At 46.1% G+C, this 71409-nt stretch overlaps 2 protein-coding genes across 5 annotated transcripts in view; both read right to left on the bottom strand.

Annotated features, from left to right (window-relative positions):
• TET3 (tet methylcytosine dioxygenase 3) overlaps positions 1–15209 on the bottom strand; it is a 130081-nt gene extending 114872 nt beyond the window's left edge. The window contains exon 1 of the mRNA XM_032176527.2: positions 14458–15209. Coding sequence (XP_032032418.1) covers positions 14458–14760 — 303 coding nt within the window. The 5' untranslated portion in view covers positions 14761–15209. The remainder of the gene's footprint in view (positions 1–14457) is intronic.
• Positions 15210–35128: 19919 nt separating this feature from the next.
• DGUOK (deoxyguanosine kinase) lies at positions 35129–66362 on the bottom strand. Of its 4 annotated transcripts, XM_032178254.2 has the most exons (7): positions 66174–66362; positions 54259–54371; positions 46358–46542; positions 42527–42674; positions 36845–36960; positions 35846–35945; positions 35129–35381 (listed from the first exon to the last, which is right to left on the bottom strand). In XM_032178254.2, exons 1-7 carry the CDS (start codon positions 66313–66315, stop codon positions 35355–35357), a joined length of 831 nt encoding a protein of 276 aa, XP_032034145.1. In that variant the 5' UTR covers positions 66316–66362; the 3' UTR covers positions 35129–35354. The 4 variants fall into 4 exon arrangements, with proteins under 4 accessions (XP_032034145.1, XP_032034146.1, XP_058284685.1 ...); XM_032178255.2 differs by lacking the exon at positions 54259–54371 and having other exon boundaries at positions 66174–66227; XM_058428702.1 differs by lacking the exon at positions 66174–66362 and having other exon boundaries at positions 46358–46528; positions 54242–54372.
• Positions 66363–71409: the final 5047 nt, after the last annotated feature.

Genomic DNA, 71409 nt, shown 5'->3' with positions numbered 1-71409 from the left:
TGGCAAAGCATGGCAAGGAACAGTGTCCTAAGCACGGCTCAGGTGGAACAATGGGTTTCTGTGCCCCTCAACTTTGACAATGACCAGGCCAAGTGGAGTCCCTCCTTTATCCTGGTCCCTAAAACCCCTGCCCTCACACCTACCCCCCATACGGTCTGCTGCTGGATAGGAGAGACAAACAATGCTTGGACAGTAACAACTAGTACGGTTGCTGCAGCGGCTGCCACAGTTTATCAAGCCCCTGCTACATGCCAGGCCCTGTGCCAACCACGTCGTAGGATCATCTCATTTGGCTTACTCCACATACAACCTCATCTCTAACAGGGCAACGGAAGGACTTTGCGATGTTAACTTACTTACCTGTCAACACAGCCGGTGAGTGGTGGGCTGGCATTCAAATCTAGGTCCTTCTCTTTCCAATTCTCTAAGTTCTGTCTGTCTCTGCCAACCCCAGGGAGATACAAAGAAGACCGAGGTCACTTGAACCCAATCACGTCCCTTTAAGCTATGGATCTAGTAATGTTTTCATGCCTCAGAGACTTCCCGGTGCTGCTCCTTCTGCCTGGATCCCTCTCCACCTCCCCCGATCTGGCAAGCTAATGTGGTACAAGACTTAGTTTAAACATTGCCTCCCCCTGCCAGTTTCTCAGATCACCAAGCTCCCATGAGCAACATCTGCTCCTCCCGGGTCCTGACAGAGCAGTGTACTGCCTCTTCCAGGGCACCAGTCACAATGAAGTGCAGTTATTTATTTACACGGCAGTCCTCCCACGTGGGCGGGGGCCCTGTCTTCCTTACTTTCCTAGGCTCTGCACAGAGCTGGAATGTGCTGAGCCAAGTTTCTACACAAGGAGGGTGGAGAGGAAGGAGGGTGGAGAGGCAGGGGGCTGGGCACTGAGATGTAAAGGCCCCTCTTCTGGTCAGCCTTCTCCCTGAGGTCCTCAAGGATCTGAGAGACACCTGCTGTCCTGGGAGGGCAGGACCTGCCAGAACTGAACTGTGATCTACTCCCAGACTTGCTCAACCAGCACCTATCTTCCTCAGCAGCCTGAAGGAGCTACAGAGCCAAGTTCCCATCCCAACTCCTGGCTCCACTCATCTCCCGGTGGTAATTCAGCCCTACCCCAAACACAGGTCCCCACCCTGCCTTCCAGCAATCCTCGGCTATACCAGAGAAGTAGCCCAGAGGAGGAGCCCATAGTCCCCCAGGCAGTCCATCTGCTCCCATCCCCATCTCACCCCGGCCTCATTCCCTCTTCTGAGGCTCGTGGAATGCCAGGGCTCAAGGGAGTCACAGAGGTGCATGCCAGGGCCACTGTGCCTCCAGCCGGTATGCTCTTCACTCCCCTCTTGATCCTCCTCCCATCTCTATCTGCCCCCTTTTCTAAATTTTGCACTTCACAGTGACCACTCACAGGTACTTGGAACCCCTCTGCATGGGGGCCAAGGGTCCCTCCCCTCCCCACCTACCATCACAACCCCCAGACCCTACTGTGCTCCCAGCAGGAGGAATGGAGCCACAGCCCTCCCCACTGGAGAGGTGAATGGATTTACTCGCTTTCAGGACACACAAAATGCTCTAACACTGAGAACCTCAGGAACATGGATACCCACAGCTCAGATTCCACACAGATATTCAAAGACGAACAAACACAGACACAACCAGACCCATTCTTGGGGGAATTTACAAGAAATCAACCAAGCACCAACCCCATGTCAGGCCCCATAGAGCATGATATACTGTATCTTTTTTAACTCTCTAAACAAACCAATGAGACAGGAAATATTTGTGCCCATTTTACAGACGACGAATTGGGATACAGAGAGGCTAAGTATCTTGCCCAAGGTCACACAGCCAGAAAATGAATGCACAGGGTTCTTGCCACCCCCTCACTTGCAGCAGCACAGCCAAGGCTGCTCTGTGTTGCTCTATGATTTTCATATCCACCTACCTCTTCTAGAGCTGGTAGAGGGTAGAGGGAGACAGGCTTCTCATCCTCCCTCACCATGGCTGTGTCCTGAATGAGGTCACTCTTCACAGGGCTTTACTTCAAAGCTCTGTTTAAGCCCTGCTTCCTCCAGGAAGCCTTCTCTGATTATTCCAGTCTTCTGCCAACCAACAGCGCTTCTAACATTTCTCATCTGACCCCTGGTACTGTTATCTGTCTCTCTGTGTGTCCTGCATCTCCAACCAGAATGACTGGAGTTGTGCCTCTCCAAAGCCCCTGCAGGGCTATGCCTACGTTCCACACACTGAAGGCACTTGGAATTGACTATGAGGGAAGTCTGTGACCTCCTTTTCTCTCCATCACACAAAGGATCCTGCCAAAAAAAAAACCCAACACCCCCTCCACCTTCAGAGCCTATGTTTGAAGTCCCCGGTGTCCACGCATCAATTTCCACCCAAGTAATTGCCGCCCATCACACACACATCATCCCCTATATTTGAAACTCTTTGCGGTTGTCATGGGAACTGCCTTTGCCTTCATTCACTGATCAGGCCTCACAATTAGCTTTGGCAGCGGAAGTCTGTGTCAACGACAATCACAGGGAGGAGGAGGCTGAGGAGGAGGAGCAGCAGCAGCAGCAACAGAAGAAGAAAAGATGCTTCTCTCCTTGGAGATGCGGCAGAACCAGACTGAACCAAGGCACCCAGCAACACTCGAGGGAAACAAGTCGGAGACAGCCAACAACTCCATCTTCGTGCTTCCTACCAGCAAACAGCATGCATCCAGGGCCTCCCAGGCCGATAGGTAGCAGGTGACACTCTGCCTATACCCTACATGCCCTTCGAGATGCTTGTGAAAAGGTCTTATAGTCTGTGAACCTCGTCAGGGTCTCCTCGCCCCAGATTCAACAGCCTTGAACCACCAAATGTTCCAAGGACCTAAGCAAATAACAACGGACTGTATGATGCTGTTGAGAAGGTGGGGCACGAATGCTGAGCTAGAAACCCAGGGACACCCCAGCAGAAGACTTCCAAGAGGAATTAACACAAAGCATCTAACCTTCCACCTCTAGGATTCTCACGTGGTACCCAGCAATTTGTCCTCATCCTTCCACACCCCTGCCGCCAGCATCAAGTAGCATCTCTACACACTGCAAGATCAGGGAGGTGCTTCCCCCTCCTGGAAGTCCTTCTCCTCCTCATCCTTCACATGTCACTACACTCTCAAGACATGTTCCTTCCCTTCCTGGCTGGGCTCTATGGGCCCAAAGGTGACTAAGGCCAGTCTCTGCCCTCAAGGCATCCCTCCCTTTTAGCCCTATCAGAATGTACTGTAGTTATTTGTTTCTATGCTTGTCTCCCTCCCCAGACAGCAAGATTAAGGACACACGGAGTTAATGTGCCTCCCTTTACCCACCGCTCAGACTCAGTGCGGCACCCAGCAAACAGCTAGTCCTAGGTGAGGTTTGCTGAATGGGGCCAGGAGGGCTGCCTGCCTGTCTATAGGTCAAAGCAGATGATGTCCTGCCTCGGGAAGCTGAAGCAGCACCAGAGAGAGGGGCTGGCTGCCTCCAGCACAAGGGACCTTGTAGATCCTGGGACCCAGGTTACACCAGGAAGGTGTCTCTCTCTCCTTGTCCTCCTGGCAGCAGTTCTTCTCCCACTGGCCCTCACAACCCCCTCTCCCCTCACTGCACCCACCCCATCCTGCAGCATGAACGCAGTACAGGCGGGACCCAGCCCTCACAGTAAGAGTCTGCCGTCCCTCTCTCTTCTAGGGCTTCAGGATCATTCCCAGCATCATTAAGGGAACTGCGGCACACAGAGCTTACCTTAAATGGCAGATCAATCAATAAAAAATAAGACAGGGGAGAGCCACCCATGTCCTCCCCACAAGAAAAACTCAGTAGTGGAGCAGACTCTAGTCTAATATTTTGTTACTTCTTTTTGACCCAGCATCTCTGTACTCCTTTCCTGAGACTTCCTCCACCCAGCAGTAATTAGGAGGGGCAGGAGGCATGGGGGACCCACAGTCTGGCCAATACCACCAAATAATTCCATCCAATGCAACTCCCCATCCATTCTGAGAATCTGGAATTGCTGCTCTAGCAGCAGTAAGAGATGCCTTATTTTGTCCACTAACACCCTCGTTAGGTGTGGTAGAGGTAGGACACAACAGAGCTAAAATTCGTACGAGTCACAGCCAGCAGTGCAGGAACAGCCATCAACAGCACCCCAGCTGCATGCTGGTGCTACCTGAAGCAAGCAGGCAACAAACCCCCATACCTGTGGCCACCTGAAGGCCAGCCAGTTATCCCACAATGGGATGCCGGCCTTCTTTTCGATCCCTCCCTCAGTGGTTAATAAAAACTTAGGTTATCAAGCCGGTCATAGTGGCTCACGCCTGTAATCCCAGCACTTTGGGAGGCCAAGGCAAGCAGATCACCTGAGGTCCAGGAGGTCAAGACCAGCCTGGTCAACATGGTGAAACCCTGTCTCTACTAAAAATACACAAATTATTCAGGTGTGGTGGTGCATGCCTGTAATCCCAGCTACTCAGGAGGCTAAGGCACGAGAATCGCTCAAATCCAGGACTGGAGGTAGCAGTGAGCCAAGATCATGCCACTGCACTCCAGCCTGGGGGACAGAGCAAGACTCTGTCTCAAGGCCGGGCGTGGTGGCTCACGCTTGTAATCCCAGCACTTTGGGAGGCCGAGGCGGGCGGATCACGAGGTCAGGAGATCGAGACCACAGTGAAACCCCGTCTCTACTAAAAAATACAAAAAATTAGCCGGGCGTGGTGGCGGGCGCCTGTAGTCCCAGCTACTCGGAGAGGCTGAGGCAGGAGAATGGCGTGAACCCGGGAGGCGGAGCTTGCAGTGAGCCGAGATTGCGCCACTGCACTCCAGCCTGGGCGACACAGCAAGACTCCGTCTCAAAAAAAAAAAAAAGACTCTGTCTCAAAATAAATAAAAAAAAAATCTTAGGTTATCAGATTTCCTATGCAAATGACAGGAGACAAGGCCACCAAGGGATTTGTCCACCCTGGGTGTGGCAACTGTCTGTGCAGTGCCTATGCCCTGCACAGACATAGGCAGAGGCCCATAGCAACTCTAAAGGGCTCTCCCAGAAATAGCCAGCCAGGTTGCAGCAGGGCTCAAAAGGAAGATGAAGGAGTCTCTTTCCTTTCCAATACCTCCTCTCTTCCTGAGCATCATCCCCTCATTCCAAAAAGGAGCTGTAAAGAAGTGAAGGGGAATGGAGTGGGAAATTAGTGACAACTCCTGAGACCCTGGACCTGGTCTTTCAGCCTGCCCAGTCACCACACTGCCTTTTCCAGAACAAGAAAACCCACAACAGAGAGGACAACTCTGGCAGGACCCAGGAGATAAGTTTGGAGCTGGAAGTCAACATGAACACAGCTCAGTGGGGCTGCTGACCAAGACTGTAGGTGGGGAGGAGTCCTTTTCCCCACTAGGGATCCACAGAGAACCTCTGGGTGGCACACACCACCTCACTCCTGTCCCTGTGCTCTCCCATAGCAGACAAATAAAGCATGCTCGTGCCTTCAAGGAGAAGCAGTGGACTGTGCAGTGGGTTAGAACCCAGGAAAGTACTGGCCAGAGACCTCACCACTTACCTTGGGGGTGGGGGCTGGGATCTCAAACCCTGAGAGCTGCCAATTCAGACAGCTATTTCCCCAACCTAAAAAGAGCCCTTGGTGAGGGTTCAGAGACCACACAGCGTCACTCTAAGGCTGGCTCCCAGCACTGTCCTACAGAACCTCCTGTGATGGCAGAAATGCTATCTGCACTGTCCAATACATGAGCCACAAACCACTAGCCACATGTGGCTAATAAGCATTTGAAAGTCGACTAGTATGACTGAGTCACTGAATTTAATCTTAACTAATTTAAATTTAAAGAGCTACCTGTGGCCGATGGCAACTATATTAGACGGCTCAGGTAGGGCACGCTTCTTAAATCTGGGGAGGTCCTGAATACTCTTGACAATCTGCTAAAAACCACGGACCTCTCCCGTGAGAAAACACACGCCTGCACATTCACATAACATTTGGCTGAAATTTTCAAAACAGTTCACAGACCTTACCCCAACTGAGGTCTGAGATTAGGTCTAGGTCTAAGATTAAGTCTAAAAGGTGACCAAAATGCTGCAGTCTAAGATACATACCTCTCTTGCATGTAGTCATCTAAAAAACATGAAAATAGGCCGAGTGCAGTGGCTCATGCCTATAATCTCAGCCCTTTGGGAGGCCAAGGTGGGCGGATCGCCTAAGGTCAGGAGTTCAAGATCAGACTGGCCAACATGGCGAAACCCTGTCTCTACTAAAAATACAAAAATTAGCCAGACGTGGTGGTGCACGCCTGCAGTCCCAGCTACTTGGGAGGTTGAGGCAGGAGAATCACTTGAATCATGAGGCAGAGGTTGCAGTGAGCTGAGATCATGCCACTGTACTCCAGCCTGGGCAACAGAGCGAGACTCTGTCAAAACAGACGAAAAAAAAGAAACATGAAAATAGACCTGATAGGCCGGGTGCAGTGGCTCATGCCTGTAATCCCAGTGCTTTGGGAGGCCAAGGCGAGTGGATCACCTGAGGTCAGGAGTTCGAGACCAGCCTGGCCAACATGGTGAAACCCTGTCTCTACTAAAAATACAAAATAAGTCAGGCATGGTGACACGTGCCTGTAATCTCAGCTACCTGGGAGAGTGAGGCAGGAGAATTGCTTGAACCTGGGAGGCGGAGGTTGAGTGAACCGAGATCACACCACTGCACTCCAGCCTGGAGGACAGAGCGAGACTCCGTATCAAAAACAAAAAAAAAAAAAAAAAGAAAAAAAAATAGACCTGATAATATACTTCACATAATCTTAGCAAGAGACCACCAAATGTGAATCTCCCTCCCAACCTTCCCGCAACCCACAGGACATCCTCATAACTTCCCTGCTAGGCAGCACCCAGACTCATGCAGGCACTGGTCACACAGGACCTCTCAGAGCTAGTTTCTCAGTGCTGGAATAGTCATAAATGCTAGACAATTCTTTTTTCTAATGTGGGTTCAGTCTGTCTAATAACTTTCACCCACTAATAAAACTCCTGCATACTCCCTCCAGTGAGGGAACTGACCTCCTCTTCATACAAGCTTTGCCTGAGCCTGTGTTCCTCTACTCAGCAGCAGCTGAACAGCCCTGCTTCCTTCAACTGTCCTGCATGTGACCACTCTGACAGATTTCAAGGCAGACTGTCAACATTCTTTTTTAGAGTTTCAGTTATTTCTACCTGCTAGGAAGCCAGAGTTCATACATTTCTTTTTTAAAACAAGTACAGGCCTTTGCATTTGCCCTGATTAAATCCCATTGAGTCTTACTGGGACTCACTGTACCTGACTGCCCCAACCTCCTTAGCCCCTTGTTCTATCACTCAACGTAATAACTGCATCATCACTGCCACCCACCTACCCACCATACCCACAGATCTGACTCGCCTACTACCTCATCTTGTGAAAAGGGCACACATTGATTCTGCTTCATAAGCTTCCAGATCGTTCCATGAGACCTAAGATTCTATGGACACACCCCTTCCTCTGCACAACCACCACCATCTACTACTGGGTCATGGAGCTCCAACCTCCTGAATCAGGCTGCTGAGCAGCAAACATCTTCTGAGAGCCCTTTCCTGACTGTTGTCAGAACAAATACAGGAGTTCTCTGATAACTTTGTAGATCAGTTTTATTGATAGGTTTTACTGAGAACTCACTAAACTACAAGGAAACAGATGCCAGAAGAACAAGCAGAAACATGCAGTAAATCTCAAGAGGTCCTTGTCTCCCAGCTTAGAGGGTCAGGAAATGGGTTGGGTCATCCTCTTTACCCTTGCTGGCACTTGGAATTCTTTGCCTGTTCATCACAGCTTATTTGTCACCACCCCCACCCTCCACCCCACTCGCTCCGTGTCCCATGCCCTTCTGGTCATAGAAATGCTGTAGACAGCTCCTCAAACTTTCATAGACATACAAATCACCTGGGGATCTGGTTAAAGTGCAGATTTCAATTCAGCAGGTCTGGGGTAGGGCTGGACATTCTGCAGTTCTATCAAACTTGCAGGTGATGCCAATGCCGCTGGTCCACTGAGCAGCAAGGTGGAAGTGAGGCTGTGGAACATGCAAGTGTCTCAGGTGAGCAATTTGCCATAGAAGAGCCCAGGTAGGTGCCCATCACCTCACAGTCTCTCATCTGCATCAGAGGGTTTCCATGCTAACTACACATTAGGTACACCTGGGAGCCCCAGACCAGTTTGGTCCACCCTGCATCAATTAAATCAGAATCCCTTGGGAGTGGGGCCCAGGCACCATGTTTTACTACGTTTCCCAGGTGATCCCAATGTGGAACCCCTGATCTACATGGTTGACAGACTGAACAGGGCAGTCATATCAGTGCCCTCCCTCTAAGATGACTTTAAGTCAAAAACTGGATTTCTCATCTGTCCAAGCTGGCAGGAGATGCCATCATTTATTTACAGAAATCTAGATCTGTTCATTTGCCTCAGCTGCTTTGAAAAGAACCACAGGCATCCTCAAAGTTTATCACTTGCCTTTCTAAAGTTTCACAAAACACCTTTTAAACAATCTGTTCTAGAACTGTCAAAAACTGACATTAAGGTTATATATTTACGATTTTCAAAATCTCTTTGAGAAATTGGACTTTTAGCCCATCTCTGGTCTTTTGGCCCTCTTTCAATCATCATAATTCCATAAAAATTGTAATTCACCAGGAGTTCACCAGCCTGTGCAAAATAGCGAGACTCTGTCTCTATTTAAAAAAACAAGGGCCGGGCACGGTGGCTCACACCTGTAATCCCAGCACTTTGGGAGGCCAAGGTGGGCAGATCACCTGAGGTCAGGAGTTCAACACCAGCCTGGCCAACATGGTGAAACCCCATCTCTACTAAAAATACAAAAATTAGCCAGGCGTGATGGCACATGCCTGTAATCCCAGCTACTTGGGAGGCCGAGGCAGGAGAATCGCTTGAACCAGGGAGGTGGAGGTTGCAGTGAGCTAAGATCATGCCATTGCAGTCCAGCCTGGTCAACAGAGTGAGACTCCATCTCAAACAAAAAAAAAGAAAAAAAAGAAAAGAAAAGAAAAAAAGATTGTGATTTTGCCAGCACATCTGCAGGTGTTCAGTAGGAAGCGAACGACTCAGACTCGGGTAGGGTAGCTGGCTGGCTCTGTTTTCCCCAGGTTATATCTTCTGACACCACAGGGACCCAGTGTCTGTCCACTCTCTCCATCCCTAGAAAGTTGCAAGCCTACCTCTTCCTTCTCACTCTTGCTGGAACCATATACAAGACATTGTTATCAGCATTTTCCACCAGCCTTAGCACATTCTGGCCACTGGACTCCCTGATGCTCCTCTTAGGGGCTCAGACCACACTCCTGACTCTGCTTCAGTGCCATGTCCCCACTTTCCACATAATGTGCTTGGCCTTTTACCCCCTCACTCACTAGAGAACAGCCCATACAGCCACGCAGATGGCTCAGTCCTTCCCCAGTCCCACCAACACCTTTGTCTTAAAGCTATCATTCACGACTGTTCTATCAGCGTTTCCTTCTTTTTTTTTTTTTTTTTTTTTTGAGACAAAGTTTCACTCTTGTTGCCCAGGTTGGAGTGCAATGGCGCAATTTCAGCTCACTGCAACCTCTGCCTCCTGGGTTCAAGGGATTCTCCTGCCTCAGCCTACCGAGGAGCTGGGATTACAGGCACCCGCCACCATGCCTGGCTAATTTTGTATTTTTAGTAGAGACGGGGTTTCTCCATGTTGGTCAGGCTGGTCTTGAATTCCTGACCTCAGGTGATCTGCCTGCCTTGGTCTCCCAAAATGCTGGGATTACAGGTGTGAGCCACCATGCCCGGCCAGAGTTTGCTTTTTAACAAGCAATTCTATCCCTGCAGCTAATTTTCATTTAGAATCTGTGGCCGTGGAGTTAAAAACTGCTTGCATTTGAAAGATGATATTCTAAAGACTATCCATAAAAATTGTAATTCACCAGGAGTTCAAGACCAGCCTGGGCAAAATAGCGAGACCCTGTCTCAATAGGGCCGGGCGCGGTGACTCATACCTGTAATCCCAGCACTTTGGGAGGCCAAGGTGGGTGGATCACCTGAGGTCAGGAGTTCAACACCAGCCTGGCCAACATGGTGAAACCCCATCTCTACTAAAAATACAAACACTCCTCCCTGTCCAACCTTCTTTCAGGCTTGACAAATGCTCAGATGCGGTCCCTTTCTCTAAAGATTCTCATCACTTCCACTTCTCTAGTCAATTCTCCCTTTGATGCTGAGACCAGCCTGAACACATTCCTCTCCACAGCCTCCATCTTCAGGAAGATAGAACTACCAGCAGGATGGGCAAGGATTCATCAGGTGTTCTGATATTGTTGAAAGATTCCCAATTCCAAGGTATCCTGACTCAAATCTGGCAGAGATCTGTTTCAAGCTGTAAATCCACTTGGCTGAGGGCTAGAAAGTATTCTCATCACATATATCTTTCCATTTCTCTCATTTTCACCCATAATATTCTCAGTCATGCTTCCAAACTTATGCATACATTTTTCTATGCATTTTTTTTCAAGGGTCATTCTCCTACTCTAATAGTTATTTACTTCCCTCATTCATGGTCAACTTTTCAGTCAGGCCTAGGACCATAGTGACTTCTTGGTGTCTAGCCTCCTCCCCCCAGCACAGAGGCTGGCAAACTCCTCCCTCCCTCTGCCTGGCTCTACAGTTCTGCCCCACAGTTCTTCTATGAGCAAGTGAGGGGAATGACTTGAGATAAACGCTTAATTTGTATTGCATCTGGAGTCGTATGCAGGCTGGAGTGCAGTGGCTCAAATATTGCCCACTGTGGGCTCAGGCGATTCTCCCACCTCAGTCTTTCCAGGAGCTAGGACTACAGGCACACGCCACCAAGCCTGGCTAATTTTTGTTTTTTTTTAAGCAATGGGGTCTTGCTACACTGCTCAGCCTGGTCTCAAGTGATCATCCTGCCTCAGCCTCCCAAAGCTCTGGGATTACAGGAGTAAGCCACCATACCTAGCCCTTGTATTGCATCTTTACAGCTCGAAGACTAACGCACAGTTGTTTATGCATAAAGATTCATCATTTTCTAGATGTTTAGGAATGTTTTGTCATCATGCATTGATTACCTACTATGTGCCAGACATTATGCATATTTTATCTCATTCAATCCTCATGACAACCCTACAAAGAAGGGTTACTCCCATCTTACAATTGAGAAAATGGACACAGAAGGGATGGAGCACTGGTTGCCCAAGAGAGTAAGGGCACAGCACTTACTCTGGGTTCTCAGCCCTATCTACTGTGCTTCCATACTCACCAAACCTTACTTTTCTAATCAGTCATCTTCATTGTACTACCAACCCACCACTCAGTTAAAAAGAATATGAAATCAAACAGCCTCCTCTAAAGTCTTCCTGGAACTAGGAAGGAAGACCACAGCTACTACCAACCTGCCCCAACCTCACATTAGGACCCAGAGAAGTAGTCACCTCCCCCTAGGGCAGGAAGGCCCATCCCTGGGGGACCTGTCTCTAGTCCTAAAATGCTGAACTTCTTTTCTGAGGGATTCCCCTGCATCCTTCTCCCCACCCACAAAGCCCAGAGAAAAAGAATGAGGAGCAGGGAAAGAAGATGGAAAACCCAAGATAATCTCCTCCTTACAGGATGATATAAAGTAACTGCAGACAGACAATTCAAAGGAAGCCCCAAAGTCAGCCACGAGAGATGGAGACAGACGGGAAGTAAGGAAGAGTGCCCAGAGGAGCACAGCACTCCCACAGCTAGAGGAGGAAGTGCCACGCAGCAGGAATGCAGGTAGATGGTCTGATGTTCGAGAGGCTCCTAGGATACTGCGTCCCACCCCACCTGAACAGTCACAGCCAAAACGACCTCCCCAATCCCAGGACATGTTCCCTCTGCCACACGGCTGCTAAGATCTAATGGTTATGGTCCCAGCAGTCCCCAGCATCTGCTAAATGCTGGGCTGGTCTTGGGGTCTCATCCACTCTGGCAGTCTGTCAGGAACATCTCAGCTTTTCAATTAATTATGCCACAGATATGCCCGTTAAATGCGGTATACCCTAGACAGTGACTCTCCGGCATTCAGCCTTCACAGACCAAAAAAAAAAAACCCACACACACACCCCCTTTTTTTTTTCCAGAGGTTACCATTTTGTATTTTACCAAGCAAAGACTTAAAAAAAAAAAAAAAGGTCTAATTTCTATCATACCTTCACTTCATAAAGCACATTTTAAGAAAGCGTATTTTAAACATCGAGAAGTAGAAAGGACCTATCCTTAGAAAAAAAGTACTGCTCATTGAGTCACATAAAGTTAGCTTTATGAAAAAACTCATTCCACTGTCCCGTTTTGTTTCTCTAGAAACAGAGAACTCCACTGATCCACAGATCAGCATGCAGACCCTCTGTCCTCGGACACCCAAGGCCGTCCAGCCTCACCTTACCTGACCCTGGGGCTTAGAGAGGCAGTTGGCCATGGCAAGGTCAACAGGGATGCAGACATCTCTCAGCAGGGTTGTCTCTAAGCCTCAACTACCCCAGATCCACGATTTCTTAACCAAGACCACCCGGCAGGCTGGGCCGTCAGCTTACACACAGGATGACAAGGCCCTGGCCTCACTCCCAGCCCCTTTCACTCAGGTTATGTTCTGTTGTTGCCAAAAGCAGCACTTCAACTTAGTTCACAAGGGCCACTGCTTCCAAGAACATGTAGCCCAGGAAGCTCAGCATCCTCATCCCTCCCGTTAATAATGGGAGAAATCGAGTAAGATAATGGGGGCTGGGGAAGAAAAGGAATGCTAGAAGGAAAGGTGCAAAGGAATCAAGCTTTGCAAAGTAGACTCAGCAGCTTCTCCCTACACCAAAGCACCAGCTCTTACATCCAGAAGTAAAGCCTCCCCCGCTTCATAACACCCTGCTTTCAGTAGCGACCCATGGGGCACTGGGCCTGCAGGACGATAACTACCACCAACACCAGCAAAAGAGAAGTCTCCCAGGCTGGGGCTGGGGGCTGCATATGTGATCCAGATGTCTTCTTTAACCAGAAACAGGGGAAACAGGGCCCCGAGTCTGCAGTCCCTGGGTCAGGACATACAGCTTCCACAGAGCACGGACGAGACAAGGTGAGAAGGGGCAGAAATATCCAGCAACCCCACGTCCCTGTCCTCAACACTTGAATCTTTCTTCCTAGCCATGGGACCAGCCCCACCAGCTCGCAGCGGTCAGGGAAACCCTGAGCACGAGCTGCCAGCCCAACGCAGCCACAGGGACCCGAGTCCTCAGAAGCAAGCAGCTCCCAGCCCAGCTGGAAGAGGCTTTGAAAGCCATCAAGTACAACTCCTCCACTTCCCCCAAGGAAAAGGCAGGCCCAGAGAGGGGGCCCAAGTTGTCTGCGCCCGTGGACAAATGAGTGGCAGAGCCAGGGGGAGCTCGAAGACAGCGCAGGCCTCCGTCTCTGTCCAGCGCCAGTTCCACTGCCTGGAGCGACCTCAGCGGCTACACCGCTCCTCCTAAGCTGCTCAACGTCGCTCAGCCCTACTTCTGCCAACTCTCTGCTGTCGCGGCTGTCACCAACCTCAAGCCGGCAGTCCGCCACTATAATGGGAGGGAAAGACGGCCAATGCAAGGTCACAGTCTCTCCCTTTCCTTCCCACCCTGCCTGCTCTCATCCCAAATCTCCTTTCCTCCTCCACCCTACTACCCCAGATAAAGGGAGTATACCTCCCTGGGGTTGACAGTGTCTCAAAAGCACGTCATCCGTTCATGCAATTAGTATCTGAGTGCCCACTAGCTGCCAAGGAATTGTGCCAGGTCCCGAGAACACAGAAATAAAGTTTTTGACCGCAAGAAGAACTAAGATAGGGGAACCCAAAATATCAGTTTGTCACTAGATTCCCAAACGGTTTCAACTGGCTCTTTGGCCATCTGAGAAAAACGATGAAAGAAACATCCCACTCCATCAGGGCATCACAAACCACCCTGTCAATCCAAAACTTTGTCTCCAAATCCATCAGCCTCCATCCCTTATCTTACACCCTCACTGCCCAAGTCATCCAAGCATTAGCATGAGCTTGAAATACAACATCTGAGGCTTCAAGCAGCAGGACAAGTAACTTCTAGAGGTAAAGGTAGACATCACAGTCCCGCATCAAATGCAAACATCAGAGATGAGGGTGCTAGCTCAGATCCCCCTTCTACCCAGTTACTCTCATACAAATTGTCAGCCCTGCAAAGGAGTCCAAACATGTCAGTTACACTCCTACTTAAAGTTGGACCAAGAGGATCAGAAATGAGAGAATGGACTCAACCGGATGAGCCTTGCTTGAACAAGACCCCCGTGATCACCGTGCCATCTAGGAAGGAACAGGGTAGCCCAGCAAGGGCCGGCTTACCTCCTTGAGAAGCCCTGCTTTTTTCTTCAGCACCTCACATTTTCGCAGTTTGCAGATCTGGTGCGTGCGGCGGTTAGTACAGCTAGTGCAAGCGCCACAGTTTTCCAGCCGCCGGCAGGGCTCACAAGTACCACATCGTTTCCGTTTCTTTCGACCATCTCCACCCCCTCGGAGTTGGGACTCACTCCCAGCCATGGAGAGCCCAGGCCCCGGGAAGCCCCCTACCATCACCTGGCCCTGAGGGAAGTCATAAAGGCCTGGCAGGTCCGGCTGGACGGCCAGGGGCACCTGAAACTGGCTCATGATGCTGCCAGAGGTGGGGGCATAGGTGCTGGGGCAGAACCACAGTCCAGTTTCCGGCCACCAACAGGTCCTTCTCGCCCAGAACAGTCAAGAGTCTACAAGGGTGAAGGCAAGTGGCTTCAGTCTCGTGGATGGATGCCTCTTCTCAACCCCTCTTCACCTCCTCTGCAGCAGTCTGATCGGGCTCCGTAGGGGGCCACTCTCCCACCTGCTGGGGCCCAGGATCTGGGGGAGGACACCAGCAGCAGCCCTCAGAAAAGGGATCATCTTGGCCCGGTGGGTTCTTCACCCTCACCCACCCTGGACCCAGGCATGAGTTGAGCAGGTAGGGGTGTGGTGGGGGCAGAGCTGAGTGAGCAGTTTCTCCTGGTATTTTTCCTCCAGGGTCTGGACGCTGGAGAAGGCAGTGCTGCCTGAAAAAGAGAGAAAGGGGAAGCGCATCACTCGGGGCTCAGGGACAACTTTCACGTGTCACTTCTTCCTGCTTCTGGGAAGAGAAAATGGGGGAAGAGATGGGGCTTGCTCAAATGAGGTCCTGCCCAGAACCTCAGGCAGGACGCACCCAGCACCCGCTCCCTGTCTGAGGGAGGCGGCCTCGGGCCTGAGGGCTGCTGGGGGCCCTGGATTCAAGGGGGTGATCAAGGTGAGATTTCTAAGAAAGTTGCCCTCTTCCCCACCCCCACGGGCTGGCGAGAGTTTCACCAAAATTCCCCCACACGCCCTGGCTGGAGGCCGCCGGGCCCTCCCTCAGGGAGCTGAGCTTTCAAAATAAAGTTTGCTGAGAGCCTCGCTCGGCGGGACTGCCCCGGCGCCCCCGGCACGGAAGCAGCCTGGAGGTGGGGGCGCGCCCGGGGCAGCCCGCGCCCGCCGCGCGCGCCGCGCCAACCGCCCGAGCGCAGCCCGCCAGCCCGACTGGGGAAGGCGGCCCCCGCCGCCGAGGGGCGAGCCGGGGCGGGCCGCCGCCTCCTTTTTTGGGGCCCCGCCATCGGCCGGGACCCCGCCCGCCCCCCACCGCCCCGATCCCGCCGGCACGCCCACACCCCACGGTCGCCCCGCCACCGGACCCGGCCGTCCCCTCCCCCTCCCCCGGGCCGGGCCCCCCGCGCCTCCCGCCGCCCCTCCCCCACTCCGGAGCCGGAAAGGCACCGACTGCACCGACCTGCCCGCCGCCTCCGGGGCGGAGCGCACAAAGGGGCAAAGTTTCCCGGCCCGCGCCGCCGCCGCCACCACCGTCGCGGCCGCCGCCGCCGCTGCCTGGGGCGCCCGCCTCCCGGAGCGCCCGGCCCGACCGAGCTTGGCGCGCGGAGCCCCCCGCCCGGGCCGAGGAGGGGACGGCGCAGGAGGAAGGAAGAGGCAGCGGCGGCCGCGGCGGCAGCAGCAGCAGCAATGAAGGCGTCCGCGGGACTCCCCGCCCCCAGCGCACCGCGGCACGTGCTCGCCCGGGGACTCCCCCGCCCGGGAGGGCGCACACGTGCGGCCCCGCCAAGCCCCGCCGGCCCGGCCGGGCCCCGGGCCGGGCGAGAGGGGGGTGGTTCCCGCGGAGGGGAGGGGTCGGGAGGGCGGCCTGCGAGCGGCTTCGGGCAGGCTCCGGCCCGGCCGCCGTTCCTTGCACCTGCAGTGGCTCCCACCCACGCGGTCGGCCCTCCCGGGACGCGGCCGCCCCCTTCGGGCTAGCCACCCTCGCCCTCCGGCGGGGCTGCAGCCGGGGCCGGCGAGGCGGGGTGGAGCACGCGGACCTTCCAGCCTAGGCCCTCGGCCGAGCCGCGCTCGGTGTCCCCACTTCCTGCCACTCCCTGCGGGCCAGATCGGTCCGGGACTGCCCCGGCGCCCCCGGGAGGCCTGAGCGCCGGGCCCGACTGACCCCCCGTCCCAGCTGCGGCTGGCTCATTCTGAGGCAGGACAATGGGGGACATCGCGCGTTTGCGTACCGAGTCAGCGTGGCCAGCAAGAAGGGGTTGCTCGGGGGCAGAGGCTAAGGGCACCCTCGCAGGGGTCACGGCCGAATGCCCTGTCCAGGTGGACCCCACGGCCCTGCCATCGCCAGCCTCCCCCGCGCCGCGCTCGGCTCTTTCGCGTCGAAAACAAAGACTAATCCGATACCCCCGCCCTGCCTCCCAGTGGAGGGGGAACGGGCGCGTCGCGGAGGGTAACTGAGGAGGACAGCCTTCAGGAGGGGCTCGGAGAGCCTCGAGGGGGCCGTGGCGCGACTAAGCCCTAAAACCCGGCGCAGACACTTTGAAGAGTCACCCTGGGCTATGTTCCAGGCAGGGGGTAAGGGGCAGGGCTCAGGAATATTTCCAAGTTGCCAAACTGCCCGTTCTCTCTGCTGCTTTTTTCCCTCACCTGTTGTGCAGGCCAAGTTGAAATTCCAGGTTAGATTAATTCAGCCCCACCCATCTGGTCTGACTGCCAGGCTGGTGCCTGCAACTGCCTTCCACCTACCTGGGTTGCAGGGGAGCAGGGTGGGTCTCTGACACACACGCGCACACACACACTCGGGCGAGTCCTGGCAGAAACAGCCACAGGACGGACTGGCCTGACCAGTTTGGGCGGTGCTCACGGAGCCAGGTACCTGGCAGGCGTCGCCGCCCGGCTGCAGCTAACAACTCAGCCAGAACTGGAAAAAGAGCATTCGGCCGGCTATTTAGAAAGAAAGAAAAAAAAGTAACTGATCTGAAGTAGCGCTGTCCAGAAAGCCCTAGGCGGTAAAGCAGCCCGGGTTCTGTCTGGAACTTCCCTCTGATTTTGACAGCCTGCTCCAGGGTCCAGGTTGTCAGCGGGGGAGTGGGTGGGGGTGAACATGGCTGCAATATCCACTTCCTACCATGGCCTTTGGGAGGACTGAAGAGTTTCTGTTCAGGGTAGTAAGACTAGAACCGAGACGAAAAACCAAGAGAGTGTAATTTTCAAACAGGGGAACAGGTTGTAGACTCGTACTTGTTTTTAATGTTATATATTTTTAATAAGCAACTTTATTAATAAAAAATGTGTATAAAGAAAACGTGGAAACTACAGATACTAGAGGGGAAAAATCACCAAATTACAACCATATTTAACCATTTGCTATATTTCCTTGTAGCCTTTCCTATTTGTGGATTTACTCACACTGATTATACAATTTGCCATCCTCTTTTAACTTAACGTTGTACCATAGGCATTTCCCTGTTTGGTATACAGTTTTCAGAAAGTGTGACAGTGAGGTGAAGAAGATGGCTCAGGAGCCAGAGAACTCTGGCTTCCAAACCTGAATCTGCCACTTGGTAACAGTGTGACCTTGGACTAGGTACTCCATCTTCGAGGGAATCCAAGTAAAGGACTTAATATAGGGCTTAATGAATGACAACAACTAATATTGTTTAATCCATATGACAACCTTGTGAGGTAGGTACTATCATCAAACCCATTTTATGGATAAGAAAACAGATTAAATAACTTGCCCAAGATCGCTCGGCTAGTAAGTTGTGGACTTTCAGAGGAGCCCAGCAGCCATCCTCTTGTATTCTGTCTGGGTAAATGGCACCAGCAAGTCACTGTGTCATTTACTCTTCGCCAGCAATCTATGAGAGGGTCAATTCATAAAGCCCTCTCGTTTAGGTAACTGGGTGAATGAATGCTGGTGCCATTCACTGTGACAAAATGCAGAAGGAAGGATGCCTAGGGATGGAGACATTCGTGTGAAAGTGAGTGTGCAACTGAGGGGGTGAGGCCTGGGCTTGAGATTTGGGCCCCATCAGTGAGCAGACAGCAAGGCCTCAGGTGTGGAGGAGCTCATCGGGGTGGATATGGAGAGTGAGAGGAAAAGGCTGCCAGAAAAGAGCCGCAGGGAATACCAGCCCATGAGGGACAGGAGCTGAGAAGGGGCCACCAGAGAGGTTGGAGGGAACCCAGCCAGGCTAGAGAGCTGCCTGTCATATCTTCCCAGCCTCTGGAACCTTACACTTCGGCAGTTCTGTTGCTTATTCCTTCTGCCTGGGGAAAACCCTTCCCACCCCACCCCTTCTCAGCTACCCCTTGTACCTGCCAAATTCCCACTCATCCTGCAAGTCATAAGTGCCAGTTCCATGAAACCTTCTCCAGCTGCTCAGATGATTCCAGAACCTCACCCACTCTCCCTCCACAGAAGTTTGACTCTCCCTGCCTAGGAACAGTTATCTCATCGGCGCTGGGCACTGGACTGGTTTGCATGTTTCCTTCCCAGTTACTACAAACTCCTGGAAGGCTAGCACGCAGTCTTTCACCTCATAACCCTAGACCTAGCAACCAACCACTGTGTTGAATGAAGAGATGAGGTGAGTAGAACCTGATGAATGACAGACTCCAGTAACACTGAAGACCCATAGGCTTCTTTCTTGCTTGCTTTACGACTTGCACAAACTGGTCAGGGGCGGCCAAGATAAAACCGCCTAAACTCCTCAGGTCCTGCCTTCTGGTTCTCCAGCCTCCTGGGCTGCTGCGGCTATTCCCATTCACACTGCGCTCAGGGCAGGAGAGCAGCGGGGGTGGGCGTAGGATGGGGCGAGCCCCTCCTGGGGCTGCGTTAGCCTAGACGCAGTGGTTCCGCCAACAGAGCCCCAGCACCAGCAGCATCACCATCTCATGGGAACTGGCTAGAAATGCAAGCTCTTGGCCCTATCCTAACCCCACTGAATCAGAAACTCTGGGGGCGGGCCCAGCAATCTGTTTTAATTAGCCCGTCAGTTGATGTCAAGTTAGAGCAGCACTGGACTACAGCAAGCTGGGGAAAAGCAAGTTCAGCACCCAGGTGGAGACCGCGATTAGGCCCCCGAGGCGCTTAGAGTAGACAGAGGGAGAGAGGCTCCTTTTAGGAGCGGGTTTGGCGGGCGCCACCCCAAGCGGCCAAGGGCGGAGCCTCTTTTAGGCGACTGCTCCCGCGAGGTCAGAGCCGGGCTGCGCTGCTGCCCCCGGGAATAGAAAGGGAAATCTCCTTGCTAGAGGAGGAAGCCCTAAGGACTCAAGGGACGATAGGGATGTCAGGGGCATTTCCCTGGATGCCTGGAGCATGGAGGGTGCGAAATAAGGAGGCTTTCCTACCCCATTGATCAGCTGAAGTTGATTCCGCACGGGGAAGGAAAGGGACAAGAAGCATAATTGGATGTGCAAGACTGTGGTTCTTCAGGAAGTTAACACGTGGAACTAACACTGTTGGATGCTGCTGAACTCTCAGATGATTGATGTGACTAACCTCCTCTGAGGTACTTGACCTCTCTCCTCTTCAGCTAATAAGTAATTTGTCCTTATTTAAGAATGAGATTTGTGTATGGGGACCTTTTGCAGAAATGTAAATACATCCCGATATCCATACCTGGGCTTGGTTTTAAAGACTGAAGGTATTGGGAGGTTTATTTGATTTTGGGTGTGTTACTTCTTTGGTCATGTATTGGCTAAAAATATTATCAACTAATATTTGCATAGATCTTTCCCTTTACAAAGCACTTCCACACACATTATCCTTCTGTCTGCACAGAGTGGCAAATACAACAAATGTGCAAATGTTAACGACATAGTTTTTATTATCATCACCATTTTACAGATAAGAGAACTGGCGCTCAGTGAGGTAATTTGTCCAAGGTCATTCACCACTACATGGCAGAATCCAGGACCTACAATCCAGAACCTCTGAAATTAGCCCACGAATGCTAGAGCTGATACCGGGCAGAAGCTGGCATTTTGCTCTCAGGGAAAGGGAGGTTCATTAGTGGGTTGCTTGTGGACCTGCATTGGTGAGTGTGACACGTGTAGGATATCTATGCTATGCGTTTTTGGGTTTTTTTGTTTTCTTTTGTTTTTTGGGTTTTTTTTTCTTTGAGATGGAGTCTCACTCCTGTCACCCAGGCTGAAGTGCAGTGGCGTGATCTGTGCTCACTCTAACCTCTGCCACCCAGGTTCAAATGATTCTCCTGCCTCAGCCTCTCGAGTAGCTGGGATTACAGGCACCTGCCACCGCGCCCAGCTAATTTTTGTAGTTTTAGTAGAGATGGGCTTTCACCATCTTGGCCAGGCTGGTCTTGAACTCCTGACCTCATGATCCTCCCACCTCGACCTCCCAAACTGCTGGGATTACATGCGTGAGCCACCGCGCCCGGCTACTATGTTTTTAAATAGTCCTGTAAATGTCCTCATGTTTTATAACTAGTTTTGTGACTGCATTTTGAATTTAAGTTGAATCAAATAGGCTTCATTACTTGCAAGGAGAATGCAAGGGTACCCATCATAATGGAAGGAATACCCAACAGGGATAAAGGCCTTGGTGCCCCTGAGCCTTGGTTGACAGGGTGTATCAGTCAGGATCAGTTAGATTGTGCCGGACTAATAGACAATCCCCAAATCGCAGTGGCTTTACATAACAAAAGTGTATTTCTCAATCACAAAACGTGTCCATTATGAGTCATTAGGAGCTCTGTTTCCCGTAGTCACTCGGGCATCCAGGCTGCTGCAACTGGACATGCATCTCCTCAACCCTGAAGGCAGGAAACAAGAATGGGGCAAATCTAGCACTGGCTCTTAAAGCTTTTACCTGGAAGTGACACACATCACTCCTGCTGTCATCTCACTGGCCAAAGAAAGTTACAAGGGGGCAGGGAAGTGCGATAAGTACAATCCCGCTATGTGCAGGAAGGATAAGCGGAAGTATTTGGTTAACAGCACTAACACACAGGGAGTGTGTGTGAGTGTGTGTTGAATGTATATGTGTGTATTTGAGGTATGTGCAATTACACATACTGCCCATTTCCAGAGCATTCCTCCCTCCTGGCGACACATATTAGAGATTCCTACTGTAAAGGACTGTCATTCCTTGCACCAGAGCAGGTTCAGAGATTTAAACTAAAGTAAAAAAAAATAGGAGTTGAAGGAAACCTAGTAGAAGAGGTGAGTGGCTGTGGGACAAACTCAGTAGAAATTCGTTTGTAGAGAAAGAAATCCAGTAAAGGAAGGTACTCAGGGTGTATGACACAAGGAGCCTGCCTACTAAAGGAAACTTCTAAAACAGCAGAGCTTTAGCAGAGGCGTTTCCTGCCGCCTTGCCATTAACTCCCACTCATCCTTCCTGGTTAAACTCAGGTGACACTTCAGGAAGCCTTTGATGATCTCTCGAGATTGGGTAAGGCGCCCACCAATCAGATCACAGGCATGCCTGGGTCTGTCCCATCCCCTCAGCTGTGGACAAGGACCACATCTTACTGCCAGCTGCTATATAGAGAATGCATTAGAGGAGGGTGTCAGAATAGAGGCAGAGAGAGCAGCTAGAAGGCTGTTGCAGAAACCTAAGTGAGAAAACAAAAATGATGGTCTCCATTAGGGTAGTGGTGGTGGGGAGGGAGAGAGGTATCAAGAAAGATTTATGAAGTCAAACCCATAGGACGAGGGCATAGGAAGGGAGGTTTCTGGAAGAACAACAGGGTAGATGGTAGTGCCGGGGGGCCCAGAGAAGATGGAAGTTGATGAATGAGGTCAGCAAGAACACATCCCATTTGAGGTCCATTTTGACAGTGCCCACAGAGAGACCCAGGAGCAGCCCCTGTCACAGCCTGAGATTCCGGTGGGGAAAACCAGGTCCTATGAACTGCCTCTTGGTTAAACTCCAACATCAAATCGAGGTTAGTATTTTCTTGTTTAAAAAAATATCAAGCCGGGCCTGGTGGCTCACGCCTATAATCCCAGCACTTTGAGAGGCCAAGGCAGTCGAATCACTTGAGCTCAGGAGTTCAAAACCAGCTTGGGCAACATAGTGAGACCTCAACTTTCCAAAAAAATTAGCCGGGTGCAGTGGTGCACACTCTGAGGTGAGAGGATCACTTGAGCCCGGGAGGTTGAGGCTTCAGTGAGCCAAAATTGTGCCATTGCACTCCAGCCTGGGCAGTGGAGTGAGACCCTGTCTCAAAATAAATAAATAAATAAATAAATAAAAAGTATGTGTGTTGGGGGAGGAGGAAACACAGAAAATACATACAGTATAAAAATGGTGAAATTCCTGAACTACACATCATAGGAATCCATTCAGAACAGTGCTTTATAGAAAAAGCTGAGCATCCCTGAAAGATTGGTTCAACTTCAATTGGCTTGTTCCCTGATCTTGTTTTCATGTGTTGTTTCTGTCCCATCTCCTGCTAAGTAGGAGCCTGCTTGTCCCATTTGAGACTTGAAGATGATATCAACCCCTTTCATCTTCGAGGCTTCCCTTCCTCATAGCCTTTTGTGGGTGAGGATTGAGTCCCATTTGTAGGTACTTGACAGTGCTGGGGCACCCATCCTGAGAGACCTTGTTCTTCCCACTTGGATGTTGTACTCCCCTATCCCCCACGATATTTTCCCCCTTCCCCATGCACTGAGATGCTCCCACTGGTTCCTTGAGTTCCATTTGCAGCTCCTTCGTGTACCAGTTTTTGACTGCAGGCGAGGTAATTCCCCCCTCCTGGCCTCCTTCCAATCTCTAAAGATGGGACTTAGGATACCTCCTAAGCAGACTCCTTTGCAGAGGACCAGATGAAGCCAACCTATGGCAAAGTCCCGCCTCAGACCTTGGTGGATGGTAGGCACTCAAACTGTCCTTTACTTTCATTTCCATTGAGTCCCCTGATTCTTCCTCTCACTTATCAGAGAAATGGTCTTACCCTAGTCTAGCCATATGTAACCATGACACCTAGAATTAAACTATATACAATAATCAATGCAGACATTATGTATTACAGAGGGTCATCAGATATAATGGCATTCAGGTGCCCAGGATGAGGTTTGATATTAAGTAGGAGCGCCTATCCAGCCTCTCCAGATGGAGACAGTTTGCCAAGTGCCTCCCTTATTCTCTCTCTCCCTCCATATTCAATCAACACTAGGTCCCACCAGCTCCAGACTAAACTGTCCTGAACTGGTGCTCTTTCTCAGGCTTCCTGCTCTCCCCTTTTCAGCCTGCCTCCCTTCCCCTCACTCTGTAGTCTCCCCTCTCACAGACACAGATTTCATTGCCGTTGATTCAGACCTCCTGGGCGTGGGCAGGCAGGGTCCTGGAATTGAGATGACGAGGTGTCTGGGCCATCCTGTAGCCAGTCAGGAATATAAGTTTCAAACTGCTGCTACTCAAAGTGTGGTTGGTCTGTGGGTTTGCAGCAGCGGTACCACGGAGAGTTTCTAGAAGTGCACTATCTCAGCAGGCCTCAGAGCTACTGAATCAGAGTTTTTTTGTTTTGTTTTGTTTTCCCTCAAGAGACAGGGTCTTACTCTGTTGCCCGGGCTGGAGTGCAGTGGCCTGATCATAGTTCACTGCAGGCTTCAACTCCTGGGCTCAATTGATCCTCCTGCCTCAGCCTCCTCAGTAGCTGGGACTACAAGTGTGTGCTACCCACCCTGGACTAATTTTTAATTTTTTTGTAGAGACAGGGTCTCACTATGTTGCCCACACCAGTCTCAAACTCCTGGCCGCAAACCATCCTCCCACATCAGCCTCCCCAACTGTTGGGATTATAGGCATGAGCCACTGCACCTGGCCAAAATCTGCATTTTGACAAGACTTTCAGGTGATTCCTAGGCACCATAATAATTAAGAAGCTCTGCTTTAAAATCCCTCAGAAGGTAGGGTTAGTTAGGGTAGAGATAAAAAGGACACAGGCATCCCTTGTAGAGCTGGGAGAGGCCTTCTTGGAAATGCCTGCACTAATGGATCGAGTCATATGGTGTTACACCAGCATCATTCTGGGGAGATACACTGTATTCTCAACATTGTACTATTTATCTGCTAAACCAGGGAAGGATGTGATTAGCAGATGTCTCAGTCTTCTTGCCATTCTTTAGGACATCCACATGACACTCAGCCATCTCAAACCATGTTAAAATTGAATTTTAACATCCAGCCTCTAGGAAACAATCTATTTATAGTGAACCAAAAATCTGTAAGATAGGCCAGGTGCGGTGGCTCACGCTTGTAATCCCAGCACATTGGGAAGCCGAGGAGGGCAGATCACTTGAGGTCAGAAGGTCGAGACCATCCTGGCCAACATGGTGAAACTCCGTCTCTACTAAAAATGCCAAAAATTAGCTGGGCGTGGTGGTACGTGCCTGTAGTCCCAGCTACTCGGGAGACTGAGGCACGAGAATCGCTTGAACCCGGGAGGCAGAAGTTGCAATGAGCCCAGATCGCACCAGTGCACTCTAGCCTGGGCGACAGAACGAGACTGTCTCAAAGAAACCCAAACAAAACAACAATAACAACAACAAAAAAACCTGTAAGATAGAAAATGGGGTATTAAAAGCCGAAAGAGACCAAAGGGGAACTGACAGATTGGCCACTCGAACAGGAGCATGCCGTGGACCAAAGGCATGTGAGCGATGTGATGGTGGCCACTCAGATCCATAGACCCGTGAGCAGCTTCATGGTTGCTAGAAAAAAAGAGGAAGAAGGACAATGAAGTGCAGGAAGCCTGGAAGCAACCCATGAAGTCTGGGTGAAGAACTTAGGTTTATAAGCACATGGCTGATCTGTGTAGAAAAGGTAAATGAAGTGTGTTTTTGTTGTTGTTGTTTTGTTTTTGTTTTTCAATGTCTCGGGGGCACAAGGGAGAGGCTGCCCCTTGGCCATGAGAACCCTCTTTGAAGGTAAATACGTAAATTCCTTTATGCAGCATGATGCCAGGTCTGCTGCTTCCTGTGGGCACTCCTGGGGCAAGGGCACCAACATTAAGACTGAGAGAAAAACCACAGGATTAGGATTGTCTGATTTAGCAAATAGAAACACAGGACTTCCAGTTGAATTTGAGTGTCAGATAAACAACAAATAATTTTTTAGTATACATATGTCCCAAATATTACATGCCAGAGTAACCCTACTCAAGAGCAGAGCCTGTCCCCAAAGCATTTGACCAGGAGAAACTTGAGCTAAAGGAAAGTTTCTCCCTAGGGCTGATAGAGCCCAGTGGTACTATCCTAAGACCCACCCTATTTTTCAAAACAGGATGGAAATGGGCTTTGTTAGTTTTGGGGTGGGGCAGTCTTTTGTGAGAGGCTATGCCATATTGTTTGCTTTGTAAATGTTTTGCCCTGCAAAATGTTTTTTACGTTATCCTGTATTGGGCAAGGTAGTTCAAGGAACATATACCATAAAAGTAGTGTAGTTTTGATAATTCCAAGTCAGATTCCTGTAGGAGATGGACAGTTTCTTTTTCTTTTTTTTTTTTTCTTTTTTTTTTGAGATGGAGTCTCGCTCTGTTGCCCAGGCTAGAGGGCAGTGGCGCAATCTCGGCTCACTACAAGCTCCGCCTTCTGGGTTCACACCATTCTCCTGCCTCAGCCTCCCGAGTAGTTGGGACTACAGGCGCCTGCCACCATACCTGGCTAATTTTTTTGTATTTTTAGCAGAGACGGGGTTTCACCATGTTAGCCAGGATGGTCAGCCTTGATCTCCTGACCTCGTGATCCGCCCTCCTCGGCCTTCCAAAGTGCTGATTACAGGCGTGAGCCACTGCGCCCGGCCAGGAGATGGACAGTTTCTTAGTCCAGAACAATAAAATCCCATGTAGCCAGATAAACTGCTTCTATATAACCAGGCATTTATTTATTGAGACTTGTAGAAGAAAATGTTGGTAACAATTTACCTCATCAAGGAACATTTCTAAGCATAAAATCAATAAATCCTTTTGTATGTCAACAAACCAAATTAAATGATAAACTGAGGAAAAATATTTACAAAACAAATGAACAGGAAAGGTGTTATATACTTAGTAGGTAAGAAAAGATGGACACTCAAAAGGGAACAAAAAGGCAAAGGATGTGAACATTCACAAAAGAAGGAATGCAAATGGCCAATAAAGACATAAAATGTCCCTGGCATGGTGGCTCATGCCTGTAATCCCAGCACTTTGGGAGGCCTGTAATCCTAGCACTTTGGGAGGCCGACGTGGGCAGATCACCTGAGGTCAGGAATTTAAGACCAGCCTGGCCAACATGGTGAAACCCTGTCTCTACTAAAGAAAAATACAAAAATTAGCCAGGCATGGTGGTGCTCCCCTGTAATTCCAGCTACTCGGGAGGCTGAGGCTGGAGAACTGCCTGAGCCTGGGAGGTGGAGGTTGCAGTGAGCCAAGATTGCACCACTGCACTCCAGCCTGGGCCACAGAGCAAGATTCCATCTGAAAAATAAAATAAAATAAAATAAAAACTTTATTAATTAATAACTATAGCAAACTGGCAGATCACAAAATAAAAATACTCAGTTTTGCAAAGACTGTAAGGATCTAAGTACAAGGATCTTCTTGGAGGACTTATTTATGACAGCAAAAAAAAAATTAAATTAAATTAAAATAAACTTAAATGTTCAACATTAAAGAATGATTAAGGCCAGGTCCATGGCTGACACCTGTAATCGCCACAGTTTGGGAGGTCAAGGAGTGAGGATCACTTAAGCCCAGGAGTTTGAGACCAGTCTGGGCGACATAGGGAGACCCCATCTCTACAAAAAAAAAAAAAAGAAAAAAAATTAGCTGGACATGGTGAGTGTGCCTGTGGTCCCAGCTGCTCTGGAGGCTGAGACGAGAGGATTGCTTGAGCTCAGGAAATTGAGGCTACAGTGAGCCATGATTGTGCCATTGCCCTCAAGCCTGGGTGACAGAGCAAAATACTGTCTCAAAAAAATTACATAAAATATACACGAAGATTGGAAGCAAATATATCAAAATATAAACATTGGGTCTCTGAATTATTTTTGTTTTCTTCTTAATACCTTTTTTCCCTAAAATTTCTACAACAAAGAAGTAGTAGCATTCCTATCACTGAAAAATAGAAAATTATGTTTGAAAAAGAAGACAAGTGGACCATCAATGCCTCTAAGTAGGTCTTTGAGAGAGAAGGAAGCAAATTCTGATAATTCTCTAATAGAATGACCAAGACTTTTCACAGTGGAATCACCTGGAGAACTTGAGGAATACCAATGCCAAGGCCCCACTTCCAGAGATTCTGGTTGTATGGACCTGGTGCCCACCCCATGGGGTCTTTGGCAATGTCAGGTCATGCCCCGAGGTGTGGGGACTCCAATGTGAAGCCAGGCTGGGAACAACTGCTTGCAGGAGTGATCAGGAGTTTTGGAGTTTAGGTCCCTGTGGCCTTTTGGAGGAGCTACTGCAGGAGGAACGGCAAGACCTGGTTTCAAGCCCAGTAAGTGGTCCTTTAGGCACATAATTTAAGTGAATCTTTGTGTGTCTATCTGTAAAATGAGAATATTTAATGTCTACCACAAGAGTTGTGGCTTCGAGGAGAAGATAAATGAGGAAGTACTGTGTGAAATAGCATATACAAATGTACTCTTGTTAGAACCTGGAAATTCAGACTATAGCAATGACCTTTGATCAATGGAATATCCTTGACAACACTGGGACAGATGCAAATAGGCAGGTTTATTTCAAAACTGTCCATCTTATAATTTGATTTGATTTGCAGATCTTTTAGGCAGGTGCTGTCAAACGTGGATGCCTGGGGCAGTCCTAGCCAGAGGGCTCATGAGCAGGGGACAGCAGCCAATAGATCTGGGTTGGTTCAGATCATTTGGTCTTTCCTGCTTTGAAAAGTGGCTGGCCTCCACGACTCAAAACCTTGTTCTCCTGACAATGTGCCTGTGCACGTTTAACAAACACACCAGAATGTCTACTTCCAAATAAATGTTCTTACCTAAATTGTTTCCTTGTGAGGTTGTATTACCATAGCCTAAAATGTCTTGGGAATTCCTCGTTTGAGATTGCCTTTGTCTAAGCTACATCTCTTTTTTCTGAGTATTTTCAATCAGTGGATTTATTCTCCATCCTCTGAAGAAGAGCTTAATTTTAGGAAGCAGCCAAAAATATCTTTCAGAACCAAACCTGGTGATTAAGATGGTGGTCTAACCTAGGTAAGACATTTTATTTTTTAAGTAGAAAGGTCACTTGTAAGGTACGTGTGTATCTATCTTGCTACTCACTGTACTCAGTGCCTGACATACAGACACTCAGTGTGTTCTTGTTGAATGATGAACAGAGCCTGGCTCTAGTGGGACCCATAAACTGGCTCCAAAGGCAACTCCAAAGAGGTTTCTGAGCAACGCCAGCCTATTTGGCAATAATAATTTTTAGCCCGTATGTTGATTAGAAGTCAGTCTCTTTCCTTTATAAGTATTCTACATCTATACCTTATGCATTTGATCAAGGAGAAACTGTGGTAGTTCCTTCTACCTTACTGAGGCTAATGCTGGACTTAGTCTCCTAAAGCAACCACTAATCAGTGATGTTGGACAAATCTAGGCATTTTTGAAATTATTTTGCATGCCAACCCAAACCACAGAACATCTAAGCATGTGGTGGGTTAATAAGGACAATGCCTGAAACCCAACTCACTTTTTTACACAATGGTTTCAAGATGCTGACATTTGAGGTGTACAGAGTTAAGCAGCTCATAGGCAGGGCAGCAAGCACTGGCTTGAGTGTCAGGACACCCAGGCTATTCCAGCTCTGCTGCTAACTAGCTGTGTCTGCTTGGGAAAAACGTTGTCTCACACACTCCCTTCTGTACAAACACACCCTTAGTCTTTATTTACGTTCCTATACAATGATCTAGCACCATTAAAATCATCATTCTAAACTGAGAAAAGGCAGACAACAGTAGACACCCCACCGGCAAGGTCTGCCCAAGTACTGGGGAGATTTTTGGAGCTGCAAAAACCAGTTTGAGGCCGGGCTCCGTGGCTCACGCCTGTAATCCCAGCACTTTGGGAGGCTGAGGCGGGTGGATCGCTTAAGGTCAGGAGTGTGAGACCAGCCTGACCGACGTGGTGAAACCCCGTCTCTACTAAAACTACAAAATTAGCCAGGTGTTGTGGCGCACGCCTGTAATCCCAGCTACTCTGGAGGCTGAGGTGGGAGAATCACTTGAACCTGGGAGGAGGAGATTGCAGTGAGCTGAGATCGCACCACCACACTCCAGCCTGGGTGAGAAAGCGAGACTCCATCTCAAAAAAAAAAAAGAAAAAAAGCCAACAACCACCACCACCACCACAAAAAAAAAAAAAAAAAAACAACCCAATTTGAGCAGAGAGAAAGTCTCTGCTCTGAAGGAGAAAAAAAAGCCAAAGATGAAGCTCACTGCTCCTGGCACTGGAACTGAAGGGAACACGCAGGTCATCTGAGGTCAAGTTCAGGGCATGCAGCCAGCCACCAGGCGGGAAGGAAGCAGAGTGAATGTCTGCCTGCTCTCCCAGCTGTCCACCTTCTGAGCAAAAGTCCCACACCGGTCCCCTTTGCTGGGTCTCCCAAGGGACCTCAGAGACTCCTTCCAGACCCGGGCATTTGGGCTCTGGCCTCAAAGACACAGCCTACGGTAGAAATGCTGAAAGAAACAGGTAAGAGAACAGTGTGAGCAACGGAGGCTTTGCTGGCTTGGCTTGTCTTTGCCAAGCACTCTATTTAAAACATTTGAGCATTTCTTGCCTGCTATTGCCCTCTACTCTAGCCTTGCGGTCTCCCTGCCCAACCCCACCCCCTCACAGGCTCTTTTCTTAGCTCCATGCCTTTGCTTATGGTGTTTACTCCAAATCACCCTGAACCCAGTCTTGCTCTAAAAATCCTACTTCACTTAATGCCCAGCTCGAATGCCATGTAATCCAGGAATCTCCTTAGCTGGAAGCAGCACTCATTTTGGTCCACAGTGGTATCACGCTTAGGGGCATGAGGTCTGATCCCATCAGGACCTCGACACACCCCACCCTTCACCATCACATCCTGTGTGTCCCTTCCTTTGCCCATGCTGCTCCCCTGCTTGGACCATCCTTCCCGCCCTACCTGCCCAAATGGTCCTCACCTCACCCTTCAAGGCTCAGCTCAGCTGTACTCTGTGAAGCACTCTCCAGCTCTTTCTTTCTCTCCACTCACATGCACCTACCAGTTCCATTTACTGAGTGGCTACTCTGCCCAGACGTTTGTCTACAATATTTCTAATTCTTGGTACCACTTGAAAAATAATTGTAAAATTAGTTTCATTTTCAGATTTAAGGAAAACAGAAGCTCAGAGAGGCAAAGGAACTTGTCCAAGTTGCACTGCTGGTGAGTGGCCCAGCCAGGATTTGAACCCAGATTTGTGTGATGTCTAAACCCAAGTCCTCCATGTACTCCATGCTACTTATTCATTCGTAAGGTGGATATTTTAAGCAGAAGACTGTCAGGACCTTAAAGATTGTCTTCCTTGCTTTCAAAGCAAGGAATCTAAAATATAGAGATGTTCAGTGACTTGCCCAGGGTGATACAGTTTCTCCCAACCCCCTTCTCTGATTCCTCCCATGTGCCAGCACTGGTGGCCAGCGAACTACCTATCACTGCAGAGGCTGTCCAGTACCAGGTAACGTTTGTTACCAGGTAACGTTTGTCCGGGGTCCCCAGTCGTAAGCCGTGGGGCACATACCTGCACCACAAGCAGGGCCCCAAATTAGGCAAGAGAGAATGTTGCAACAAGCTCAGAGCCACAGGATGTATTAGCACAATTGTATACAATGATAAAATCCTCAACAGTGGCTTCAAAGTTTATCGCTTTCTGGCCAGGCGTGGTGGTGGCACATGCCTGTAATCCCAGCTACTCGGAAGGCTGAGGCAGTAGAATTGCTTGAACCCAGGAGGCGTAGGTTGCAGTGAGCCGAGATTGCACCACTGCACTCCAGCCTCGGTGACAGAGCAAGGTTCTGTCTCAAAAAAACAAAACAAAAAAGTAGTTTACAGCTTTCTCATGTAGAAGTCTGAGGAGGGAGTCCAGGGCTAAAGTTGCAGTTCTACAAAGTCAGGGCCTGAGGCTACTTCTGTCTTTTGCAATTCCCTCTTTATAAGGCACTTCATGATCCAAAGTGGCCCCCAGGATCATGGGGGAGGGGGTGGCTCTGAGGGCAGAATCAAAGGGCTTATCATCATCTTCTATTTCTACCATCCGTTCTAAGGATCTTACAGTCACATAATCTAGTCCAGAGTCAGAGAGGCTGCTCAGAGCCCACCTGCAGCTGGCCTGGGTCTTAGCAAGTATGTAACTAAGTATGTTAGCAAGTATGTTGCTAGCAGCATGGAGGCGTAACGGTGTGGGAGGTGTTTCATTGCTTAGTGCAAGGGGTCTTTCTCAGGCTCAGCCTGTGTCCCTTTTTCTTCTTTCTTCCTGCTTTCCATTTCTCCAGTATCTATTGAATTACTCACTCCCATGTGCCAGGCACTGGAGATACAAAGTGGGATAAGACATAAGCCATGCTCTAATAAAGAGACAAAGAGATGATTTTAGGCTGGGTGTGGTGGCTCACACCTGTGATCCTAGCACTTTGGGAGGCTGAGGCGAGTGGATCACCTGAGGTCAGGAGTTTGAGACCAGCCTGGCCAACATGGTGAAACCCCATCTCTACTAAAAATACAAAAATTAGCCGGGCATGGTGGCGGGCACCTGTAATCCCAGCTAGTCTGGAGGCTAAGGCAGGAGAATCACTTGAACCCAGGAGGTGGAGGTTGCAGTGAGCCGAGATCACACCACTTCACCACTCCAGCCTGGGCAACGAGTGAGATGCCATCTCAAAAAAAAAAAAAAAAAAGAGAGAGAGAGAGAGAGAGATGATTTTAATACTATGTGTAAGAGCAACAGTAAGATAAATGCAAAAGGCATTTGACAGGAGCTCGAAGGGAGGCACCTGACACAGCCAGGGTAGAGTCAGCAGAAGCTTCCTGAAGATGGCAATTGTGGATGCCGAGGGGCTTAGAGGTGAAGGGTACTCCAGGGAGAGCGCACAGCATGAGCAAAAGCAGTGAGAGTGCGGGGGTGTGGGGCAACCATGAGTTTAATGTAAACACAGAGGAGGGTTTGGAAGGATATGTGCTTGCTCAGGGCCCCTGGGGGGCCAAAGGCACATTCTGGAGGCACCTGGTGGCGTTCGAGGCCCTCTGGCTCCTCTGTGGAGTAGGGATTTGGGAAAGCCATAGCAAGAGGTGGAGAGCCTGGGTGGGAGGGCTGGGTTAGGAGTGGAGGTGGGAGAGCAGGCAGATCTGAGAAATGTTAGTGGGACATTGGTAGCACCAGACATTTGCCTGGCTGTTGGAGATGAGTGACAGGGAGGAGTCAGAGGATCCCAGTTTTCTAGTTGGGTGGCTGGAAGGATGATGGGGCCACTGCTGATATAGAGAATACAGGATCTACTGTCATACCACCCTGAATGCGCCTGATCTCATCTGATCTTGGAAGCTAAGCAGGGTTGGGCCTGGTTAGTATTGGATAGGAGAATAATATAGGGTCTTCTCCCAGAAACCTTTCTTGCTTCAGAATACTCCCAGCTTCACAGTAGGATATAACCTTTCCTATGTTGCCTTTTGCATAGCTGATCTTAAAGACATGCACATGGGCTCTTTTCTTTCCTTCCTTCCTTCCTTCCTTCTTCTTTTTTTTTTTTTTTTTTTTTTTTGACAGAGTTTTGCTCTTGTTGCCTAGCCTGGAGTGCAGTAGCACGATCTCAGCTCAAACTCCTGACCTCAGTTGATCCACCTGCCTCAGCCTCCCAAAATGCTGGGATTACAGGCGTGAGCTACCACGCCTGGCCTGTACACTTTATTTTTAAGAGATAGAGTCTCACTCTGTCACCTACAAGTGCAGTGGCAGGATCATAGCTCACTGCAGCCTCCAACTCCTGGGTTCAAGCGATCCTCCCACCTCAGTCTCCCAAGTAGCTAGGGCTACAGGCTCACTCCACCACACCTGGCTTATTTTAATTTTTACTTTTTTGGAGAGCTGGCCTCTCGTTACATTACCCAGGCTGGTCTCAAACTCCTGGCTTCAAGCAATTCTCTTACTTTGGCCTCTCAAATCTCTGGGATTACAGGTGTGAGCCAGTGTGTGTGGCCTGAATCGTACAGTTTAAATGAGTGAATTGTATGGTATGTGAAGTATATATCAATAAAGCTATTAAAATGTTTTAAATAAGTAGGATAAGGAAATTGCCATACTTTTATATTAAAACATTACTTTTTTGAGACAGAGTTTTGTTCTTGTCGACCAGGCTGGAGTGCAGTGGTGTGATCTCGGCCCACTGCAACCTCCACCTCCTGGGTTCAAGTGATTCTCCTGCCTCAGCCTCTCAAGTAGCTAGGATTACAGGCATACACCACCACGCCCGGATAAATTTTGTATTTTTGGTAGAGATGGGGTTTCGCCACGTTGGCCAGGCTGGTCTTGAACTCCTGACCTCAGGTGATCCACCTGCCTTGGTCTCCCAAAGTGCTGGGATTACAGGTGTCAGCCACCTTGCCTGGACTATGGATTTGTTAGAAACCAATCTCACATTCATTTCCCCAAAGCATAAAGGACAGAAACACAGATTTCTGTTTTCTGGGACACTCTTACATCCCCAGATCATTCATCTTCCTGTGTACCTGCAGAACTGTCAAGGGCTCAGTGCAGATCTGCTCCTGTGAATCATGGACCTGCAGGCTTCAGGCAATGGAGCACTTCAATCCTATAGAACCATGTATTTTTCTTCCCTTAACAATAAATTCTATTTGAAGGTTAGAGCACGACAAAAAATTCTTTTTTTTTTTTTTTTTTTCCTGCAGAGAGAGATCCACTCCATTAACGTTATCTGAAAGTCATTGGGTAGGGTATTTAGACAAAGCTAGAGTGCCGGGCTGGCCGATCTTAAATGTCAGATGCTTAACTTTTGGGTTCTTGCTGTTTTCTCCCTTTATTTTGGCCAGGTTCTTTAGCTCTAGGACAAGGGATTAAGTTCCCCACACCTGCCCCCTATATCAAGAGTGGCAGATGGGGAGATAAAGAAGCTTCCTGGAGTTCACGCTCCATTTCCTGCTCTGGGGGCTCACATTTAAGATCCCACCCACTCTTGAGCCACTTTATTTCCCTTCTTCATGCATGGCAGGTAGAGCTTGGGTTAGAGTTCTGGGAGCAATTTGAAAATTGCTAGTTGATATGGTTAAGCTTTGTGTCCCCAACCAAATCTCATCTTGAATTGTAATCCCCAGGTGTCAAGGGAGAGACCTGCTGGGAGGTGACTGTATCACCGGGACAGTTTCCCCCATGCTGTTCTCATGGCAGTGAGCTCTCACGAGATCTAATGGTTTTATATGGCAGTTTTCCCTGCTCTTTCTTGCACTCGCTCATTCACCTGCCACCATGTAAGATGTGCCTGTTTCCCCTCTGCCATGATTGTAAGTTTCCTGAGGCCTCCCCCACCATGCAAAAACTGTGAATCAATTAAACCTCTTTCCTTTAGAAATTACCCAGCCTCAGGTAGTATCTTTATACAGTGTGAGAACGGACTAATACACGTCTAGAGGTGAATTTAGAGCAAGCACCAAGAGATACATGCTGAAATAAATGAGCAACTGAATTAGAAAAACAAGCAAAACTTAAGTAAACTTTTATTTTCAAAATGCATCAGATACAACAGAAAAAAATGGCAAAGTCTAACAATAATTAACAAACCAGCCCCTGAGCGGAAGAGTGCTCCAGGGATGAGAGGGGCTGGGTATGGAAAGTTGGTTGGCAGACACAACATTTTTCTAGCTTCAGAAAGTCAGGGAGCCCAGATCACAGCCTGAACATCATGGCATTGGTTACAGATTCTTTACAAAGGTGTTTACCTGTGGGAAGGAGAAAATCATAAGTTTAATTTCACATTTTTAACAGAATTTTCAATAGTCCACCCCCAAAGCATATGCAGCCAAGCCCATGAGGTTTTTGTGAGGAAAGGAAAATAGGCATGGAGAAGAAATGTGGGCAGGCCAGGGTTATATAGCATCAAGTGGTGGAGCTGGGAATACAATCCAGTAGTCTAATTTCCCTAGTTTTAGAACGCCTTAGAGAAGAAAGTCAGCTGGCAAGCACATGTTACAAGTCAATTATTTAACAATTATTAGTCCAGCATACTTTAGAGAATAGGGATTACATTTGTAATTTGCACAAGATTCCATAGGCCTTGGAGTGTGAAATGCAACGTGAGATGCAAAGCACAAGACCCATGATATTGAACTTTGAAGCAAAGGCCAGAAAGATAAAAGTACAACAAAGGAAACCACTGGAAAGCAGGAGTTAAAGTCCTTCCCACCTCTCTCATGAGGTCTTCTTGTTTGGTTACTTCCTCAGAAAAATCATCATTGACATCCAACACCAGCACTGGAATGTTCATCAGAGCCTCAAAGTGGAGCCTATAAGAAGCGTGAATGTTTGGGGGACAGAAAAAAAGAAAAGTAACTTGAGTCAAGTTTCACATACTCGCCAAGTCTTTCTTACTCAGAAAACAGATCTAAATTCAACATGAGTTTTCAAAGAAACTGCATGTAAACTGCATTTAAAAAAATAAATTCAATAAAGTTGGCTGGAAACAGAAAGGTTGAGGTTTCTCTTCATTCTTGAGAGTGATACTAACGGTCAGAGCACCAAACATTTTAAGTGGACAACAAAGCAAGCCTAAAGGGAGGACAGGCAGAAACTAGGAATGCCAACTTAGTAATATTGACAATTTCTCTAACATTTTCAGCCCTTCATGCTGAGCCAACTATCACCATTGATCACAATGTTCAGTCTAGGGAAATGTTAAGAAACAAAGAAAAAGCTGGAGAAATAGAATCTACTGAAAAGGCCCTTGGAATGTAAAGATTATATTCAAATTAAACTTCTTCTGGGCATCTCACTCTTTCGCCCAGGCTGGAGTACAAGTGGTGCGATCTCGGCTCACTGCAACCTTTGCCTCCCAGGTTCAAGTGATTCTCCTGCCTCAGCCTCCCGAGTAGCTGGGATTACAGGCACCTGACACCACACCTGGCTAATTTTTGTATTTTTAGTAGAGACAGGGTTTCACCATGTTGGCCAGGCTGGTCTTGAACTCCTGACCTCAGGTGACTGCCTCAGCCTCCCAAAGTGCTGGGATTACAGGCGTGAGCCACTGCATCCAGCAATATTAAACTTCTGAGTTGGAAAATGCTTGACATTTCCAACCATTTCCAGTATATTCTGAACCTTGCTACAGGGGGCTGCATGCTGAACTTGGTTTTAACTGGCTGTTGGGAGCCAGGTCTCTGTCTGATATATTCTTTTCTCCACTTACCTCGTTGTCTTGTGAATAAGCCAGGCTTCGTGTTGGCCATGCAGCTGCTCTAGATAGGCCAGCTCAATTCCTTTCTCCTCCTCCCTGGCCCTCTGGTACAGTCTCTTCAAACAAACCTAAAAGACAGTCCCCAAGCCCTGATGAGCTCTTTGCTGTTTCGGCTGCTACAATGCAGTCTTCGGGGGCTCTGAGGCTCACCCATAATGTCTATCTTGGGCATTACAAGCCATGCCTTTGCTTCTGCTGTCTTGTTTTCTTATGCAATCAGAGGATCTACACCATTCTTTTCCCATCTCCACCTTAAACCTGCTCTTCCTCTGAAGTATCCTAAGTTAGTTAATGGTGAACATCATCCATCCAGTCATCCAAGCCATGGACCTGGAATTTTCCTTCTCTCTACTATATCTGGGAAGTCACTCAATTCTCTTTCATCTCTCTAGATGGTTCTCTCCTTGCCTCTCCTCTCACCTCTGCCCTTGTCGGGTCCTCTTTACCTCTTACCTGGATTATGGCAAGAGCCTTCTGATTCTGCCTCCTGGAGGCAGGGAAGTATATGGACAGAGTACAGGCCTTAACGTCAGAAAGTCCAGGAGTAAATTCCTGCCTTCATCAGGTACTAGCAGTGCAATCCTTGTGGGCTTCTATTTCCTCATTGTCTACCCATCCACAGCTCACTGAGTTAAGTCGTATTGAGCTCCTGGCAAAAGCTGTTCCCTCCTTCCAGTTTGTCCCCTTCACTCCACCCTTCCGTAGTACGGCAATATAATGACATGACTTTCCTTGCTGAAAATACTTCACAGGCTCTTTACCGCCTACAGCCATAGCCCCAGGGTTCAAAGCAGTATGTATGAATAGCATTGCATTTATAAAATGTTAGGTAATTTGAAATATCTCTTTCATGTCATACCAAACATTCACTCAGGAATAGAATGTAAAATTTGCACAGGTCAAAGATAAAACAAAGAAGTGGAAAAACAAGTGAGGCTTGAGACTAACTCTCCTCTCCCACTGCTTTGCAGAGTGTACATAATTCTATTCTGCATTCATCTGGTAGTGAAGTTTGACGCGCACACTGGCTCAGAAAATGACATCTTCTTTACCTGTCACACAAAGCTACCCCTCCTACTTCTCAACTGCCTTAGCTCTTCCCCTGGACTCACTGCTTTAGCCAGATTTGACCTCTTTCCTGGGGAACAGGCCAGGCTCTTTCACACCTCAAAATTTTTGCTCCAAATGTTTGTTTTGACTGATTTATCCTCAGTCCTCTCTCTGCTTGACAAGTATTTCATTATTCAATATCATCTGTCGTGGAAGAATAGATGGATTAACCCACTGATTTAGGACTTCCCTTTTTTTTTGAGACAGAGTCTCGCTCTGTTGCCAGGCTGGAGTGCAGTGGCGCGATCTCAGCTCACTGCAACCTCTGCCTCCCAGGTTCAAGCCATTCTCTTGCCTCAGCCTCTCAAGTAGCTGGGACTACAGGCAGGAGACACCACGCCCAACTAATTTTTTGTATTTTTAGTAGAGATGGGGTTTCACCATGTCGGCCAGGATGGTCTCGATCTCTTGACATCGTGATCTGCCCACCTGGGCCTCTCGAAGTACTGGGATTACAGGTGTGAGCCACCGCGCCTGGCCAGGACTTCCCTCTTTCAGTAACTTAAGAAATGAAAACTTAATTTCCAAATGTAGTACACAATAATCCCAAAGACTTGGGAGTCTTTGCTGTTTCCCTCTTACCTTACCTTTTCTCTAAGGAAATAAAATTATAGAAACAAATTTCATTAATGGTCAAAAGGTATATGCACTTGCAATTATATACTGCCAGACTGCCTCCTTAGAGGTTAACCAATTTATATTCCCACCGGAAAGGTAGCTTTAGGGTTTCTAAGCATAGCAAAGCTATCTAATTTTTCTTTCCTAGAAAAAAAATGTCTGATTCGTGAAAATAAATTTTTTTTAAATGTGGCTTTATGTTTCCAAGTACACACACAAAGGCAGAACAATTCTTTTTAGGAAAGTTATTTCTAATTATTCATTCACTGCTTGCAGACAAACACTGACACTAACATTGATCTATTAAAATAAGCTAACATATTTCTATTTACTATTAATTTCTTTAACAGAGCAAATGGATTTCCCTGAGAAGTCTAACTCTTAACTGGTGGCAGTATTGAGGGGGGAAAAAAAAAGAAGTCAAAGTAAACTCCTACTATGAACATTTGGCATAACTCTTGCTTTACTGATATGGTTATAACAAATTCTATTTAAAAAAATCCCGTGCAAACAGTGCTTTAGTCTGGCCCCTCTTCATCTCAGTCCTCATGAGGAAGACACACCTGAATGTGAACAGGAAAGATAGTGTAGCTACAAGTGGCAGGGGAGAGACCCTTTACTGGTCTTCTTAACCTGTCCCACCCAGGAAGAAGAACTGCTGCTCTGATTGCTTGGAGTCAGAGACAGAAATGGTCCAGTCTGGTCCGGCTTGCTTGCTTTTAGGAAGTTAGGGGGCCAGGCGCGGTGGCTCACGCCTGTAATCCCAGCACTTTGGGAGGCTGAGGCGGGCGGATTACGTCAGGAGATCGAGACCATCCTGGCTAACATGGTGAAACCCCATCTCTACTAAAAATACAAAAAAAAATTAGCTGGGCGTGGTGGCAGGCACCTGTAGTCCCAGCTACTCGGGAGGCTGAGGCAGGAGAATGGCGTGAACCTGGGAGGCGGAGCTTGCAGTGAGCAGAGATTGCGCCACTCCAGCCTGGGCAACAGAGCAAAACTCCGTCTCAAAAAAAAAAAAGAAAAAAGAAAAAAGAAAAAAAAAGAAGTTAGGGAAGAATAGGTAGAAAGGAGCAGAAGGACCTACGAAGTCCATTTGACATGCTTGAAACTCAGTATTTATGAGGGCTCTGAACTGGAAGATTGGGCACTTGCACAGCTTTTTACATAGTGACATGTCAACTTCTACTCTGCTCTTCCCTTGGGCACAGTTACCTCTGAATTTTTCTTTTCTGCCATTAAGTTGCAATAATCCTTCAACTCTTCTCATTCTACTCCAGCTGAAATATTTCAATTAGCCTCTCCAAAAGGGCGGATCTGCCCCCAAGTGATGACGGTGATGATGATGATGATGATGATCATCATCATCATTATCATCACCATTTGCTATGGTTTGAGTGTATCCCCCAGAATTCATGTGTTGGAAATTTGGTCCTTAGTGTGGTACTGCTGAGAGGTGGGGCCTTTAAGAGGTGATTAGGTTGTTAAGACAGATTAATGCCACTCTCTTGGGACTGGGTTAATTCTGAGTTCTCACTCTCGTGGGATTGGACCAGTTGCCATGACAGCAGGATGTTATAAAGCAAGGCTGCTCCTCCTGTCTTGCCTCTTTTGCACATGCCTGCTCCCTTCCACCTCATCATATGATGAGGCAGCAGGAGGTCCTCAATGGAAGTTAAGGCTGCCCAATTTGGACTTCCCAGTCTCCATAGCTGTGAGCCAAAATAAGCCTCTTTATAAATTAACCAGTTTCAGGCATTCTGTTACAAGGTCATTCAGAGTGCACAAAGAAGAAAAGCAATTAAGACTTTCTTGTTCTCCTTGCTGGGTCCAACTTCTACTCCCCAGAAACAAGAGCCTCTTCAGCTGGCCCAAGTAGCCCCATTTTACTCCCAGGAATGAGTCAGCCCACTTCCTGTCTCACTCCTCCCCAATGCTGGCTTCATGGCACTGAGCTGAATGTGCTGAAGTTCCGTTCTCTTGGAAAAGGTTAAGTCAGCATTCTCACTTCTCCTAATGCTTAGCTCCTCCTGAGAACCTCCTGCTTCTTTCAGTCCAGCCATCCCAAGACTCCCATAGGAAACCTGTCACCTCTTCAAATTCTAACCAGGATCTTTACTCAATCCAACCTCACAGCACTCTCACTCCTCTCTGGCCCAGGCCACAAGCCTTCCTGGGGCTCAGGACTTCTCTCCCAACTTGAACCCTACACTTTGACACTTCAAACTGTCCTCTTTGAGAGGGGACTCCTCTCTCCACAATCGCTGACACTAATCTCTACCCCTAAAGTATAATCCCCTTCTTCTATTCCGGCTCTCAGGCAATGAAGACTATTGAAAGAAGTCACATAAACATGACCCACCTGGTCAACTTGCAATCAATGCATCTAACTTTAGTGTGGTTCTTTCCATGGAAGATTATTAGCCCTCTGGCCTCACTGAATCTTTAGTTCAGTTTTATTTTATTTTAGAAACAAGTTCTTACTCTGTCACCTGGGCTGGAGTATAGTGGCACGATCACAGCTCACTGTAGCCTCGAGCTCCTGGACTTAGGTGACCCTCCTGTCTCACCTCCCCAATAGCTAAAACCACAGGCACACATAACCACACTCGGCTAATTTTTAAACTTTTTTGTAGAGATGGAGTCACACTATATTGCCCAGGCTGGTCTTGAACTCCTGGCCTCAAGTGATCCTCCCATGCCAGCCTCCCAAGTGCTGGGATTGTAGGCATAAGCCACCGCACTGGCCCAGTTTCATTTTAAACTTTAAACCTTATTTATTTCTGTAGAATCTCTTATTCCCTCCTACGATCTAGCTTTTGCCTCAAAATGTCCAGAAACTCTCAACACAAAGATCCCCAATATCTGGTCCCAGTCACATTCAAGGGCCTTTTTTCCTGGTTGCCACCTTCTTAAGGCAAGACCCTTCTTTCCAGTCCTCTCCTCGTTGGCTGGTGTGAGGCTCTGTGATGGGAGCTCTCCCACTCATCCTCTGGTTCTGCTCAGTCTGTTCTCAGCTCCTTTCTGCCCACAAGTCTCAGTTCCATCTCTAAAAAGCATAGCCTCTAGCTTGGAGACAGCTTTCCTTCCTTCTAACAGTATGTGGTATATCTGGCATTTGACTATATATTGGATGTATGTCTCAAAAGCTGAGAGCGGTACATCTCTAAAAAAAAAAACTCACCTTGACTCAGAATCCCACTCCAGAAGAGCCCTTAGAGATCATCTAGATTGAGCCAGTCGATTTTACAGGCAAGGATCTCTCCAGTGGAAAGGTCTCCAGGGGCTGCCCAAGGTCACTACCAGTCAGCAGAAGCCACAGCTCACTTCTGTCTCCAGAGACTCTGGTGCTCCTGCCATGACATCATCCTACTGCATGTAGGATGGCACCAGCCAGAGAGTCACAGAATGGAACTACTATAGTCCATCCTGCCTTCCCAATGGCATCACGGTTCAAAAAAGGGCTATAAATTAGGGCAGTATTATGATGAGGTGAGAAAATTCTCCTTCTCTTCCTCCTCACATCTTATTAAGGAAACCATTGAGACTACACACTCTGATGACCCAGTCAGAGTGAAGGAGGAGCTGAAGCAAGTGGCTACAGGTCAGAGCGTCCCACCTGCAAACCCTAAGCGTCATCATAAAGATGACATTCGATTTGCTCTGCTGTTGCTACATCAACAGCGATCCTTTTATGCATAGTCAATGGCTTTAGCACTCTGCTACACGAAGCCAGTGGGGAACAGGGTGCTCAACGCTGGGACAGAAGGGTGTCCCCCACTGCTCTCTGTGCTGCAGGTAATGTCTATGCTCTAATCTCTCCAACCAGAAAATCAGGGGCTTGGAGAATGTCACTTCTTAGGTTTCATATGGCCCTAAAGTCTAAGGCTTTAGGTTCAGTGTTACCTGGGGAGAAGCCTGGAGGTAGATGAAGCCATGTAATGTGATCCGGCTGGCAAACTCCCACAGGAGAAAAGAATGCCAGTCCTGATAGATATGCCACTCGATGTCACTGAGGGAACCATTTTCAAAAAGATTCTTTGCAAAGATATACCTGGTTGGAAGTGGGATGGGAATGGGGAGGGCAGGGGAATGGGAAATGGAATGAAAGGTACGAGAGAGAGAGAGAAGCAGAAAAATCAATAACCAACTTGTTCCATGTCTGTTCAAACCACTTAACCTTTCTAGCTCCTCATCAATCCTTAAGAAATCTGAATTCTTAACCCATATATCCCTCCCTGCTCAATACTAAGATGGGAAATAGGATCTAGACTTTGGAGGGTGAAATCACAGCTTTCCAGATGGATTGATTCACTGGAAGAAAAGAGACAGAAGATAGTATCATTGGTCCCTAACAATTTTCTCTGCTAGAAACCAGTCAGAACATACAGCAAATATATGTAAACTTGAACTTTTGAGATTTCCTTATTATTATTATAGCAAGGCCCAAAACAAATAAACAAGTGAATCCAGTATAAATCCACTCACTAAATTTCATACAAGGACTGAGAGCTTCTAAGTCTCTAGGCTACTGAGCCATCCTTTTGTTTAGTTGAGACATGCAGAAGAAATAGTATTTATGTGGTGTCCTCTGTGGAGCACAAAATGCATTTCCTACTAATTTCAGTATTACTAAGAAAGCAGACTCTCCTGCAAAATGCATTATGAGCTCCTGCTTGCTTGCTTCCTCTGCTGCTGAGTTTCTAGTTCAGATAAAAGAAAGCTAAAGCTAAAAATCAAACCAGCTTTGCCCCCCGCTTATTTCTACAACCAAAAGAGCATCTGGTAAACAGGAAATCAGAGCTAAACATAAACCATGGCTTCAGACAAACCAGGGGTCAATTCTGCTTTCAAACCTCAGGCATTTTAATACAAAACACAATTTGCATCCTAAACAAGGGACTCCAGTTTTCAAGGCAATGCTCAGCAACTGGCCACTTCGGAGAAAATAAAATTAAGAACCCTTGTGTACGATGGCTCAGGAAAGTACAGACTGCAAGGCTGTGAGTGTCACCATTAAGAGAATACCTTCCAGAATAACATTCCAGAGTCTGATACTGGCTGAAACATTCACTAGCTATGTAACCTCAGGCAAGTCACCTAAATCCTCTCAGCCCGTTATGATGATGTCTTGTAATAATCCTCACAAAGTGCTTAGAAGAGTGACTGGCACATAGTATTCTAGATATCTTAGTTATTATTATAACTGCTTTTTGTTAGGCTATGAAGAAGCTAACTTAGAAACTCCAAAAGTAAACTTTCCCAGTCTGGAATGGTATAGCCAGTCTAGTTGATGAGAACAAATAAAAGGGTAACATTTTAAACTCAAAATGTTTTTGAGTGCTTCACAGATAACTAGAAGATGAAATTAAGATCCTATAAAGTGGCCACGCACTGTGACTAACACCTGTAATCCCAGCACTTTTGGAGGCTGAGGCGGGCGGATCACCTGAGGCCGGGAATTTGAGACCAGCCTGGCCAACATGGTGAAACCCTGTCTCTACTAAAAACACAAAAATTAGCCAGGCATGATGGCGTGTCCCTGTAATCCCAGCTACTCAGGAGACTGAGGCACAAGAATTGCTTGAACCCAGGAGGCAGAGGTTGCACTGAGCCGAGATTATACCACTGCACTCCAGCCTGGGCGACAGAGCGAGACTGTCTTAAAACAAAAAGGATCTTATAAAGAGAAATTAAAGATTTGCTAATAAGCTCTATGAAAGGGGTTCTTGGCTTTCTTGAGAAAGAGCACTTCCTTTATTTCTTCAAAGCTTGTGGTGGTGATGGGGTGAGGGGTAGAAGGGTGTGGTGCTGAGTGGGAGGAAAGTACTGCAGACTGAATGCAGGGGCTGCAGGACAGAACAGGGCATAAGGATCTAGGAGTCAGGGCCTCTGCTCTAAAACCATATGCTAATGTTTCCTTTAACTCAAACAGAAAAGACTAAGATTTCTTCCTCCCTATAATCAACTCTCCCAGATAACCTGTGTTCCTCCTTTGGAACAAATATCACACATGTGAGCGTGTGTTCAGTCCCTGTTAGGCAGGGACTGGGTCTGCCTTATTCACTGCTACAGCCCCAGGGCCAGCCTTGGTGCTTCAACATAGGAGGCATCCAATAAATCCGTGCGAGTGAACAAAGTCTAAATTACCCTCGGGATTAGAACTTGTGATTAGTTTTCCTTTCTGTCTCAAAAATGCCCTCACTGAAGATAGCACCTGGAATGTTGTATGCCCATAGTATAATCAATTCTTACCTCTTCCTTTACAAGCAAAGGTTAAGATCCATGCAGCTTCTTAATGCATTTCTAATTAACAAAGTGTTTCTACTTCTCTATTTTCCTCTGAGGGTCTCACACACCTACTTCATAAAGGGGCTAGAAATAAAGACTGTCTATGTTCCCAAGCAACCCATGTGGTTAATGTAATTCAACTTCTGAGTCCGAGAGGCATGGCTTGGGAGAGAACAGAGGAAAACAGGCAGGTGGCATACCCAACAGCTGAAAAAGAAGTAAAACCTATAGCCCAGCCATTTGTAATTCACATATTTAGCTTTTATAAAAAGTAGGCTCTCTCGGGGTACATAAACAAGGAACGGATAGCCTATAGGGTTTGTTTTACATATCTTCCATGATTTTAGGGTAAAGTCAGAAAAATCACTTGTCATTCACAAATGTATCCTTATTTTTTTTTCTTCTAGGAGGCTTTCTGGAAGTACTAAGAAATAGAACTAGTTTGTCTAATTTGGAATTAAAAGAGTAACCAACTGAGTGTCTTCAGCAGTGACGATGAAAATGTACCGCTTCCCATTTTGATAATTCAAAGAGCCTTAAGGAAGATCGTTTTGCTTGAAAGCACCATTTCATACTGACACTGGTCATTCATAGGCTTCAGATAAGAAAAACTCCAGCAGGGTCCAGATCAAGCCATCCTGACTTTGTCTCTAGGCGGCTTAACCTTAAGTCACAGCCTGGTCTCTGCAGCAGAGCCAGGCATTCCGGAGCCTGCATGGCCTAGCTCTTCTGGAGCAGATGGGCTCACTTCCCAGGGTGCTGCTAGCTTGCATTCAAAGTGACTTCACATCTCACTCCCTCAGGTGGTCAGGTGGTCAGGATGATGCCCATCCCTGATCTGACACAGGCACTGATGTCCACTAGACTCTGGCCAGCAAGAAGCCCTCTCACAGAAGAAGGGGTCAAAAAGGGCTAAATCTGAGACAGAAGCCAGTTTCTCAGATGTGCTATTTCTGCCTAAGTATCCTTTCTTGAAGAATAAAAAAAAAAAAGGCTGAAAATATCTCTTACATCATTTTTAGGAACACAAATTTTAATTTCATCTGCTTTTTTCTTAAAGGGGATAACCAACCACTGAATCATTTGATTTCTTAGAATATACACTGCTACTTAAGTGTCTATTCTGTGCCTTTTAGCATGTGATGGTTACATTAGGTGGCTACCAGCTTGCTCCATGCCAGAGAATAAGGAAACATAAGGTAATCAGTAGCAATGTAAGAAATTCAAAGCATTCAGTTGATGAAAAACCCAATTTGCTTTTTTGACATAGATGACAATCTGGTAGAAGTACAACTCTGGACAAATGTGTATAGTGTTGTCTTTAAAAAAGAAGACAATTTTTCGAAGTATAATTATCAGTGACCATAGCAGTGCAGGATCTGTGCAAGATCAAACAGGCAGCACTGGGCATGGGGCTTGTGACTGGTGGAGGGCTTGGCATTTTACCTGTCACTGTACACAGACCTCTCAAAGATCTGTACTGGCTTCCTGGCCTGTAAGAGTTTCTCAGGGAAGGGCTCCAGCTGTACTTTCAGGCGGCTCAAAAAGGAAAATGTCTGGAATGTGTAGGACCATCGTGCTGGCTCCCGGTACATCATATCCAGCAAGTTTCCAAGACTTTGGGCGCAGGCCTAGAGGGAGATGAAAAAAAGAAGAAAATTTCCTAGAAAGCATATTTAATCCATGGGGTACACCCCTTCACACACACCCCTATCTCCCCAAACAGGTTTAATAATAATGAAAGAAGGAATTACAAAAGTTTCCTTCCACCAAAAAGGTAGAATCAGATCCCCAGCTTAGTCAAAATTTCATAATCAGGGATGAGATTTTCCTACCTGTTAAACAAGACTCTCTAAAGGGAGATGACATGCCACTTCAATATAACAAAAGCAGAGGAAGAACCATATATAGAATTAACACGATCACTGATTGAGGGATTTGTGAAGTCTGTCTGGGGAGCAGTTAACGTCAACAACCATCTAAAATTTAACTCTGAATCAAATCTTTCCACTATAACACTATGTTGCCTCTCTTTTGAGCTTCCATCTGTAGTTATTTGTCTATAAAATGTCAAGGCAAACCAGAAAGCAACTGCTTATTTGAAAATCCAACCAATCAACCATGAAATAGAATTTTATCTTTCATATAATGAGTACAATTTGTTTGTTAAAACAAAACCCTACTTAATTCTAGAGACTTTATGAAACATAATTAAAACGTTTCACTTACTCGGCATGTGCAAGTGGGCACAAGTGTGGGATGTTCAGCAGCCCCGGATTCTTTTTTTTTTTTTTTTTGTGAGACAGAGTCTCACTCTGCCACGCAGGCTGGAGTGCAGTGGCGCGATCTCAGCTCATTGCAACCTCCCGGCTCACTGCAACCTCCGCCCTCTTCCCCACCCCAGCCGAGTTCAAGTGATTCTCCTGCCTCAGCCTCCTGAGTGGCTGGGATCACAGGCGCCCGCCACCACGACAAGCTAATTTTTGTATTTTTAGTAGAGACGGGGTTTCACCATGTTGGCCAGGCTGGTCTCGAACTCCTGCCCTCCCAAAGTGCTGGAATTACAGGTGTGAGCCACCATGCCCAGCCCCAGATTCTTTTCTGGATCTGCCATTGACTCAACAATGCAAAAGTGAGTTTTGTGTACAGAAGCACTTTGGATCTGTATTTTTCATTCAATCGCCATTAACTGAAGGCCTGTGTGGATGAGGTGCTACATGGACAGGGTACCGTAAGGGTATAGAAAAAGGAATTAACATTTATTTCAACCTTTACTGTGGTATGTTACCTCATTTAATCTTCAAAACGGCTTCATGAGGTAGGTACTGTTGTAATGCCCATTTTCCAGAGGGGAAAATCCACTCAGAGGTTAAGTAACTTATTTGTGCAAGGTTTCATGGCGAGTAAATGTTGAAGGGACTCAAACCTGGCTTCTTCTAACCTCATCATTCCAACACCCTCCATCTAAAGGTGAACAAGACAGTTCCTGAACTCAAAGAGCTCACAATGCAAAAAGGAAGAGGGTGACAAGGATATACAAAGCTGGAATGTAAGGCAGAACATGTGATGAAGGGACAATTACTGATGGTGGAAGGAATCTCAGGGAGTTTCTGAAAGAAAGTGGCATTAAGCTGGGAAGTAACTGATGAGTAGAATTCTCACAGATGGAAATGGAGATTAAGAAGACTGTACTTCAGGTAGAGACAACAGTACAGAAGGAGAAAAAAGATTAAACAACAGTAAGAAGTCCAATTTGGCTAAATAGCACTATTAGATTCCAAAGAAGGGTCTTAGCCCTTTGAAAGGCTTCAGCAGGAACAACACATATAGAGCAGAGTGGACCAAAAAAACATTTAACTCGGAGGTGTTTTCGGGATTTCCCTCCTTCTGACCCCCCAAGCCCACACATACCAGCATCACACATGGCCCCTGACTAAGAGCTGGAGGTAGAAGTAGGAGGACAAATTTGAGTCTCCTATAGTCTCTGTGGTGTCACTAGAGATGGTAGGGAGCAGCCCTGGGCCTGTAGCACAATTCACACACTGTATGTGGAGTGGAGTGCTATGCTGGCAGATGCAGTAGGTTGACTGGTGGGTTCTATTGCACCAGTGGGCTTTGGGCTATCAAAGAGAGACTCTTCTGGAGCAAAAAATGTAAAAGAAGCCAACACAATTTCTGAAAGAACCCATCTCAGCTACAGAACAAATGCAAACATCCTTCCAAAAATATAAGCAAACAGAAGAACAATAACTGGACACAAACATACTTAGCAATTCAAAAGGAGAGGACTAGTGTCTGTGCTCAGACAGGCTGTTGTCAGAAACAGGAGAAAACAAAAGATACTGCCTTGCTGATAAAACAAGAATAGGCTATCATAAAAAGGAGCAATAAGAAAATAACTTTCTTAGAGGTGAAAAATGCAATTGCCAAAGTAAAACACCCAATGAAGATAATGAAGACGGTAACTAGCAGGTTGTATAATGCAGTAAACCTAATAGTGAATTAGAAGATCCTTACAGAGTATCAGTTTAAGGGCTAGGTATGGGGGCTCGCACCTATAACCCAAGCACTTTGGGAGGCCACGGCAGGAGGACTGCTTGAGGCCAAGAGTTCAAGACCAACTTGGGCAACACAGCGACATTCTGTCTCTACAAAAAAATTTAAAAGTTACCTGGGCATAGTGGTGCATGCCTGTAGTCCCAGCTACTCTGGAGGCTGAGATGGGAAGATCTGCTTGAACCTAGGAGTTCAGTGCTACAGTGAGCTATACACTTGATCTTAGCCAAAAAGGCTGAGAAGCAATGCTGCAGTGAGCTATAATAGGGCCACTGCATTCCAGCCTGGGTGACAGAGTGAGACTCTCTAAAAAAAAAGAAAAGAGTATCAGCTTAAGAAATTCTCCCTAGGGGCTGGACATGGTGGCTCATGCCTGTAATCCCAGCACTTTGGGAGGCCAAGGCGGGTGAATCGCCTGAGGTCAAGAGTTCGAGACCAGTCTGGCCAACATGGTGAAAGCCTGTCTATAAAAATACAAAATTAGCCGGGCATGGTGGCATGCCTGTAATCCCAGTTACCTGGGAGGCTGAGGCAGGAGAATCGCTTGAACCTGGGAGGCGGAGGTTACAGTGAGCTGAGATCATACCATTGCACTCCAGCCTGGGCAACAGAAGCGAAACTCCATCTTTAAAAAAAAAAAAAACCTGAATAACTGAGGCAGAAAACAGTTGTCCAATAATGATTCCCCTCAAACAGCACTGAATCCATATAATCTTAAAGATGATTTCTATCATACCTTCAAGGAATAGATCATTTCTATGCTAGAAAAGATGCAAAATTTCTCATTTTCATAACATTGACGGTAAAACGTGTCACAAACTACACATGGGCCAGGCATCACAGCTCACACCTGTGATCCCAACACCTTGGGAGTCTGAGGTGGAAGGGTCGCTTGAGCCCAGAAGTTCGAGACCAGCCTGGGCAGCAAAGTGAGACCCTACCTCTACAAAAAAAAAAAATTTTTTTTTAAATAGATGGGGACAGTGGTATGCACCTATAGTCCCAACTCACCAAGAGACTGAGGTGGGAAGATACCTGAGTCCAGGACTTCAAGGCTGCAGTGAGCTATGATCATGCCACTGCACTCCAGCCTGGGTGACAGAGGAAGACCCTGCCTAAAAAGAACCCAAAAGTCAAAACAAACAAAAATCACCATACACATAAATAATAATACCAACCAACTGTATAAATAAATATACATGCAAAATTCCAAACAACACATTACCAAATTAATGGAATAGTACATCATGGCCAAAAAAAAGTTCATTCTAGAAATGTGAGGATGGTACCATTATTAAATCTATGACTAATACTAAGAGATTAAAAAAGAAAAACCCCTTGTTTATCTCACTAGATGCTAAAGTGGTTTTTGATGGAAATTCAACATTTGATCGTGATAAAAACAGTTACTATTCTAGTAACAAAAGGGTACATCTACCACATGGTCTATTGAAATGAATAACAAACACTAAACTTAACTGATATATTAGAGGCAGTTTCATTAATGACAGAACAAGATAAGGAAACTACCCTCACTGCTATTAGTTTATATGGCTTTGGAAGTTCTACCCAATGAAAGAAAACAAGAAAATAGAAATGTGGTACAGATATTAGAAAACTCTTCCAAATGATTACTATTTAGAGACAACTATTATTTTCCAAAACTCCAAGCAAATAAAAAAAAAATGAGAAATTAAGTCATATAAGATAAATATAACAATCAACTGTTTTCCATTAAAACAGCAATAACTAGTTTCAGAAGATGATGTGGAAAAAAGATCCCAGTCACAATAAAAACAAAATATATATTCTGCTCAGAAATAAACAAGAATACTACTGGATAAGTAGATAACCATTTGTGAAAAAATTAAAGTCCTATAACTTGTAAAGCCACTTAAAACATAAAACCACAAAAGCAACACAAAGAAATAGATTATTTTTATACTCTTGGGCTACAATTTTAACATCAAAGGTGCTAACTATGAGGAAAAAGGAGGACAGGTTAGACTACATAAAAACTGAAATGTATTATATTGTAAAAATATATTATATACCAAGATACAAGAAAAATGACATGGCCGGGCGCAGTGGCTCACACCTGTTATCTCAGCACTTTGGGAGGCCAATTCAGGCGGATTACCTGAGGTCAAGAGCTCCAGACCAGCCTGGCCAACATGGTGAAACCCCATCTCTACTAAATATACAATAATTAGCTGGGTGTGGTGGCAGGCACCTGTAATCCCAGCTACTGAGGAGGCTGAGGGAGGGAGAACTGCTTGAACTCGGGAGGCAGAGGTTGTGCTGAGCCAAGATCACACCACTGGACTACAGCCTGGGCGACAGGGCGAGACTCTGTCTCAAAAAAAAAAAAAAAGAAAAGAAAAGAAAAGAAAAATGACAAACAAATATATGACAGAGTTAATATACTTAACATACAATGAGTTTTTATGAAGCCATTACACAAAGATGAAGATCTCAATAGAAAAAAACAAGGCAAGGGGTTTGGACAGGCAATTCACTAAAGAATAAAAAGATACACAAAGCATGGCTTTATATTAAAAAACAAACAGTATAGCTACAATGATATTCATCATTGCAACACTGCTTATAATAGGAAGAAATTAGAAAACTAAATATTCAAAATAGAGGACTGGATAACTAAATGATAATATTCATATTATGCAGTACACTACAACCATTAAAATGACATTACTGTGAAAGGGAGATCTTGTCTATTAAGTGACATACAGGTGGCAATCAAAATTTTTGTTTCAAAAAGCAAATGTATATATATTTTATACATTTATGTAAGTATATGTAAATCTATACATTTTTTCTGTAGAAAAATGTCCATTTTACTTCTGAATAATGGGATTACAGGATGATTAGTTATCTATTGCTGCCTAACAAATTATGCCAAAATTCAGTGGCTTAAACAAAAACATTCATTATCTCAGTTTCTATAGGGCAGGAATTTGGGAAGGAGCTTAGCTGGGTGGCTGGGCTTCAGGGTTTCTCATGAAGTTTCAGTCAAGATGTTGGCTGAGGCTACAGTTGTATGAAGGCTTGACTGTGGCTCAAAGATCCAATTTCAAAAAGACATGTACCTGTTCACAAGAGGCCTCAGTTCCTTCCGTGTGGCCCCCTTGAAAAGGCTGCTTCCTGACATGGCAGCTGGCTTCCCCCAGAACAAGATGGAAGCTACAGTGTCTCTTATGACCTACCCTAGAAAGGTATTTCTTATTTTTGCTACTTTCTATTTACTAGAAACAAATCACAAAGTCCAGCTGCATTCAAGGCAAGAATTACGCTCTACTTCTAGAAGGGAGGAATATCAAACAATTGTGAACATGCAATCATGTACCACTTAACAACAGGAATATGTTCTGAGAAATGTGTCGTTAGACAATTTTGTCACTGTGTGACCATCAGAGAATGTACTCACACACACCTAGATAGGATAGCCTGCTACACACCTAGGCTATATGATACACCCTATTGCTCCTAGGCTACAAAGCTGTATCACATGCTACTGTATTGAATACTGTAGGCAATTGTAACACAATGGTAAGTATTTGTGTATCTAAACATAGAAAAGGTACAGTAAAAATATGTTGTTATAATCTTATGGGGCCACCACTGTATACAAGGTCTATCATTGACAGAAACATCATTATGCAGCCCATGACTGTATTTTGAAATACACACAGGTGACCTGTGGCATACTCAGAAAAAGATATATAATTTATTCCTGCATAGGAAAGTTAATTTCACAAATACACACACAGGCACACATACAGACATATAAACAGACAACTTAAGAAGCAAAAATCCTCAATAGGCATGATATGCCAGCCACAAAAGGTAACACAATTCTGGGTTGGAATAAAAAAAAAATGGCACCTAGAACAAGTTCCATGATACTCTGTCCCACTTAGGCTACATCCAGAATGTCCTGTTCACCTCCAAGTAGCACTCTTAGTAAATCCAAAGTGGAAAGTGAACAAACTAGGACTCATCACTTAGGTAAAGTTACTTCAGAGTAAAGAATAGCCTGGAGGAAAACTGCAGGTATTTGGCTTGAAAGAGAGAAGACTTGACCAGGCGTGGTGGCTCATGCCTATAATCCCAGCACTTTGGAGGCCAAGGTGGGTGGATCGATTGAGCCCAGGAGTTTGAGACCAGCCTGGCCAACATGGTGAAACCCTGTCTCTACTAAAGATACAAAAAGTATCCCAGCATGGTGGCATGCACCCATAGTCCCAGCTACTCAGGAGGCTGAGGCATGAGAACTGCTTGAACCCAGGAGGTGGAGGTTACAGTGGGCCGAGATCACACCATTGCACCCCAGCCTGGGTGACAGAATGAGATTGTCAAAAAAAAAAAAAAGAAAAGAAAAGAAAAAAGGAGAGAGACTTGAGGGGGAGAAAGAACAGGAAAATCATTACCTTCAACTATATATAGGGCTGTTACGGGGAAAAGTTAAAAGACTTAGGAGGTAGAACTTGAACCAATGAGTCAGAGTCACAGGGGTGCAACATGGCTCACTAAAAGGCAGAATTGTTTAGTAATTAGAGTTAAGAACCAGAATGTGCCACTCAGTGAATATTCCAGGTGGCGGCAGGAGCAGTTCATGGTGCCTGAGGAGGCATGGTGCTTCTGCTCCCTCTGAGGGTCATGTCCAAACAGGTCCTTCCTTACTCAGACTGATGTGGCTGGAAACCAACCCTATGGCCTCTGCCAAAGCCATAGTCTTGACACCAGGGCCTAAGCCATGAGGTATAAGTGAAATGTACTGTGCTTGGCATAGTACAGTGCCTGGCACATAGTACATGCTCATAAATGTTAGCTGTTACCTTTCCCATTGACTCAAAATGTGACTGGAACCTCTCTAATATCCCTTCCAATTTCTAAGACTTTATTTAAAAAGTTAAAATCACTATAATTAGCTATTAATCCTAGTGGTTAGCTTAAGTAATAATATAAATACTTAAGTGTAAGAATGACAAAATTCATCTTCAAAGCCATCCATGATGGTTGGACACGATTTGGGAAACCACAAACAACAGAGGCAGTCACTTAGATAGACATATAAAAACCACAAAAATCAAAACTACACATATTCAAACAAGTTATATCCTCTCTGATCTATGTGGCCTGCTTTCTGGAATGAAGCTATTTTAAAAAGGACACTCAAACTGGGCTACTTTACTCACTGAGAGTAAATTAAATTATGACAATTAGATTATTCACCCATGCCTGCCAACTACCCACCACAACTAAAAACTTACTTTTTGGGTGCCAGCAGCCTGGATATCCTGCCATGTTGCTACAGGTTCTGTAGCTATGTGCCATTCTGGGTAAGTTTTCGTGAGTAACTTCACAAACGTGGACTTTCCCACAGCTGCAATGCAAACAGCATGTATTGGGATGTTTCCCAAATCAGGGTGGAAGGAGAAGGCTGCTACTAAACTCTGCCACAAATGCCCAAACTCAAGGGAACAAGTATTAGTTTTCTGAATTTCAAACTCAGCAGCCATACCATTGTCAGACTGATAACAGATCAATTCATGCTAACCAGAGCCACTGTAATGAATACAGCCAATAGCGAGGAAAAATTCCTTTAAGATTTAATTTGCAATTTCCATGTCTCAACCTTCCAGAGGCAGAGCATTTAATAACAGTTGAAAATGTAAAAGTAGATGAAATCAGCTCCATAAGTTCTATCACTTGAGTCACCATTCTATTTGTACTGTGACGGTGTAAAATTTCTAAGTTTTTCAAGATAAAAAATAAAAATGATTATAATCTCATTCATTCAACAAATCTAAAAAATATTCATGGAGTGCTGACTATGTGCTCAGGACTGTCAGGCACTGTGGGTACAATGGTAAACAAAACACAGAATGGATTTTGCCCTCACAGAGCTTGTATGGGTGATAGATAGTAGACAAACACACAATTAACTACTAACAAATTGTGTTAGGTGCTAGGAAAAAATGCAGGATGGCACTAATATAGCCCAGGAGGTCAGAGAAGACTCCCTTGAAAAAATGACATCTGAGGTAAGACCTAAAAGATGACAATTCATGCAAAGGGAGTAGCATATACAAAGACCTGAAAGAAAGAACTTGACACACAACAATACAGAAGTTTGAGGCCCTAGAAGAAGCCATACAGTATGGCTACAGCATGAGCAAGTGATGGAGAAGTGGCTCAACATGGGTGTGGCCAAACAGACAGGGAGTCCAGGGTCAGGTCACACAGGGCTTTGTAGTCATGGTAAGAAGACTGAATTCTATTCTAAGGGCAATGGGAAGTTAGTGAAGATTGGTTTTAAGTAGGAAAATTATAAGACTCCTTCTCATTTTTAGAAGATCACTCCACTAGCTGTAAGAATGGGCTGCAGCAGAAGCAGGCAGACTAGTTAAAAGATACAGCAGCTTGCCCCGAGGTGATGGCAGAGGAGTGAAAAGTAGCGGTTGTTTCGAGAAATATTTTGGAGATGAAATCAACCTAGTACCACAACATTCAAGTTATCTTTTCCCATTTATACCAATGTTTGGCCCATACCTCCAGGAGCTCCAGAGACTATTCAAGAACTCTCCTGACATCTCCACTTGGGACATCCCACAAACACCTCAAAGTCAACATATTTCCTAAATGAACTAATCATCTTTCCCACCAAATTGAGCTTCCTCCTGTATCCCAGACCTCAGGGTATGAACACACCATCCACTCACTGACAGAAGTCCCTCCTCTGCCAAACCTCATTGGCCACCAAATCCTTCTGCATTTGCTTCTAAATTTTACATATTTGTACTTTTCTCTCCATTCCCACCTCCATGCTCAAGATCAGCTTCTTACCATCTCTTGCCTTTCTGATGCTGACCTTGCTCTCTTCAATTCATGCTCCACACTGTGGCCAGACTGAACATGAAATAACACTGCTTACAATCTTTTGACAGCTCTCTATTGGCTAATTGGCTACGGCAAGGGCAAGCAATGGAGGAGTGGCTCAAGATGGGTGTGGCCACATGGGCAGTCCACGGCCAGGTCACATAGGGCCTTGTGGCCATGGTAAGAGGTCTGAATTCTATTCTAAGGGCAATGGGAAGTTAGTGACATCTGAGCTAAGACCTGAACAAGCTTCATGACAGACTCCAAATTTTAACATGGTCTGCAAGACACAACAAGATCTGATCCCTGTGTATGCCTCTCTGGCCTCGGCTTTCCTTTAGGTAGCCTACCCTCCTGCAGGACCAAACTCCAATCATGCCATGTTCTCTTGTAAATATGACTTTGCATATGCTGTCCCATTTCCTGAAGCGCCTCCTCTCCACACCTGACCAACTCTTACTCAATCCTCCAGGTTCTGTTTAGATGAACCTCCACACTGTGAAGTCTTTCCAGATCCTGACACCTTTAAGCTGGATTAGCTAGTCTGCCTTTCTGCTTGGTTGGTATTCTGGTATCCATCACTGCAATTGTCATTGTGTTTCTGCAGCTAGAGGATGGGGCTCCTCCAGGGCAGAAAATCAATTACAACTTAATGACCTGGCCGAATGAATAAAATACACAATATATTACTAATTTCAGTTTCCTCTGAAACCTACATTTGTGAAAAATAAAAAATAAATCTTAAGACTGTATCTGGACCTCAGTCTCCTCTATCAGAAGTAATCTTTCTCAAGGGAAAGAAGGGGGGCATCCTTCCACTTAGAGTTACTGATTGGGGTGCTGATGTCTCAGCACAAGAACCCACACATTTAATAGATGACATTTACTACATGCCACCCCAACTCCTCTCTGAATAGGCAGGATAAGAACAGCATGAATCTATGGATTTGTAGTCACGCTCATCTCTCAGTCCCCACCTCCACCTAACTTGTGTGTGCTTCTTCACATCTGTTCGATCCCTGCTCTTCCCACACTCCAATGAATAAATGCCCTCCCCTGCTCTTCCAGGCCTGTGTCTAAATCCTTTCCTCCAGCAAGCCTAAGGTGCCACTTCTTCAGGACTTCTCTAGCTCTGAATTCCTACCACACTGGTCAGGTGTGAAGTGGTTGAATGTGTATATTATCAGATAACTGTCTGCCCTGAGTAAGCCCTCGCTTAAAATATTTGGCCCAGATGGTCAATATTTAGATTGTAGGTTAACAAGTCTAAAATATGGTCCCTGCTATTTAATAGCTAAAAAGCTATTTTAATTAATATGAAAAGATAAACGTAGCTGGTTTGTTAGATGGCTGGGATTGAATAATTGTTAGAATTACTTATATTTCTTAAAAGTTAAAAACAATTACCTTAAAAAACTGTTGCAGATGGAAAGGAAGGGCTCTGAGGTCAGACACTATTAGTTCATCTAAGAGCAGTCAGGACTCCAAGAAATTGACTCATGCAATTTAAACATATTAATTCTAGAATGCCAACAAATTAGATCTAACAGGAAATACACAGTTCCAATGACTGGAACAATAACATCTAATACCCAGGGTACTCTGTAACCCATGCCCCATTCCAAGGCTTCTGGAAAGCCAGTTTAGTAATCACAAGGCAGCTTCAGCATACAATGACAGTAAATGGTGGTGAAAGGTCCTGAGAGCTGTGCCATCCATGTTTCTGGGGCTTGGAGAGCCTGGGTAATTCACTGCAGGGCAGTATTTCTTAAACTAATTCCACTGGAACTGAGCTGTGCCAGGTACCACCTACAGATGTGGAATAATTACTTTAAAAAATAATTCAAAGTTATATGTTTTTATTAAGGCCAGACACAGTATAACTTTCTCAGTGCTGTGATACCTGATCATCATAGATTTTTTTTTTCCTTCTTGCTGGGGTGTTGTTTGTTTTGACAAATGTTTCAAGGTGTTTACAGGGGGTTCCTAAGAGTGGTGGTGTTTGGCTCTCCACTGCTTCAGAGGCCTTCTCCTAGTGACCAGAACACCCCTGTCTACAGAAAGCCATACTTCTTCAGCCTATCTCTTATGATATCACTATCTCAGACTTACCGCAATTTAGTTAGATCCCAGCTTAGCTGCTATCTTTCCTTTTGAGATAGGGGTCTCTCTCTGTTACCCAGGCTGGAGTGCAGTGGTGCAATCTTGGCTCACAGCAACCTCTGCCTCCTGGGCTCAGGTGATCTTCTCACCTCAGCCTCCTGAGTAGCTGTCCAGTATGTTTGACTTGTCCAATATATTGTTTGTTTATTTATTTATTTATTTATTTATTTTTGAGACGGAGTGTAGCTGTTGCCCAGGCTGGAGTGCAGTGGCACAATCTTGGCTCACTGCAACCTCTGTTTCCTGTGTTCAAGCGATTCTCCTGCCTCAGCCTCTTGAGTAGCTGGGACTACAGGTGTGTGCCACCACGCCCGTCTAATTTTTGTATTTTTGGCAGATACAGGGTTTCACCATGTTGCCCAGGTTGGTCTCAAACTCCTGAGTTCAAGCGATCCGCCTCTCTTGGCCTCCCAAAGTGTTGGGATTACAGGCGTGAGCCACTGCGCCGGGCCACTGATGTTATCTTTCCTTTTTTTTTTTTTTTTTTGAGACAGAGTCTTGCTCTGTTGCCCAGGCTGGAGTGCAGTGGGGTGATCTCGGCTCACTGCAACCTCCAACTCCTGGGTTCAACTGATTCTCCAGCCTCTCAGCCTCCCGAGTAATTGGGACTACAGGCACGTGCCACCACACCTGACTAATTTTTGTATTTTTAGTAGAGACAGGGTTTCACCATGTTGGCCAGGCTGGTCTTGAACTCCTGACCTCAGGTGATCTGCCCGCCTCAGCCTCCCAAAGTGCTGGGATGACAGGCGTCAGCCACATCGCCCAGCCTGTCTTTCAATATACTCTTGGTATTATGAATTTTGGAAGGTACCGGAACTTAGAAGCAGCATCAAACCTTCCCTTAGGACCCTGGCCACCAGTGTTCTCTGTTGTTATATTGATACAACTTTAAAAAAAGGTGGAAGGTACTTTAAGAGTATATTACTTCAACATGTTGATTTTCATTAGCTCCACTATTCTCATTCCACAAGCTGGAACAGAGAGTTCTGTTGTTACCACTCATCTTTTCCTAAGGCATGGTTTTTAATTCCCACAAAATTTTCTATAAACTGACAATGCCTACCGTAGCTATGTAATGCTAAAATCTAGTAGCAAGATAGCATATGATGTAATACCCAAAATAACAGATCCCATTATTTTATGTCTAATACAGTTGTATTTCATAGGAGCCTACATTTATCACCTCTAGGCATTTTCAACTCCTGAACAAGATGAAAAACATGAGAAAAAAAATCCAATTCTGAAATCTTTTACCAAAATCCAACCAAGTCAGAACATATAAACTGTCTAATGTCTTTTTTAAAAAGTCCTTCCAAAAAAAATTGAAGTCTTTATTTCAGATAGTGTATTTGATGCTGCATTCATTCACTCATTCATTCAATCAACAAATGTTTATGGAGTAGCTACTAAGAGGTAAGTACTATAACTGAAATGATCTAGGCTTAGCGATTGCCCTCAAGTTACATTCCAACCCCAAGACTGAGTACCCAGGATCACACAGGCTCCAAGCTTAAAAGCATTCTAGGCAAAGTTAATAAAAATCAGTCAGCAGGCTTAAAAAAAACTTAATACATTTTACTTTGATGCCTTGTTTCATGAAAAACAGTTTATGAAGGAAAAAAGGCAAAAAGCTTTCTCACACCTTCCTATGATCCAAACTCATCTGTTCAGCACAAAAGACCCTCACTGATCTGACATCCCCTCCTCCCCGCCTTGCCTACCAGGTGATTCAGCTTTCCCCTGCCACCTTCTCTTGTGAAGCCTCCTTGAACTGTCTCCAGCTCCACTTCATCTCTAGGCAGAGTTAATTACTGCCTGCTCTGGTTTACCAAAGGATTACACTGTAATTATTTGTTCACTCATCACTCCCTCCAGCTAGACTGGGAGCTCACTTTTGAAGACAGAGACTGAACCTTTGCATCCTGAGTATAAGAACAGTGATGGAGGGAAGGAGGTGAGTCACAGGCATAGAGAATCCACTATACAGTATTTGAAATAAATAGGCTATTTTTTCCCAAGGATTCTTTGCCCAATCATTTATACTCAAAATAAGTTAAGACACGTATTAGTGATGCGAAGTCACTAATTTTGAATGCTGGCGGAAACATGTTATTAGGGAAGCCCTCTACTGCTTTATGTTTAAGTTTCTTGATTGAAAAGTGCAAAAGAGTTTCCTCTTTTCTGGTTGGGTCTTTGAAAATAAGGTAAAAATGCTGAGATGACTCACTGACAGTGAGATTTCATACAGCAATCTTTTCTTCAATTTAGGCTTGTAATCGTAAGATAATCACAAGAAGATGATAATACACTGTAGGAATGAACAGTCTTAAAAGACAGGCTAGGTGTTTGATTTTTCAGATTTTCAGGGGTTCTAGGTACCAAGCTTTTGATTTTCAATCACACATCTTATATGGCTTCGTAAGTCATGCTAGATGCCATTAGTTGCTACTTCACTGATCAATTTTCCTTACATGCTGCTGTCTGCACCTTCAAGATCAGAATAACAGGACTTAGAGCAGAAGGAATGCAAGAAAAGCCCCTCTAAACATACCTAATTTTGGTCAGGACAAGGGTTCACCTTCCCTGTTCAGGTTTCCTGAATGGGTGCTCTCATTCTGATTTGCTTGAGGATGTTACCTGTGATTAGAGAAGATGATCACTCTTGATTTAAAAAGCAGTTTAATATATTCCCTGTGTGGGTACCAATGCCTAACTTCCACATGGATATCATAGCACAGGATTCAAGAATCTGGTCAGTACTGAGTACACTGGGTCAAGGCGGGGGTTAGTTGTCAGCAATACAAAGATGAACAGCACACTGAGTGGTCAGAGCCCAAGGAAGGTGGTGAATGTGCAAACAAGCTCAGCAGAACTCAAGTGCTGCAGCAGTTGTGGGTACAAAATGTTATGTCAGCCCACAGAGGAGGCAGTGACTAATTCTGTCTAGGGAGAGTCATCAGGGTGTGTGGGGTGATGAAGAGTAGTGGGAGATGAAAGTAAAAAGAGTCAGATTAGATCCTCCCATTTCACTTCGCATCACCCTTTTCTTGGGCAATTGCATTTACTTCCAAGGCTTCACCAACTAACCCTCTACCCACCAGTCAACAACTTCCACATCTGAAATCTCAGCACCCATCTCCGGACTCTCTTGACTTCAGGCACATATTCCAATCTGTCTCAGAACACCTCTCTCTATGTCTCACAGGCACCTCACACAAAACATATCACTCTAACCTCCCCAGACCACCTCTTCGTTTATTCCCATCCTCATGAACCTCAGTGTCACCCTCCTCTACTCCTCCTTATACCTCGCCTCCAAGTGGCCACCACATCCTGCCAATCCCACTTCCAAAATCTCTCTCAAACCATCACTTCTCTGTCTCTCCAGTTCTTCTGTTCAGGCCTGCATCTTTCCTCCCTCCAATTACTCCAATAGCCACAAAACTAGTGCACAGACTCAACTCTGTTCCAATTCATCTATTCATTCATCCAACAAACTGGATGCAAGGCACTATGGGTACTGCAGCAAACAAAATATACAAAGAAAGTGCCTGTTTTATGGAGCTTTCTTTCTCATCCTACAGTTTCCTTTTTTAAATTAATCTGGTCATGGCACACACTGGCTTCAAGTGTTCAACAGCCTCCCACTGCCAACAGGATAAACTAGCATGGTCCACAAGGCTCTTCGACATATGGCAAATCCCACCCTTCCAACCCCTTGTTCTGCCACCCTTTCACAGGTCCCTTCGACTCCAGGCACATCCAACTACTTCTCTTTCATTAAAACTGCATGTGTTAGCCAGGCGTGGCGGCACATGCCTGTAGTCTCAGCTACTTGGGAGGCTGAGGCAGGAGAATCACTTGAACCTGGGAAGCGGAGGTTGCAGTGAGATGAGATCACACCACTGCACTCCAGCCTGGGTGACAGAATGAGACTCCATCTCGAAAACAAAAACAAAAACAAAAACAAAAAACTGCATGTGTTTCTTCAGGCTTCACCACCTTGGCACATGTTGCTTTCTATGCCTGAAACACTTTCCTCTTCTTCCTTTTGGGAATTCCTACCCCAGAGATTCTGGCTTTCCACGCCCAATCACGGATCTCACCACACAGTATGAAAATTATGTCGAGTCAGCCAGGCGCAGTGGCTCACGCCTGTAATCCCAGCACTTTGGGAGGCTGAGGCTGGCGCATCACGAGGTCAGGAGATCGAGACCATCCTGGCTAACATGGTGAAATCCTGTCTCTACTAAAAAATACAAGAAATTAGCCGGGCATGGTGGTGGGTGCCTGTAGTCCCAGCTACTCGGGAGCCCGAGGCAGGAGAATGGCGTGAACCTGGAAGGCGGAGGTCGAAGTGAGCCAAGATTGCGCCACTGCACTCCAGCCTGGGTGACAGAGCAAGACTCTGTCTCAAAAAAAAAAAAAAAAAAAAGAAAAAAAAAAGAAAATTATGTCGAGTCTGTTTCTCCTACTTAGTTGTGAGCTCCTTGAAGGACAGAAGCTGTATCCCATTCACTGCTGTGCTCAGCACAAGAGTGGACTCTTAGTCCTCACTCAGTAAGCCTCTGTTGCATGAGAAAGCAAGGAAGAAGCAGAAAAATTTGACAAGGTTAAGAAGCAAAGGTCAGGAAAATAGAGGGAGTTCAAACTTTATCTGATGACCTGTCCAAAGTACTTACTTTGTGATATACCCTGTTCTCTCTCTGGGATTTGAGGACAGAGCTTCCTTTAGGGGTGTGTTTCTCAAAGTACAGTACAAAAATATTTAAGCAAATAGCAGGACTCTCTCTTCCCATTCCTTTCAATGTTTCGGATTTGGCTGGAGAAAAACACACAGCCATGGTGACTGGTCTCATTTTAAATTCATGACTGCTAACTCCAAGTGGGTCCTAAATGGTACCCAGTAATTCAACATTTCTCTTGCTTATTCACTAGAGTATTTCATGTCTTCTGTCTCCACATTCACTCTTAGCTGATGACCTTTCTTCCTATTTCACTCTGAAAACAGACACAACCAAAAGACCTTCCCAAGTTCCCACCACACCCACTGAAGTTGGTGCTCATATATTTTGCCATCACGCCTGTTACTAGGGATGAATTGTGCTCCTAGCTAAGGCTAAATTATTTCCCACTGAGCAATAGATTCCATTCTTTCTTGCTTAAAAATCACTCCAGCAATTCTATCCTCTGTCCCGATTTACCAATTTTCGTCCTTTCTACTAGACCACTTCTGTCAACTTAAAAACATGCTCTAATTCTTTTCACGAAAAGAAAATTAAAAACGTTAAACACTCACACCCTCTTCTAATTTCAGCTACCACCCCATGACTTCCCTTTCTAAAAACTTCCAGTTATCTTAACCCACTCTCCTCACCTCCCATTCTCCTTGAACCTATACCAATTAGGCTTTCACTCCTAACACTCCTAAAACTGTTCTTTTCAAGTTCACCAAAGACCTTCATTTACTTAAACAGTATAACACAGCTGATCATTCCCTCCCACTGAATACCTTCTTCACTTGGCTTCCAGGATATCATTCTGTTTTTTCCTCCTATCTCAGTGGGCATTCCTTCTCAGTCTCTGCTTATTCCTTCCCATCTCCCCAGCGTCATAATATTTGCACGCCCAGGGCTCAGTCCTTTCCATCAACACATAGTCTCTGGCATTAAATACCACCTACATTTACAGCTCCAGTCCAGGGAGACCCTAATTCTGAACTTACATATCCAATTACCTATTCAATACCTCTACTTGGATATTAATAGCCATGTAAAAACCTAACATGCTTAAAACCAAGGCTCACTTCTGTAATCCCAGCACTTTGGGAGGCCAAGGCAGGAGGATCAATTGAGCCCAGGAGTTCAAGACCAGCCTGGAAAACATAGTGAGACCCCGTCTCTACAAAAAATATAAAAAATTAGCCAGGCATAGTAGCAAACACCTGTGGATCCAGCTACTCAAGAAGCTAAAGTGGGAGGATGGTTTGAGCCTGGGAGGCAGGCTGCAGTGAGATGCAATCGCGTCACTGTATTCTAGCCTGGGCAACAGGGAAAGACCCCACCAAAGGAGTGGAAGCGTGGGGAGGGAAGGAAGAAGGAAAGGAGGAAATAAAGAAAAGAAAATCAGGAGTCTATCTTTCAAGTACTCAAGTCAAAATAATTGGAGTCATCACTGGCCCCTCTACCTTACACTCTGCATTCAATCTGTCACCAAATCCAATTGGCCCTACCTTAAAATACAACTAGAACCCAATCATTTCTCACCACTTCCACTGTTAAATTTTACTTAAAATGTAACTCAATTTTTGTTAACGTATAACTAGAATCCAATCATGTCTCACCACTTTCACTTTTCACAATACTATAATTACTGCAATACCACTTAACACCCTCCACTTTCAACTTATCAGCCACAGTGATCTTTTTATAATCTAAGTAAAACTGTCACTTGACTCCTCAAACCTTCCAATGGCTACTCATCTCGGTAACATTAAAAACCCATAAGGCCTATAAAATCTGGCCACCCCTTGGGCTTCTGCCCTGATTTCCCTCCTGTCCTTGCTCACTCGACTTCAGTCACAATGATTTCCCTCCTATTCCCCAAACACACTTTCCACCTCAAGGCCTTTCCAATTGCTCTTCACTCTGCTTAGAAGATTGTTCTCCCAGGTATCCATATGATTTGCTCCCTCATCTTCTTCAGTTTTTTGCTCAGATGTCACCTTCTCAGTAAGGCTTTGCTTATTTTATTTAAAATGACAACTTTGGCCAGGTGCAGTGGCTCACACCTATAATCCCAGCACTTTGGGAGGCTGAGGCAGGCGGATCACCTGAGGTCAGGAGTTCGAGACCAGCCTGACCAACATGGTGAAACCCTGTCTCTACTAATAAAACAAAAATTAACTGGGTGTGGTGGCGGGTGCCTCTAATCCCAGCTATTCGGGAGGCTGAGGCAGAAGAATGGCTTGAACCAGGGAGGCAGAGGTTGCAGTGAGTTGAGATCGCGTCATTGCACTCCAGCCTGGGCAACAAGAGCAAAACTCCATCTCAAATAAAATAAAAACTTCCCTCAATTCTTCATCCCTGATTTTTCTCCACCATACTCATTACTCTCTAACATATTGTTCACCTTGCTTAGTTTATGTTGTTTATTGTCCATCTCTCCCTACTTGAGTTCCATGAGAGCAGAGATAAATTTTATTTGTTCTATTCACAGCTGTATTCTCCAGGCCAAGAACAGTGCTGGCATATGGAAGTGGTTCAAAAGGTGATTTGTTGAATGAATAAAAAAAGAAATTCTCAGTTTGCTGCTACAATGTCTTCAGTACTCAACACTTGCTAAGCCCCTTTTGGGCTCAGTGACTTGGTAGGTGAAAGTATCAAGTCAGAATTTATTAGTATTAAATCGAAATGCTTTGTCTTCATTTTGCTTTTTGACTACTTTTTATTCAAGATACTGGATCTCACTCTTTTAACAAAATTATTTTTAATTTAACACGTTTTTAAGCTTAAAAAGTGAGGTTCTTCTAAGAAAAGCCTTAAGAAGTTATTACGCAACTAGCACAGACACAGGGCAAAAATTGTGAATGTGGTATTTGAACGACTGAAGTTTAGGAACTCTCTTCGAATAGGGTTGCCAGATAAAATACAGGACACAGTTAAATTTGAACTTTCAATGAGTGATTTCGTTGTTGTTTTGGTGTAAGGATGTCCCAAATATTGCATCGGACACACATTAAAAATTACTCGTTATCTTAAACGCTATTTTAACTGGATATTATTTTTAATTTTTGCTAAATATGGCAACCCTATCTAGGAGAATAAATAAACTGCACCCGCTTGTCGCTTCAATTTCGATCTATTACAAACAGCTAATACAATTCCTGTCCTATCCACTAACTGCGTGGCTTTTATGCCCCAACAAATGTGTCCCTGTGGGCGGGTACTGAGGCCCGATATCCTAAAAACAAGGAGGCAAAGATACACAGTGCACTTTGCGAGGGGAAAGGCTCTCCTCGCAGCCCAGAAAGAGAGGCCGGCCGCATCAGACGCAGGCCATTCCGGGCCCAGCTCCTTTCCCAGCCTCTGTCGCCTGCGTGGCGGAGGCCAAGGCTTGGCAGCCGCTTTCCGGCCCTTACCAATGTTGCCTTCGATGGAGAGCCTTCGGGGCCCGCGCCCCGCGTGCAGGCCCCTGGAGGAGGGAACGCCCTCGAGTGGGCTCTTGGCCATGGAACTGAAGGGTGCTCGAAGCCGACTTAGAAAGAGGCGGCCCGCGGCCATCCCACCCACGATTCGCACAGCGATCACTTCCGCCGAGAGCACTTCCGCCCCAGGTACCGCTGCTCACTCACCCCAGCGCACAGCTGACGTAAGGAGATCGTCAGACAGGAAGTGGGTGGGGTTGAACATGCGACGTAGTGAGCCCAAGAGACCGCTCCGCTATCGCGATGTTTGTAAAGAAGCGTTGCGGGGAGGAAGAGTTTTGCAAGGGTGCAGAATTTGATGGTAACAGGAGTTGCGGTGCGAGTGGTTTTTGTTCATTGGACAAATAACATTTTAAAAGACGTAATTCTACAATCCAACCACTTCATTTTTGTATAACTTTAAAATAAATTGTACAACTGAAGACAAATAAAAATAAAAATTGTAATTTTAAGAGGGGCTTTTTTCCCCCCAGGTGCTTGTTGTCTGGTTTTTATTTTAATATCGGAAGAAAATGGAAGTTTTAAAGTAGGAAAATGACTCAATCTGATGATTTACACAAATTTAACTTTTTCCTATTCCCTGTAATTCCCTGCACAATGCTGGCATATTATTGACTAAACTAACAAATTAGATAATAAGTTACACTCCATTGCTTAGTGGGTGTCTTGAATAAGTAAATAAATGTTCGGTCAATCGATTTGCGTTATAGCCAAAAATCCCTTCAGGATAAGGTGGTGGTGGCTCAGGTATGTGACTGGAAATCGTTTAAACCTGGTAGGTTGGGTTCTTGGACGTAAGCAATGGCGAGTAGAAACTTGCCAGTGTATAAAACCTGAGTCCTGCTGTGGGTGAAGTGTGCTCTGCAGGAGGGCAGAGACCTAAGCTGCTGCCACAGTGAAGCCAGACTGCCACAGCCCGTCATCATAACAACCTCAGAAGTAATGATTTACGAAATATTGTCAAATGGTGCCTCCCGTTCCAATCGCTTAAATCACCAGAGTCAAATGGTGCTTCCCGTTCCAATCGCTTAAATCACCAGAGTCAAAACCAGGAGTCAACAGGCCAAACCGGCCTTCAGGCAGCACTCTTAGGTGTGGCAGGTTTTAGAAGACAAGGATCTGATTGCAAGGGGGCTGGGGAGGGGCCAGGGGCCAGGGGCCAGGGGCTGGGATACCTGTCTTGAAGCTGTTCCTGTAAAAAGCACGGGACCTTTTTCTTATGTTGATGTACATGTAGGATGGCTGAGGTCATGTGTATATATTAAGAACTTTTTTTAATCGAATTTTTTAAGGATAACCAGGGTGGGGCGTTAATGGCTACTGGAGCGGCTAAAGTCCTACCCATTCCCATCTCCACTCCAGCAGCCACTTCTGTAAAAAAAAAAAAAAAACCTGCTTACATTTCTTTACCTATGTAAACTCAGACTTGGAAAATATTCATCCAAAAAAGCTTGAGAGGCTCTCTGCCTCGCCACTATCTTGCTGCCTCAGGGGTGTTGTGAAAGTTAAATGAGAAAGTTGTCTGCAGGCAGGCATTAATCTAAAAGCAACGAGGCAGGAAAATAGGGTCTGGAGACAGGGAACCTAAGGCCGATTCAGGCTGACTTCCTAGAACTAAATCAAAAGGAAAACCCCAACTTTCTAACTCAAGAAACAAAAGGACCAGAAGCTAATCCCTTTGCAACCCCCACTTTTCTGGGTGGCAGATGAAAAACTGAAAGTACCTCTGACTGGCCCCCTCGGGCAATCAGTCAGGCTGGTGGCAGGCCAAGTCTTTAGTTGCATGGGGTATAACTTCCTAACTTCACTTCAGCCTCTGATTGGTCCCCTCCTGCAACCAATCAGACTGATCGCTGGCCACTACTTCATTTACATAGGGTGTACACCAGGTAACCAATGGGAAACCTTTAGAAGGTATTTAAACCCCACGGCCGGGCGTGGTGGCTCACGCTTGTAATCCCAGCACTTTGGGAGGCCGAGGCGGGTGGATCGCGATGTCAGAAGATCGAGACCATGGTGAAACCCCGTCTCTACTAAAAATACCAAAAAAATTAGCCGGGCGGTGTGTCAGGTGCCTGTAGTCCCAGCTACTCGGAGAGGCTGAGGCAGGAGAATGGCGTGAACCCGGGAGGTGGAGCTTGCAGTGAGCCGAGATTGCGTCACTGCACTCCAGCCTGGGTGACAGAGCGAGACTCCGTCTCAAAAAAAAAAAAAAAAAAAAAAAAAAAAGAAGGTATTTAAACCCCAGAAAATCCTATAATTGCTGCTTGCTTGGGCCCCTTCTACCCCAAGGAGTGTTCTTTGGTGTACAATAAATTTGTGCTTTTGTTGCTTCATTGTTTCATTGCTTTGTGCGCTTTGTCCAATTCTTTGTTCAAAATGCCAAGAACCTGGGCACCCTCTACCAGTAACAGAGCTCCTAAAAATTGTTTTTAAAAATTTTATGGTGAAGTGGCAGTGGTCACGCCTGTAATCCCAGCACTTTGGGAGGCCGACGCTGGCAGATCACGAGGTCAGGAGATCAAGACCATCCTGGCTAACACTGTGAAACCCCATCTCTACTAAAAAAAAAAAAAAAAAAAATAGCCGAGCATGGTGGCGGCTCCTGTAGTCCCAGCTACTCAGGAGGCTGAGGCAGAAGAATGGCGTGAACCGGGAAGGCGGAGCTTGCAGTGAGCCGAGATCGCGCCACTGTACTTCAGCCTGGGCGACAGAGCGAGACTCTGTCTCAAAAAAAAAAAAAAAAAAAAAATTTAGGGTGAAGCATAGTATGTAGTGAGGAAAAGATGATGTGTTGTAAGTGTACAGTTCAATGAAGTTTTCACAAACGGAACAGTTCCATGTTCCTGGATTCAGATCAAGAAACAGCATTATCCGCATCTCCAGAATCCCCCATATTGGTTGCCAGTTACTATCCCTCAAAGATAACCATTAGCCTGACTTCAACAGTAGAGATTAGTTTTGCCTTTTCTTTATATAAATGGAATTATATAGTAAATACTTGTTTTATTTAACATATCTGTGAGATTCATCCAGGTTGAATTTATTAGTTGTAGTTCACTCATTCTCGTTGCTATATAGTATTCCACAATGTCACTATACCACAATGTACTCGGAAGTTTCTAGATTTGAGCCATAATGAATAGTGTTGTGGTAAATATTCTTGTACATGTCTTTTGGTAAAAAGAAGTATGCATTTCTCTTGGGTGTATAAGTAAGAGTGGAATTGCTGTGTGATAAGTTACATAGATATGCTCAGCTTTGATAGATATTACCAAATAGTAGATAGTTCCACAGCGTTTGTTCTAGTTGATATCACCATCATCAGTGAGAGAGAGTTCTGGTTTTCCCACATTCTTACCAACGGTTGATATTGTCAGCTTTTTTCATTTTATCCATTTTGCTGTGTGTAATTATAACTTATTGTGGTTTTAATTTGCATTTTCCTGCTGATTTTTTTTTTTTTTTTTTTTTTGAGACAGGGGGTTTCCTTTTTTCCCCCCGGGTGGGGGGCGGTGGGGCAATCTCGGCTCACTGCAAGCTCCGCCTTCCGGGTTCACGCCATTCTCCTGCCTCAGCCTCTCTGAGTAGATGGGACTACAGGCGCCCGCCACCACGCCCGGCTAATTGTTTTGTATTTTTAGTAGAGACGGGGTTTCACCGTGGTCTCGATCTCCTGACCTCGTGATCCGCCCGCCTCGGCCTCCCAAAGTGCTGGGATTACAAGCGTGAGCCACCGCGCCCGGCCTTTCCTGCTGATTAATGAAGTCAAACATCTTTTCATATGTTTATTGGTTATTTCAGTATCCTCTGTTGAAGTCATGTCCATTTTTCTATCTTTTCATATGTTTATTGGTTATTTCAGTATCCTCTGTTGAAGTCTTATGTCCATTTTTCTATTGGTTGTCTTTTGCTTGTCTTATTCTTCAAATATTCTGGATGAGTCCTTTGTGAATATTTTCTCTCCGTGGTTTGCTTCTTTTTTTTTTCTCTTTTTCTTTTGTTGAGACAGAGTCTTGCCCAGGCTGGAGTGCAGTGGGGCGATCTTGGCTCACTGCAACCTCCATCTCCTAGATTCAAGTGATTCTCATGCTTCAGCCTCCCAAGTAGCTGGTATTACAGGCATGTGCCATGCCCGACTAATTTTTTGTATTTTTAGTAGAGACAGGGTTTTGCTGTGTTAGCCAGGCTGCTCTTGAACTCCTGGCCTCAAGTTATCCACCCACCTTGGCCTCCCAAAGTGCTGGGATTACAGGTGTGAGCCACTGTACCCAGCCTCTAAAAACATTCAAAATTTTTTTGATGTAGAGTGTAATGTAAGAAACTAAAATATCTTTTGCCTAAATTGCCTGTCAGTTATCTTAATTCATTAGTAATAATCTTTCTACCCCCCTTTACTTATTTATGCTTGTTTTGTTAAATGTTATTTATTTATTTATTTAGGTCCCAATTCCAAATTCCCAGAAGGGAGAATCTGATTGGCTCAGCTGTGTTCAGGTGTCTAATCATGGTTCAATCAGCTGTGGCCAAGGAAGAGGGTTGGGGCCCCACTTTTGCGCATGAGGAAGTACAATTAAGGGGATCTTCATGAGCAAAGAAGACACCCCAAAGAGGTGGTGATCAGTTCCTCTTGGAAGCAGTAAACAGGGAGTTTTCATCCCATTTGGGTGCTAGCCAGAAGACTGAAAGTAGTGGCATATTGGTGAGTAGAATTACCTCCCCCTTACCTGGGAGAATGAGGCCACTTCCTGCCCCTGGGCGATTTTGCCCTGGGCAAAATGTTGCCCTGCAGGAACTCTAGTCATTCAGCATCCATTCATTCATCCAATATTTGCTGAGCATCTACTGCATGCCAGACATTCTGCTTAGTCCTTGAAGTGCAGCTCTGAAGGATTTACTATTTTTCCAGTGTTTGTAAATGCTACAGTATACATAAAATACTGACCAATATTATATAAAATGTCATGCAGCCATTAAAAAAGGGAGATAAACATACAAAAATGTGGCCCAAACTTTATTCTGCAGCCTGGACTTTTAGTCAGTTATATCTCACCTACATTGAAGATTTTCTAATGTGCTGGATTGTGCTAAATCGATTTGGTTAAACTGGAAAGTACACTTCCAGAACGCCCTACCAACAAGGCTCTGAGTTAGAGTTGGCCAAAAGAGG

The sequence above is a fragment of the Hylobates moloch genome, unplaced genomic scaffold (genome assembly GCF_009828535.3).
Source record: "Hylobates moloch isolate HMO894 unplaced genomic scaffold, HMol_V3 SCAFFOLD_15, whole genome shotgun sequence".
Classification (NCBI taxonomy): Eukaryota; Metazoa; Chordata; class Mammalia; order Primates; family Hylobatidae; genus Hylobates; species Hylobates moloch.
Note: the sequence above shows the minus strand (reverse complement) of the source record. Positions and strands in the feature narration are given on the sequence as shown.

Bases quoted from the DNA above. Each gene is read 5' to 3' on its own strand.
- DGUOK (XM_032178254.2), bottom strand. From the start codon at position 66,315: ATGGCCGCGGGCCGCCTCTTTCTAAGTCGGCTTCGAGCACCCTTCAGT. The intron at 54,372-66,173 runs GTAAGGGCCGGA...TTTGCATTGCAG, and splicing joins CTCCATCGAAGGCAACATTG to CTGTGGGAAAGTCCACGTTT. The intron at 42,675-46,357 runs GTAAAATGCCAA...ACTTCCAACCAG, and splicing joins AGGTCTGTGTACAGTGACAG to GTATATCTTTGCAAAGAATC.